We start from the raw sequence: 72,089 nt of genomic DNA on the forward strand, positions 1-72,089 counted from the left end.
ATAGCTTAAACTTGGTTATTCCCTGATAAATTTGAGATATGGGGATGTTGTACAGAATTAATGATAGCTTAACTAGTGTTCCTAATACATGTAGATGTTTTTCAAGGCTTATATTTTCGCCCTCTAAATTTCCCTTCCTGCATTAGTGATTCTCACTCTGCCTGTGAAATCAGAATCACTTGTGGATCTTCTTTTAAATAGAAATGCCAGCTTCTTCTCAAAACCTACTGATGGAGGATCCTCAATACTTGGACCAATGAATCTGGTTGTAAAGCTGCACAGTTGGCTACTGTTGAGAATGACTGATCTGTCTTCTCTTACGAACTACGATTTCTTCTCTATCCAAAGTCTATGTATCAGTTCTGACCCTTTCCCTAAGCCCTACTTGAAACATTTATTTGTGCATGGTAAATTGCATGATAACACAATCTCTTATAGCCAGAATATCTGGGTTCAAGTCTTGGTTCAACCTCTGAAAAGCTAACTAACATTGGACATATTGCTTCTTTGGGCTCCAGTTGCCTCTTCTGAGAAATGGGTTTGTGGCAAGCAGCCAATGAGCACTAAATTAGTGCCCAGAACATAATAAGTAGTTGAAAATATTAACACTCATTATGAAAATTACTTGGATATTCTTCCTTATTATTTCATATCCATCCTTGAACTCATTTTTTCTTTTTTTAAAACAAAAGAAAAAAAAACAACAAAAGTCAAACACAGTTTTCCTCTTAAATTTATGTAATTTTAAAATATGGCTATCTTTCTACAAGTAATCTAGATTCAAAACCTGAGGCATTTTATCCTTTCCTCTTTGGCTTCTATTTGCCATAAGAGATATGTTCCTTTTTTTTTTTTTTTTTTTTTTTAAGATTTTATTTATTTGAGAGAGAGAGAGAAAGAGCACAAGCAGGGGTGAGGGGCAGAGGGAGAGGGAGAAGCAGGCTTCCCGCCGAGCAAGGAGCCTGATGAGGGGCTCAATCCCAGGACCCTGGGATCATGACCTGAGCTGAAGGCAGATGCTTAACCGACTGAATCACCCAGGTGCCCGAGATGTATTTTTTATTACCTAGCATCTATAACACAGAAATACCCTGTTGACTGTGCTCTTTATCTTCAGTTCTGATTCTCTCTAAATAATATTCCCTAGGTACTATATTTTATTATTACCATGTGACTTCCTAGATCAAAGGACATTTAAGAGATTTCCAGTGCCTACCAAAGCACAAGTTCCTCAGCGTAGACTTCAAATACAATTCTAATAAAAGATTTGAAAAAGTGGTGAAAGCAGGTGAGCAACATAGATATTTGGTGGGCAATCTGAGATTACATATTTTATAAAGTTGTACCTCTCAACACTGCAGGACTGCATTAACAGGCTTCCTATGGCTGCAATAAATGAGAAATGTGTCTCGCTGATATATAATCAGAGTTGTTTTCACTTTTACCTATTACTTGAAGCTTGCTTAATAATAACGTAAGCCTATTCAACACTTCTCCAATTATATTGTCACTAGATAGATAGAAATAGGTATTGTTTCTAATTCTATAAATTAATGATCCAATAATTTTGATTTCTGTTGAAATATTATACACTTTTTTCCTTTTTAATGGATTTATTGCCCTCAAAGATGAATGTCCAAATCTCTAGAGGGAATAATTAAACTTTTGTCTTTGAACATCTACTGTACTTGGTATATCTTACTTTAGCATTTATGGCAATGCTGTGAATATAAGTGATACGGTAATTACCCTCTCCCACCCAACACAATCAATGGTCTGACTCATAATAATCTTTGAAAAATTGTTTGCTAAATTAATGTGTGAATGAAAGGAAGAACAATCTTCACATTTTATTGAAATGAGTAAACACAATTTAACTATTTGGTGTATTCTTTAGGGAAGGACACTAAAGTATTATTCTATATAGTTAATATAGGAAGTATAATGTTAAGATGAGTTTAGTCTTAATGGTACTGAGAAGTCTTTTTATTTTACTCTGAGTAATTTTTTTTAAAGATTTTATTTATTGGGCGCCTGGGTGGCTCAGTTGGTTAAAGATTTTATTTATTATTTTTGTAAGAGATAAAGAGAGAGAGAGAGCCTGCGCATGCACGAGTTGGGGGAGGGGCAGAGGGAGAAAGAGAAAAAGACTCCTTGCTGAGCAGGGACCCTGATGTGGGACTCAATCCCAGGACCCTGGGATCATGACCTGAGCCAAAGGCAGACACTTAACTGACTGAGCCACCCAGGTGCCCCAGTAATTTCTTTGTATACAAAAAATTCAAAGAATAAATATAAATACAGTTAAAAGTCCACCCTTTTCTAGATGATTTGAGATCTAATTAAAAGTCCCATGTAGAAGGCGCCTGGGTGGCTCAGTCATTAAGGGTCTGCCTTCAGTTCAGGTTATGATCCCAGGGACCTGGGATCGAGCCCCACATCGGGTTCCCTGCTCAGTGGGAAGCTTGCTTCTCCCTCTCCCACTTCCCCTGCTTGTGTTCCCTCTCTCGCTGTGTCTCTCTCTGTCAAATAAATAAATAAATCTTAAAAAAAATAGTCCCATGTAGATTAAGTGCATCACACATTTTCTGTATGTATGTCTTACACGTGGGGAAATGGGCTCATGTACATATACATATACTTATAGGTATTTATATGTGTGTAATGTGTATGATATACATACATTTTTATTATGATAAAGATGATGGTAATGATGATGCATATCATTATTCTAGACTGGACCAAAAAAAAATATTGCCTATTTTCTTCCTGTGTTTACATACGGAATTCTTACAGATACAAAGAATTCTGTTGCTATAAATATGGTATAAAATACACAGAGGTATCCCCTATACAATTGTACCATATGCAAAGTAAAATATGTGTTTTTAAAGTCAGTACTATCTAAAACAGAGACAACTCCCTATCATTCTCCATTCTCTTACAAAGCTTACTTTACTCACTTTCTACTGCCTTACAAGATAGAATCTATTTTTAAACAAATTATTGAGTTATTATTGACATGCAATAATAAACACATATGTCAAACAGAGTACCTATTGCATGATTTCATTTATATATATGGAATATAAATTCTAGTTCCCAGAGTGGACTATTTCAAGATATCTTTTCTCTGTGGTTATAAAAGAAAATAATTGTTATTCTGCTGTCTTGAAACATATTTTTTAAAAGTGTATTTTCAGATTTAGCGCATCTGAAAAAGAAATTATTAATAACAGATACATAATATTTTTTCAAACAGGGATCCAATAAAGAGGAGATAATATGATGTCTTTGTGCATTGGTAAGTGTATGTGTGCATATTTTTAATTACTCTCACATTTGAAATGTATTTACTTGGTAGACAGCCCTAGAGTGTCTTATTTGTGGGTTAGGAAAGCAAAACATATATTTAAAAAAAGTCATTAGTGGTGGTCAGATTCAAGGCGAGAAAGGTATTTTTGCTTATGGGTCTGTAGATTAGCCAAGAAATACCACTTCAAGCCAGTATTAATCAAGGGCATTATCTGAAGGTTAGATTGTTAATAAATGCATGTCTATTTCTTTCTCTTTCCTTCTTGTGGGTGTTGGAGGAGATAATCAAGGACATGACCCATGGTTGACATATGACCTGGACCTGAGCAATCATATACTCCTCACCCCTTTGCCTGTCCTTGGAATGTCACTATGCCTTCTGGTCCCACAGCGGGGGCCTTTTCCAAGGACACAGCCTTCAGAGAACAATGTGTTCTTGTGACTATCTGGACAGTATATGGAACTGAAGCCAGGTAAGGCCTTTACATAAACTTAAAATTCTGCCACGTGGGTGTGGAGATCTACTCATCTTGCAGCCACCCAGGAAAAGCCTCATAAGTAAGTTCCCTTCCTTGTTAAACACGTCACCTACCAATCTGGAGTGGCCTGCCTCTTTCCTCCATCTCTCTCTGCCCTCCATGTACCGGGCCAGTTTCAGATTTTACCCAGAAAATTCACAAGGTTGCAATCCAGCAGTGTGTCTTCTCTTGCATTTCTTCTGTAACACAAAATCAAACTAACAAGAAAAGTAAGCTATTTGAACTCAAGTTATTTTGTCATTAAAGCCTGTGCTTTTCACTTATATCAATCACAATATGCATCAATCTGTAATTAAGTGTGGATTGAAATAAATGTCCAAAGTACAAAAATTAAGAGGGAGAATATGTATGTGGAAGGGAGGCTTAGGAAATATTTCATAAATAGTAGAAATATAGGGCTTTATAGCTAAAATAAAACATAAAGATCATATTCCACTTGTGCTTTAGCAGAGAATTATAGCTAATTCTAAAATGATTACCTGGAGCGCCTGGGTGGCTCAGCTGTTAAGCTATCTGCCTTCGGCCCAGGTCATGATCCCAGGGTCCTGGGATTGAGCCCCATATTGGGCTCCCCACTCCGCTGGAAGCCTGCTTCTCCCTCTCCCACTCCCCCTGCTTGTGTTCCCTCTCTCGCTCTCTCTCTCTGTGTCAAATAAATAAAATCTTAAAAAAAAAAAAAATAAATAAAATAAATAAATAAATAAAATAAAATGGTTACCTGCCCAGCCCTCAGCTGAATTCCAAACTGAGATGGGTCTTCTACCCTCTTAGGCATAAACGGATGGACTACATAATTTTTATGAAAGGAACTTAGCCCTCCATCCAATTAAGTATCAAAGCATATGATCTGTTTTGGCTCAGTAATGATGCTTTCTAAATTTATGCTATATTTATTTACACTTTGGAATTGTTGAAGCCCAATACCCATTAAGAGCTTACTTAAAAGAGATCTTTATGAAAGAGTTAAATACTATGTAGAATGAAGACAGTATAGATTAACAATTAAAAAGCTATACAGATCACTTAACTTTCTTTACTTACTATATATAGATAAAATAGCTCAAAAGGGTAAATAGAATAAAATAAAATAATACAAAATAAATATTTAGTAATAAATTTATGAATACTTAAAAATAAAAATAAAATAATATATATCTAATCACATATTTAATTAGAGATGGAAACTGAATTAAAACATAGTAACATTAGGCAGGCAGTGTTTGAGTTGATGTTTAATGCCAAGATATGATCTCTGGGCACGAGAAGAAAGGGTAGGACAAAAAAAAAGAAATTGGAAAATAATATTCTTTTAATGGGACAGGGAAGAATAATGACCAGCAGGCCAAAATATAACTTTTTTACAACTAAACAGAAATAAAAATGTTTCTATGTTGACACAGTCATGAAAGAGTAAGCCATGGGAATTTATGATAGATTAAACCAACTCAGTATATATGAGTGTGATAAGTGAGAACAAAAATATATTAGGGTATCCGGAGAGTTTTCAACACAATTTTATATTTGATATGTATTAGAATCTTACCCCTTGCTAAAAGATGCTTAAATAGAAGTTCCATAATGAAAAGGGAAATTGAAATGTTTAATACATGTAACTTGGATTAGTATTCTAATTTAAAAAATACAAGATTAGATTTGCTAAATAATGCTTTTCTTGTACTTGAGCCATACAAGCAAAGCATTGTCATGACTATCTATCATTTTTAAACAGGTCTGTTTTGGGGGCATATTTTGAAAAAATCTAACATGCTTGTCCTTTGCTCATCAATCCTTTATTTTTTTCTTTCAACTGTATTAACCAAATGACTTACAAGGATTCATTTTTTTAATTTTATGATGCCTTCAGCTGCTCACTTGATCTGAAGTGCTGACATTTAGGGAAAAAAAATCTAGTGAGTATAAAGATCTGATGATTAAGTTTCACAGTATGATTATGTTTAAATTAGTTATTTTAAACTACCAAAGAAGCCCCATATAAAGAAATATTTAGATTTCCAGCATGAATTGTGGACAAAAGTTTCAAGTATTACCTTTATATTATTCTAAATCATATTTGTTAAAAAAATAAACTGTAATCAAACTGAATATAGGAAGTTGTCAAACTCAAACTGTTAATTTTAGAACCAAAATCACTTGATTAAATCATTTACCCAGTAAAGAAAATGTAGACGTAGACAAATCCTACATAATTTTTTAAAACTAAGAGATATACTTTCTAAATATATGTTAGTTTTAGATGTTGTTGTTTTCAAATAGCTTGGAGCATTTGCCTTAATGACTCCTGCACAGTATATCATAACATCAGTAATGCTGAACATTAGTTCTCTTTACAGACATTTTTCCAGAATCCAAAACAATTTTCTTTTCTTTCCCTGCATATTTCCAGTGTTACTAGGTGCACTTAAGTTCCTACTTATAGACTCTTGCTCAGCATTTTCTGAAAACACTTTCAAAACTTGATTTTGAACACTACTTGTTGCTAAAATACTTTCATGATGCACCTTGTCTCAATTAATAGTGGTTTTAGCTGAAAATGTGACACATATGGTATTAAGCATTAGTAATAATTAATTATCTCACTTAATGCAAGTTTTGTAGTTGGTATTTCCAGGTTGTTTCAGTGGCTAAGCAGTGCCACCAAGACTGAAATTCTTTCCATCCTTCTCCTTCAACATTCTAAGTATGTTGGCTTTTTTGTCTTCCTTGCTTGTGCTTCTGCACACTCCATGAGAAACGAGAAAGTAACGAGAAAGCTCCTGCCACTGCAGGGATCTCAATAGCATCCGGGGAAAACATATTAGGAAGAGGTAGCATCAACAAGTTGTTGTCACAAACTGTTAATTGGTATTTTTTCACAATCAGAAAGCAAAAGACTTGGCTGACTTCTTACATCAGATTGATCAGATCTTTGTCATATATTCAATGCCTATGACGGAGGTCATACTCACCTCTCCTCCTGATTGCTGCCTAATTCATGGACAAATTCAGAGTTCAGTTATTAGAAGACAGGAAAATGCCCATTAGGTAAACAGTCATAGTCTCAACCTTTATCTCTTTTTCTAATATTTCTGGGTAGAAATTATGTGGTTCATGAGAAATGGAGCTCCTAACAGTTTTCCAAGGTCTTACTCCATTCGATGAAATTGGTTTGATTTTCTTTCAGCATGAATGGTATGAATTCTGTGAAATGTAACAAAATACAAAATAAAACGTAGAAAAAATACATTTGCATATTTGTTTACAAAGGAAGTAACCTGCCAATACAAAAATGGTGGTGTGGAAGAGCTGTTAGTTCAGCTTTAACCAATATAATCTAATATCTTGCCCTACATGATATGTCTTCTGGATGGATCTAGTAGGAGGACAGGAATTCTACTTGCTGTAAACTTATAGAGGAAGCTGCAGAATACCTTTCAAGGCAATAGTCATAAGTTGGGTTTCCCTCAAGCAGGTCCTGAGATAAGGATTCTTGTAAAAGTAATTTACTAAGAAATGTTTCCAGGAAAAAAAAAAAAAAAAAAAAACAAAACAGTAGGGGAGTAGGAAAATGGAAGCATAAATGGAAGGAAGTCAAGCAAGGTGGTAATCTCAAGTTGAGTCCCAGAGAGAAGTTTTGGTTCAATCCCACCTGAGAACTCTCGATGAAAGTCACCTGTCAGAGTTGTCCAGATCAGGGGAGGACAACTAGAGTTCTTAGCCCAATATACTCCCCATTTTTGATTAAGGAATGATCCCACAGGAGGAGGACAACATTTCCAGTCACTTTGGTTCTCAGTTCACCCAGGAATAGTGAGATTGAAGGACAACCTTCCAATAAAGAAAGGTAGGTGTTAGCTGTTGGAAGTGAAACGCAGGAAGAAAATGTTGAAGACATCAATAGTATTAACAGATTGGGAATAGTATTAACAGAAATGGGAATAGTATTAACAGATCTGTACAACACCTGGAAGTCATGAGGTAAGGATTGCTTGATTTCATACTCATTCCATAACTTGTCATTGTTGTACCTTGTACACACTTCTAAAATTATTAATTGCTCACTGTGTCATATACTACTCTTTATACTATTTATTTATACTTATGTCTGCCTCTGCTGCCAGCCTGTAGGATATCTTTGATCACAAAGATGGTGTTTTAATTATTTAGAATCCCGGTTCTAGAAAAATGTTAAATACATATCAATCTCAGCAAATGCTTGTGAAAGAAGGCACAATTATGAATAAATAAATGGATAAACTAATGATGGAAACAATTTTAGAAAGTTTTCCTGAGATAAGTCAAGATACGGTTTTACACAAGAAATTGCCATAACCAGTCTCAAATTTTATAGTGAGTTCATGACTTATTCAGCTAACATTAGTGTCTACCCCATATAAAAAATGTCCTGCTTGGTGCAACAACTTCAAACCTATTGGGATGAAAAAGCAGTGAGATGCTGACATAAAATTCATTTTCTCCTTATAATGCTTTTTAGTAAAATTTCCTATATTATTTGTACACCTTTAAATCACCTCCTCACTTTATTGAATTTTATTGTTGGCAAGTGAAGAAAAAAAAAAGAAAGACCTTACCTTATTCAGTTACAAATCATGTTTTAAATTATTATTTGCTAAGCTTTCATTGTAGTGACTAAAGGATAGACAGACAAATCAGTGAAAGAAAATATAATGCATGTTTTAAAATATGAGTATGTATGTATATATTTTTATAATATATATATTTGTATGCATACACATACAGATATGTAAATGTACATAGAGTAGGATTTTGCTTATTGGGAATAGATTGTTAATTAAATGATGTTAAAACAACCAACTATTTGGACAAAATCATAAAATTATTTCTCTTGACAATGCTTGCAAAATAAATTCTTAGGACATCTAAGAGTTACTTAAAAGTGAAAAAAAAAAGACTTAGATGAATTAATATTTATGTTAATTTTTAAAATGACACCAAAAGGAAACCAGAGATATTTATAAATTTGAATTTACAAATTCTAAAACTTCAGTGTATAAAAATACCGTAAGTGAAATTAAAGAGAGACCTATGGAAGATAATTTTAAAACACAATAAAAAGAGTTTAATGACCTTAATTTATGAAGATATAATAATAATACTAATTAATAATAAACAAAACAAATAAACCACAAGACAGAAAGCTGCCATAAAGTGAAGATTGAAAACAAAAAATACAAACAATTAAAAAGTATATAAAAATATCCTTGTTAACTAGAAAGTTTAAAAGAAAACCTGCAATTTTAAGCAATATTGGAAATATATCTTTACATGTCAGACTGATAAATCAAATAAAAATCATAACTTCCATGATGAGTATGGCTATGGTGAAATAAATGAACACATATGCTGTTGAAAATGGAAGTTTCTATGAGTCTTTAAAATTCCACTTATTAATATTTTAAAAATGGCTTAATTTATCATTTGATCTAAAATTCCAAATCTGGGGCACCTGGGTGGCTCAGTCGGTTCAGCGTCTGCCTTCCACTCAGGTCATGATCCTGGAGTCCCAGGATCAAGCCCCACCCACGTCTGGCTCCCTGCTCAGCAGGGAGTCTGCTTCTCCCTCGCCCTCTGTCCCTCCCCTGCTCCTTCTCTCTGTGTCTCTCTCTCACTCACTCACTCTCTCAAATAAATAAAAATTAAAAAAATAAAATTCCAAATCTAAGAACTTCTAACAGGAAAATAATCAGAGGATTATGCAGTATGTATCTGCAAGGACTTCACTGGAGCCTTATTCTTAATGGCAGGCAAATGGGGAAAATTATGACAATAGAAAATTGGTTAAAAAAAGCTACGTATACCTGCTGCCATTAAAATGATGTGTATGTTCATTATCATGGAAACAAATTGCTATTGTTAAATGAAAATACAGTTATAACTATAATATTCTTTTGTATATAAGCTCATGAGAAAATTTCATGAAAAACTCATACCAAAATATCAATGGTGCTTTTCTTTGGTGGGTAGGGTGATTTCTATTTATACATTCTTTGCTTACCTGTTACATTTTTATATTTCTACAGAGAACTTCCATTACCATTAATAATTGAATAAAAATAATGATATAGGGAAAATATCCTATAAACAAAGAGCTATTTATTTGAATCCTGCCCTTAAATATAGGCCAGTCCAGGTGAGGACTAAAGCTACCAGGAGCCATATAAAGTTCTTGAAGCTTTAGATGAACTAAACAGGGACATTTTGCAAGGCTGTCCAAGGTAGCATTGCAAAATTTAAAAACCAACATCGATAAAAAGAAATAAGCAAACACATTTTAAAAAATGCCTTGCCCTGCCATCCCCTTTTCTCTTGCTCATCTTTTAGACCTTATTGTCATTTGCAAAGAAAAAAAAAAAAATTCCTGCCGACTACTCCATCCATTATGTGGTGTCTAGTTATTTTCTCTCAGTTCTGCTTTTAACCTTTTGTAGCATTTACTATAGCTTGCAATGATTTTCTCTGGTATATTTTCTCTTTTCTTTCTAGGCCTAATTTTTTTCTTTTCCTTTTTAATTTCTCTGCTCCTATCTCAGTTTCTAGAAGTCAGAGAAATGTATCCATCCTGTTCATTGTGTATGGAACAAATAGCTTGATGTCTACTCCATAGTAGGAATTACGTGCATATTTTTGAATTAATAATGGAAATGATGGCTTAGTACATAAATGAAGTCAAAATGGGAAGAAAGGTCAAAGGGAATAAAGAGATAAAATTGGTGTCTGAGACAAGTACAGTTATGGGAAACAATTCAATATAAAATGTTCATTACCAAAAGAATAAAACCACAAACATCAGGGCACTTAGCCCCCATAGAATCCAGTGAATTTTACATAGAAGTTTGTCAATTTAAAGGAACTCATCAACCCAGGGACAGAACCAAGCAACTGTACAAAGGGTAAAACCACCTGGTTAAGTGGCAGGATTAGATCATGGTAGAAGTTTTTGGATATATACAAAGCTGGAATACAATTCCTTTGTAAGTCTTTCTTGGTAACCATCACCTCTGAAAGTCTAATATGTTTTTAAAAATAAAGTTAAGACAAAGTATTTTCCAGAACACAAAATAATAAATCTAATATTTTGTCATATGTTTGATGAAATATTTCTTTATATTCCAAATTTGTGATACGATTCCTAAGACTGGTACCATAAATTGTGGTAATTGAAAGATATAACTGATATAATTAAAAGATATCATTGATATAAATAAAAGACATGTACATTTATTAGTTAATCATGATGGTTTCTTTTTCTTTAATTAATGTGTTGAACTCTTTAGGATGTAAATCTTAACCTTAAATTCCTGATATAATCCCAACTTTGTCTTTGTTTTGATCTATTTTCTTTGTTGTTAGTACCTTTTAAAATGAGCTTACTTCTAAGTGTAATACTATAAAACTGCTATCACACAAACACAAATTTAATATAACATATTACTTATAGAAACTTTCCTAGAGACTACAGATCACATGTGAAGAATTACTCATCAATTGACTATTGGTAAAATAAAAACAACTCGTGTGGAATTTTAATGAAGAACATAACCATCAAAAAGATCGATTCAAGGGTATAGCTTTGAATCAAGGTGGTATTTTGGCATCCTACTATCTCAAAGAAAGACACAGTATCCTCAAATACAGAAGATCTTGTAAATGTCTACTAATTTTTCAATTTTGTAAAATGTCAACGTGAAGTAAACTAATAATACACAAGACAATGGTAAAGAGTAATTTATGCAACTCAAACAAGAAAATGGGCACCACTAGGAAAATCGTATTCATTATGTCTTTTGCATGTCATGTCTTAGGTATTTTTTTTTAAAGAGTGTAACCTTCTGAATGTCAACGTCAAAGACAAATGATTTTATTCACTTGAAAATTAACATTTATCCATGTGGAAAGAAGAGAAAAATCTATTAATTTGTAGACACTGGTATTTGTATAATTTTATAAGATAAACTTTTAAGATGAACTTTTAAACGTCCAACACTTTTCCCTAGAAAACTATGAATTTATTTTAACAAAATCAGTTTATATATTTGCTTTGAAAATATATCCATTATTTGAAACATTCTTGTCTCCCTGTCTTTTTTTGAAAATCTTGTCACTTCTGTTGCCTTAGCTTAATTTAAAATCTGTGCTTGTTAGTTCTCCGAACATTATACAACCAATTCCTAACCCCTTGGGTTTTTAGTATTCTTTTCCCCCCAGGCTTCTGTGTTATTTTCTCCAGCAATGAATACACTGGTGGGATGGCTTTCCTTTAATTACTGACCTTGAACTGTGGAATGCATTAGAGAATGAGTGGAAAGCTTATGTGCCTGAAATGTTGCACAGCTGTCATTTTCTTTAGGATAAATTAATGAGCATTGCTGTTTAGACACCTGGGTTATAGTTCCCGCTCTCTAACCAACTAGCTGAGTGACATTGATCTAAGCCCACGTGGGACCTCAGGGCCTTCATCTCTGCATTAAAGATTTGTACTAAATTATCTCTAAGATCCTTAAATGTTTAATGGTTTTATCAACTTCATTCATTTTATAGCTTTCTATCATTTGTCTGCCTTGTGGGTGTTGACACCTCCATTTCTGTGTAAATAGTATACAAGATAATAAATAAAGCTCAAATTTATAATTTTGGCTGCTCAGGGAGTTATGGTAAATAGCACTGAATGTGGAGAATATTGAAATAAATGGGTAAGTTAGCCTTTGTATTATCAGTGGATTTCATTTATCAAGGCCAATTCCCGCTCGTAATGCCAAATCTCAGCTGTGACATTAGCTACATATATTGGCTCAGTTTATGATTTCCTCCTTAACCGTAAGAACTAAATTAGCAATATGAGAATCAAGATCTTTGTTTTTTTTTTTTTAATTAATTAATTAATTAATTTGACAGAGAAAGACACAGCGAGAGAGGGAACACAAGCAGGGGTAGCAGGAGAGGGAGAAGCAGGCTTCCCGCCGAGCAGGGAGCCCGATGTGGGGCTCGATCCCAGGACCCCAGGATCATGACCTGAGCCGAAGGCAGACGCTTAACGACTGAGCCACCCAGGTGCCCCAAGATCTTTGTTTTTAATTTAGGTATTTAAGAGAAAGAAAATTACAACCTTTGTCTCACCTCCTTCTATATATATATATATATAGGTGTAACCTTTGCATTTTGTGTACTTACGTTAGCACTTAACGGCATCACATGGTGATTGTCTAATTGCTTCTCATCTCCCTCAACTAGACTGAAAACATTCACAGTAGGGACTGTTTCTTATAAATCTTTGTTTCCTTAATGTCTAGAGGAGTGTCTAGCTCAAACTGGGGGCTTAAGAAATGTTTATTGAATGGATGAATAAAAATCCACTTCATAAAATAACTCAGTGACACAATCTCAACTTATATCAAATGCACCTAGTGAAAATATACTTGATGCCAACTTGATTTTTTAGTTTGCCATATTTGTGTAAATTTGTGTAAATACCTTTACTGATAAGGTAAATATTAATAATGGTAGTTTTAATAAAAATTAGCAAACCCTTATATAGCCCTTACTACACATGCCAGGTACTGTTCCAAGTGAATTAATATATATATATTAGCGCTTATGATTTTGCCACACATCTTATGAGGTAGGTGTCGTTGTCATCCTCATTTGACATACAATGAAAATGAAGCACAGGGAAGCTATATTATCTACTCGAGGTTGTACATCTCATGAGTGGTGGAGCCAGAGTTTGAATTGAACCCCTCACAATCTGGACTGCTCATCCCTCTCACTAAAGTTAAAAGATATTTAAATAAAATGAGAAAATAAGATGTCTTGTGATTTCATAAATTCTTTTTTTATTTTTTAGCATTACTATGTGGCAGGCACTGCTGGTGCAGTCTTTGGGAGCACAAAGGGGGAAAGACATGCTTTGCACTCGTGGGAAGCTAGTAGACCAATAAAGGGCCAGTCAGGGCACATGTCATGATGAGTGATCTGCTATAATAGAGGAATGTGCAAATGTTAATGTAAACATAGGCTAAAGGCCCATAAGTTGGTTTGGAAGAGACAATGAAAGTTTCACAGAGTGACTGACATTAGAACTGACTCTTTTTTTTAAGATTTTATATATTTATTTGAGAGAGAGAGAGAGCATGAGTCGGGGGTTGTTGGGTGCAGAGGGAGAGGGACAAGCCCGATGACATGGGTTCCATCCCAGAACCCTGAGATCATGACCTGAGCTGAAGGCAGATGCTTAACCGACTGAGCCACCCAGGCGCCCCTAGAACTGATTCTTGAAGAAAGACTAGGAGCCTGCTGGGTGGAAGAAAACCATTTCAGAGAATGTGAAACATCTGTGCAAAGGTGTGGAGAAAGGAGCAAGTAAATCTAGACAGGGTGGCAGAAAGAAGCCAGAATTTTCAGTGCCTTCCTATTTCATTGGTGAGTTATTGTAGAATTTTGAGTAATGGAATAATATCAGATTTTGAATGCAATATGGTAACACCAGTTATGGTATTGTGGGTGGTCTGGAGAGAATCAAATTAAGTGGAATGGAAACCTGTCATAGGAAAAAAATAGTGGAGAAAATGAATCATGAGTGGCTGAGTTGGTTAGTTTCAGTGAAGAAAGACAGGAGAAGATAATTTTAAGAAATACTATAAATATAATAAACTGGATTTAATAATCAATATGATATGGGGGATAGATAGAGAAAGGACTCAGTTGTCTCGTCTGGGTAATTGGTGGAGCCATTAAAATAAAATAGGAAACACTGAGGGGAAAACCTTTCAAGAGAATAAAATGAATGCTTCATGTTCCTTTGCTTCCCCGTATTCTTTCCAATAAATCACATTGCTTCTATTAAAGCAAATGGCGAAGTAGGTGAAGATTGATGAATTTTTATTTTGTTTCTATTTAGTGACTGTTAACACAGAAAAAAATTCAAACAGTAGGCATCCATATAGTGGTACCTAGGTCCTTCTAACTTAAATTATCTGGAATATGGATAGGACTAGAGATGAAATATTACAGTAGGTAATGGTAAAAATAATTGATGACTCAAAAATAAAAGAATAGCTCCTTGTTTGCTGATGAGAAGATAAGTTCTTTCTCTCTCTCTTTTTTTTCTCTTTTGGATAATGGATATAAATAAAAGCCTAGCCATTGCTACTCTAAAAGCAAAGGAGTACAGGATAGATGGCATAGGAAAGACAAAGATGACTAAAAATGTAAACAGATGAAAATAATGATTAAGGAGGAAAACATGGAAGAGCCAAGAAATACAGAAATGCTTATTTCTCTGGTCTTAGTCCACCTGTCTATGTTAGAATCCTGCCGGAATGCTGGCCCTTGCCAGTGGATATCTATATGTTTCCCACATGTAAGTGGTCCTTGAACTTATACTTTTGACCTTCCATGAAACAATCCATTGACATCAGGATATTAAACATTGACACTCAGTCAATGTTTTAAATATGCCTATTCAGCCTATTTTGTGACCTACCCTTTGGTGGCCTGCTGTAACAGCCAATAGTTCCATATAGAAGTTCTGCCATCTTGGAATAGTGAGATTTTTGTAAGCCCATATTTCAATATTTCATTGTAGATAATTTCATACTGGTTTCCTTGTAGCCTTGAGTTTCTGCAGAGTTCTTCAAAGATATTCAAGGGAGACATGGAGAGAAGATGACAGAGGTTCTATTTATAGCCATGCTATATGTTGGCTTTCTAGATTATGTTTGGGTTGAAGAATGTGTTCTACTAAAAAACTGGAAAAATTGCTTTATCATATTTTCCTTATTATTTTATGAAAATCAAGGAGGCATGAAACGATAAAAATAAGAAAATGACTCATAAATTGCTGTCAACTGAGAAAACTTGGAAATCATTAAACTTGACAAAAAATGGGAAATTTCATCCTTAGCAAGATGATCAATAGTTTTAAACTGTTTGGGCGCCTGGGTGGCTCAGTTGGTTAAGCGACTGCCTTCGGCTCAGGTCATGATCCTGGAGTCCCGGGATCGAGTCCCGCATCGGGCTCCCTGCTTGGCAGGGGGTCTGCTTCTCCCTCTGACCCTCCTCCTTCTCATGCTCTCTGTCTCTCATTCTCTCTCTCTCTCAAATAAATAAATAAAATCTTTAAAAAAAATAGTTTTAAACTGTTTAAGAGTTTTCAACTGACAAGGAAATGTACCAAATTAAAGAGTGTGGTACGTGTAGCATAATGAATAGACTTATGAAATTGCTATGTTCTACACCTGAAACTAATATAACTGTGTGTCCACTATCCTCAAATAAACGAAAGAAAAGAATATGTTCAAATTCTGGAAAATTTTTGATAATGTTGAGACATAAATAGCATGATTAGCGTTTTAACAGTATTTTTACCTCTTTGAGATAAAAAAAAATTATGTTCATTACCCATAAGTCTTTTTGGACTTTTGGACTTTGAAGTTAGTTCATGTTTCCAGAAATAAAAAAAATGGACACCCTGCTAATTTTTGCTTCTTTGGTGTGTGCTGTTGCCTCTAAACCAGAGTTTACTGGTCTGAGTGACTGGATATATCTTATTCATTTTTATGTTCCATTTTAAAATCCAACAAATGTTTAATTCATAGATGGCATTCAATAAATGTTTTTAAAGTGACATAAATTTAAAGGCAAGATATATCATGAGAGGATCACATGCTAAGTAAATAATTCGGTGATGAAGTTGTCCCCAGAAAGCATTAACCAAAAAATCTGAGTCGGTGAAGTCACTGGAGCTAGGGCCGTTGCTGGCTGGTACAGAGGCCAGTGACAATAGTACACATTTTGGAAGCATGAGGTTTAAATGGGGAACACAGATTCTGAATTCAGGTATGACTGAAAGTGAATTTTCTTTGTTACCCTTTCAAATTTGGACAATTTAAATAAATCACTAAGCTTCTGTCTCTCAAATTGTAAAATTTAATAATAAGAGTATCTACATCAGAGACTTGACATACTTCCTGCCCAAGACAGCTTATTTCAAATGTAGGTATTTGTGCTCCTAAATTATTTCCATAATTGAATTTCATAATCACTTTGTAATTTAATTTAATAATTTTAAATTGATACATAAGTTTGATAACAAAAATAGTAGAGGAGGATATTAAATAAAAAGTGAAAGTCTCCTTTTCTTTGCCCAAACTCAGTCTCAACCCCAATCTTCAGGGGGTTTCAATTTTAAACATTTCTGTCGTATTTTTTTCTAATGATTCTCTTCCTAATATGTTTTCCTAAGTAATGTCTGCATTTTATGATTTATTAATTTTTAACAATATTGGTTGCCTCCATTTATTAAACATGAAAACTGACTTCTGCCCTACTTTTACTCCCTGATAGTTAACATATTTACTTTTAGTTGGTTAGATTTATTCATCTACTTCATGTACTTGACCCTCTACTTCCTTTATTCATCAGTATCTGACGTTATATCATGACTTGTCTCTAGGTAAGATGAAGTATTCCTGTGTTATCTCTTTTTCTCCTTCTTCCAACTTCTGTCCTCCATACCATTATTTTTGTATTGTCAAGCTTTAAAATACTCTGTTCTACAATAGCCTTCTGTGGTTGTCAATCGACTGAATCAACTTGCTGACTAAGTGTGGAAAATGGATGCATGTTAGACATTCTCACTGTACTTCTCATGGTATAAGATCTCTCATTTTGTAACAGGTTTTGTTTCCCATTAGATAATGAGCTACTGAAGATCAGAAATAATCTGGGGTGCCTGGCTGGCTCAGTCAGTAGAATGTGCACCTCTTGATCTCAGGTTGTGAGTTCAAGCCCCATGTTGAGTGTAGAGATTACTTAAAAATAAATCTTTAAAATAAAAGAAAGAATCTAAGTTTATTTTCATTAATATCACTACTATTTGGCACAGTAACTGTTTTCTACAAAACACTGAAACAAATGACTAGGATGGCAGTCACTATTGATAAGGTCAAGCAGTAGGACACAAGGCTCTTATCATGTAATGACTTAGGGCTTAGTCCTGGACACACCAGTAAAAAACAAAATAGGAGAACTGGGTTATTTAGTGGCTTATTAAGTCAGAGAAATGTTGACAGATAATAAGGCTGAGCCAATTGATTGGAATTGGTGTGGTAGATGGTTCAAAGAGGAGGCTTGTTTCCAAGGCAAAGTAGAGAGAGGATAGTATCCAGCATTGGATGCCAGGTCAGACCAGACACAGCAGCAATGTGGACAGATGCTGGGTCTCTTAATCCAGCTGAACCACTACTCTAATGCTCCCTGCTCACAGGCAGGAGTGACTGGAAGCTTCAGGGGGGGATGAAGTTCTATTGGTCGTTTAAGCAATTCAGCTGTGAGGAGTGTATGGAAAAAGAGTAAGGCAAGTCATTGAAAAGAAAGTGATTTTTTTCTCTGTGAAATAAAAATGCATTCTATTTTAGTACTGATATGTTTTCACAACTTGCATACACAGCAAGGTTTCATTAAAAAATATTACTTTAATATAAAAATTGTTGCAGTGCTAAATAGGCATAATTATATGAAAATTTTATTTTAAGATGTTCCTGCTCTTTTTCTCTAAAACTTCAGTAAATTGCCACATAGATTAAAGTAATACAAGATTTCAAATTATTTTAATTTCACTTTTATTGTTTTTCATTGGGAGATGAACAAAAACATCTTTCTACTGCTCATCATATATATCCATTGTCATTATATAATGAATTTCACAATGTTGTGATTTAAGTTATAATTTTAATTATATTCATAAATAAAATACATTAAAACTCAGCATTTTTATTTTTATTTTTATTTTTTTTAAAGATTTTATTTATTTATTTGAGAGAGGATGAGAGGAGAGAGAGAGCACATGAGAGGGGGGAGGGTCAGAGGGAGAAGCAGACTCCCTGCTGAGCAGGGATCCCGATGCGGGACTCAATCCCGGGACTCCAGGATCATGACCTGAGCCGAAGGCAGTCGCTTAACCAACTGAGCCACCCAGGCACCCAAAACTCAGCATTTTTAAGTAAAATAAACTTCAAAATATGTGTATCAGTATGTATCTATGTGATAATAAATATATAAAATAATTTTTCTCCAAATAACAATTACCCAGAGAGATTGAAACATATCCTTTTGTGAGCATCTAGCATACAATGAACTGATCTCACAAGATTGTATATTTCGTTGCAAGTATGAAAATAGGGTTGCTTTAGACTAGCTACTGATGCACCCTCACATCAGAGTTCTCTGTTCCTGCCTGTTCTTGCTCTACCCTGCTGTAAGTACAAGACCCAAAGACTCCGAATTTTCCATTTTCACTTAATTATGTCCTCAAACATTCATTTTAAAAATCAGTTATTCCATGCATGCTAGATCACCAGGGTTCAGCTTCTCTTATTTCATATTTTTTGACCTCTGTTTCCTTCTCCAAGTAGTGGTCTTCTGAAGCTGCCAGCTCACATATTTCCAGTTTGGTAAATCAGATAGGAAAAAAGAATGCATCTTTCTGAACCATTTCAACATGTCTAAGCATCATGTCTCACTTCTTGGCTTAGGTCACCCCTTAGTCCATTACTGCATCAGTGGGGCAAGGGTATGACAAAAAGGAGCAGGGTAGAAGATGTGCTGTCTCCTACTCTGTGGGTCACAGGTCCACTCCCATGTCCAGAAGGGAGGCATGACCATGCCTAAACCACATGCACTCAGAGAAAGTGGGAAGTTGTTTCTTAAAGGGAAGTCAAGATGCTGCTGCCAGAAGGAAGTGGGTGGATCCTGGACCACTACCCAAACTCACAGATGTCCACAGCATTGAATATGTACCCTGAAGTTAGAATTTGGCTCTTAACTCTTTATTAATATGGGCTTTAATAATATAGAATTGATGCTAACCCAGGCATATCTCTATAAAAGTACACATTAATAGTATAACCATAACTTCAGGTTAATATGTACATTACCTAAACATTCACACTGTTTTAAACATTCTCAAAGCAGATGATGAAATTGATGAGCCAATCACAAATACATCTCTGCATCAATCTTATTTAGTCATCAAACTAGATAAACTGAAACCACTTTTTTCTAGGTTATACTTTTTACCTACCTTATAGGCTTAATATATGAAGCTTTAGTCAAATATGAAACTAATACAATTGATTAAACAACTTCAATGATTTGGACTAATGGTTAAAGGAACAGAATGTATCCAAATCTTGGCTTGATTACTTACCAGCTGTGTAATCTGGAGCCAGTTACTTAACCTTTCTTTTCTTCACTTCCCTAACCTAACTTGTAAAATGGGGCTTCTATTATAACAGTACCTGCTTCATAAAAATGTTGTGAGAAGTAGTAGAGGTAATACATATAAAGTGCTTAGAACGCTACCTGACATCTAGTAAGTGCTAGATCAGTATTCGACTTTCTTATTACTATTACTCTGACAAAATATGTACTGAACACATTTCCATTCTTGGAATCTATAAGATAAGCTTTATAAATATTCTGATAAATATTCTAAGAAATATGTATTTTCTTTTTATCACTGTAGAAATTATTTAGCAAAGTTGAGCAATTTGCCAGAAGTCAGACATCTTATAAGTGGCAAAGCCAAAATTTGAAGCCAATATTCTCTGATTTGTGGTCTTACCAATTAGGACATTCTGCCTTTGAAATTAATATAGTGTTATGTAATCTCTATCAAGTCCCCTTAAATACAGAAATATATTCTAGCTATCTTAGTACATTCCTTAATCTGATTTTTTATCACAGAACTATTTTTTTTCTTGAAACAGTAAAAATTTCAAGTTAAAAGGCTCAGCTATTTAATGATGCAAAATCTTAACACTGCATGAGAAAGCATCATAACAGTAAAAACACACTGGAATGTTACCAGTGTTCACCTCTGGTTGGTGAGATTATTTCTTTTTTATAAATATATATATTTTTAAATCATAGGAGAAAGCAGCAGATGATTGAAAGAAAAGTGAGTGGGAAGGGAGCATGGCCATGAAGGTGTGTGATGGCTTCTAGCGCTGGAACACTGATATGCAGAGTTAAGGCCTTTCCCTTCGGAGCCAGTAAATTCCCTAAAAATTAGCCAGAGTCAAAGATAGAAGTCAAATTCTTAGGATCCAAGTGAATCACTTTAGAAAAAAAAATGTTTTTGCCTATTTAACACAAGAACGTTCTTTATATTTGCTGTTAGAAGCTTTCTCCTTTTGGAGCTTCAAAATCTTCCCATGGCTACTTGAGGTGTTATCTCATACACAGGAAATTCTTTAAAGGAAAGAATCCTGTGAATTTCTATTGCCAGGATATGTAAATAACACACACACACACATACACACACACACACACACGCGCACACACACACTCATTGATGGGATGGAGAGTGGACAGCTTGGCAGATCGGAACAGCTTGTATGGGGGTGGCCTTATATCTCAAGTCAAGGCTGCTCAAGTGGTAAAGAAGACAAACACGGAAAACAGATTGTGAAATCTAAGCACCAGGGAGAAGAATTTTTCACAAAGGGAATAAAATCAATTATCCAGCTTATGGTTGCTGACTTGGAAAGAACATTAAAAATTAACTATCCCAATATTTTCATTTTAAAAATGAGGAAAAAAAGGATCAAGTTAAATGACCTCTTCAAGGTCACACTGAATAGAAAGGGCTAAAACTTAGGTCTCTAGCATTGGGAGTCTTTATTAATGCATTTGGCTCCACTGAATTTAAATATGAAATAAACACATCTTTGTTGGAAAGTAATACTTATGTAGTTCAGTAAGTGGGATTAAAAGGAAAAAAAATTGTTATTTAATTTTTTTAAATAAAAGCTAGATTCTTATCAGAAAAGACTTAGTTTTTTTTTTTTAATTTTTTTTTTTTTTTTAAGATTTTATTTATTTGCGAGAGAGAGAATGAGAGACAGAGAGCATGAGAGGGAGGAGGGTCAGACGGAGAAGCAGACTCCCTGCTGAGCAGGGAGCCTGATGTGGGACTCGATCCCGGGACTCCAGGATCATGACCTGAGCCGAAGGCAGTCGCCCAACCAACTGAGCCACCCAGGCGCCCAAGACTTAGTTTTTTATAATTATCATGTCTATTGTTATATTGTTATTTGTACTTGTCTATCCTTTTTTTTTTAGAGAGAGAGATTGAGAGCACACTTGGTGGGGGAGGGGCAGAGAAAGTGTGAGAGAGAATCTTAAGCAGGCTCCACACCCAGTGGAGAGCCCAACACAGGGGCCCTAGGCTCGATCTCAGGACCCTGAAATCATGACCCTGAGATCATGGACCCTGAAATCATGACTGAGCTGAAACCAAGAGTCATATGCTTAACCGACTGAGCCACCCAGGCACCCCTGTACTTTGTCTATCCTGATGGCAACCAAGTGTGATGCATTTTTGCTTTCATATAAAGTAAGCATTCTAAAATCAAGAATATTTTCTCTAATTTAGAATAGAATTTAGGAAACTTCCAGTTGAGCAAAGAACATAATTTCTTCCTTCAATGGTATAGATACTAGTGTTAGTAAATGCTATAGTATAAATAGATACTATACTGTTAGTAGGTACCACAGTGTTAGTATCTATGGTAGTCTTGATAGATACAGTAATGATAGCAGATATGGTAGTGTTCGAAGAGACTGTACTGGAGGTAAATACAGCAGATTTAGTGGATATAGTAGTGCTGGTAGATATTGTAGTGTTGATAGATACTATAGTGTTGGTAGGTAACGCAGTGTTGGGAGATACTGGGTGGTAGTAGGTACTATCGTGTTGGTATTGTAATATTAGTAGGTACTGTAGTGTTGGTAGATATTGTAGTGTTCTGCCTTATCAGCTGCTGGTAGCTCCCAGCTGATGCCTCACTGGGAATTGCTCACTGCTGCAGGGAATTAACTCCTAGGACAGGCTAAAGTAGGGATACAAAGGCCCAGCCATCATGCCTTGAAGGGTCACCGTAGCTCCAGAACTTGATATAGGATGAACTGAGACCTCCTTTACTACTACATCAAATACTAGCTTCTCCCTATGCCCAGTTCTATCTTTCCTACTTCCTGCTAGCTGTATTACTTGAGAACACTCCCCAATAAAGTCTCTACATTTAGTCTCTGTCTCAGAGTCTCTTTCCAGTGGAGCTCTTCTAAGACAGTTGATACCAGAAATGACTCTAAGGAGCAGATCATAAAAGGGGATTTTACTGACAAAACATTCACTATCCAACCAAGAATGAGGATCCCATCACTGAGAATAGACAGACTCTTGATAGTTGCATGAGGAAAATGTTAATGAGGAAATTATTAAAACTTTCACCAATAGAGAGCTGATAGGATACTGGTGAAAGGGGATGTATTAGCTGATTCAACATTTTTGGCATAGAGAACAGGAGGAAAAATATAATAAAGACTATAAAATAAGGTAGCAAGCTGTTTTGGGATGCCATGGATTCCTTGAAAAGAAATGTGATAGGCAAAATTTCTAAAATGCTCCCCTAGAGATGTCTAGTCCTAATCCCAAGAACCTATGGATATAAAGAGATACCACTCCCATGATTATGTTATGCTATATGATGCCATTGATTCTAGGGATAATATGAATGGACCTGATCTAATCACATGAGCCCTTAAAAGCAGCTTCTGATGGCAGAAGTCAAGGAGATTTGAAGCTTGAGAAAGACCTGATGTGCCATTGCTAGTGTTGAAGATTGAGAGGGCCACATGAAAAGGAACATAGGTAGTCTTACAGAGCTAAGACAGTCTCCTAGGTAAAAGCCAGCAAGGAAAGAAGAACCTTAGTCCTACAGTCACAAGGAGCTGAATTCTGCCAAAAACCTAAATGAGCTTGGAAGCAGATTTCTTTCTTCCTTCCTCCTTCCCCTCTCCCTCCCCCTTCCTCCCCCTCCCCCCTTTCTTTCTTTATTTCCTTCCTTCCTTCCTTCCTTCCTTCCTTCCTTCCTTCCTTCCTTCCTTTCCCAGCGCCTCCAGCTATGGGTCCAGCTTAGTTCACATTGTGATTTTGGCACTGTGAGACCCTAAGTTCTGAATCCAGTCAAGCCCACCCAGTCAGCCAACCTACAGAGCTGTGATAGACAGTTGTTGGGTTGTTGTTTTATGTTTATGAGAATTTGCTACAGCAGTGATAGAAAACTAATATAAGAGATCACAACAGGCTCAGGGGCTTTAATTATCAATTTACTTTAGGCAAATATGTCAGCTTCCTCCATATTTTTAATAATCAGTCGTTTAGGAACACAAAAACACAAACTCTTTTGTGTCTGTAATTCATAAGTGATTTTTTTCTATTTGATATTATAGATCATTATTTTTAAAGAGATTTCCATAAATGTTAAATCCTGTATCCTTTATAGCTCCACTCCCTGCTCCCGGCTAGATCAGACCAATAAGGATGCTATGAATTAGACGCAAGTGAAATCTTCCTGTATCAAGATTTTAGGTTTTAGATCAAAATTCCATCTCTCCCTTTCTTTTCCAGAATGTTCTATGTGCTTCTTGGTAGGTATGACAATGCAAAATAGGAACATTGTTCCCTAGAGTTGCCAAGTGTGTGTTTCATTGCTTCCATAAACTTGACAGAGTTGACCTTACCCACACAATGACAAAATTCTGCTTTTAAGTTATTTCTTATGCTAATGATCAGCATCAGGGACATATTCTGATGAGCAGTGTCCAGGGTCTGTTTGGAGTAGCTAGCTTCTTAAGTGTTCCAGAGACAGATGTCTGAAGATCATTTCCAAGCCCTGTAACGTAGCCTGCATCTTAATGACACATTTGAATGAGGAGACATATGTAAATTCTGTATCAGTTAAAGGAATATGACTTGAAATGAAAGTGAATAAATGATCTAACACAGCAAAAAGGATTATGCTCTCATTATGAAGTCAGCTAAACCTTACATATAGGAGAAAGTCTATTTTCTTTTGTGTTTTCAAGGGCTCAGACTATCTTTAAATACTTTGTTTTACATGAATTTACATCAATTACATTTCTAATCCTTCTATAATTTTTTATTTTGCGTATCTGTTCCATACATTAAAAAATCCTTTTTGACCTGAGCTTTAGAATTCATTGGCCATATTCAGGCCAGTCAATCGCCTTTGCTGTGATAGCATTGCTCTTGATCTTCAGAAGTATGCAGGACCACTCTCTCTTAGAGCAGCATTTGACAAGTTAAAAATAAGTGTTCAGAATGAAATGCAAAAACATTGCTTTTAATCATATGCAAATTGATTAAAATTTGACACTACCGGAGTGTCAGAAATGACTTCTCACCAGTATCAGGGAATTCCAGCTAAGGTTATTATAAAAAAACCTACCATGATATTTTTTTAACTGTTTGACTTATATCACAGAAAAACTACATATGTTAATAGGGACATTTTTAACTCTTTGATAGGTTGCAAAATCTGCTTTCTGAGGAAATGTAAAGTTTTATTTCCCAAGCCAAATTCCTGTGGACATAAAACTTTACTTAAATGTTCTGCCTCTATATAGTATACATATTTTTTCAGTATCTTTGTAATATGGTAGGTTATAATGAACAGTTGCTCAATAAATATTTTCTTTTTAAGACATCTATGCTCATTTCAAGAGTGATCTTTCAAAAATAAAATTAGAAGAGGAGTATTTTGCACTGACAGAGTTAAATTTAAAAATATTGCCCTTTTTACATTTTAATGTTTTCCACCATCTGGATTATCTCTGAGCTTATTCCTGATAAGAGAAAATATCATATTTAATCATTGTAGCTTTGTTTTTTTCACATTGAAATTTATATCACTGTGACAATTTCACTTTTCTTTGGGCACAAATAGACTGTTACTAATTATGATATAAAATCTGTTTAATCAACATTAGCAATATCAGTTACACAGAAGACGCCGAGTAAAAATCAACTATACTTTCCACTTAGGCTTACAGTAAATAAATGTATCATTTTGGAAAAAAATGTACTCTAAGAAAATTTTCTTGTTTTTCTATGTCATTTAAGCAAGGTGAAGTGGATTATTATAAAATTAATCATGAGAGAGATTATCCTAGGATTGCAGACATCCTGTTCTTCATGGCCTTGAAGAAGCAATCCACCAGGAGTTCTTCACTGCAAGTGAGTGAATTCTGCTAACAACCCTATGAGTTTGGGAGAAGCCTGGGGTGAGAGCGCAGCCCAGAACAAGCCCATGCCCACAGCCATTTGAGACTCTGTACAAGGGATTCAACAAGCTATGCTTGAACTCCCCAACCCGTGAAACTGTGAAATAATCAATTGCGGGTTGTTTTGAACTGTTAAACTTTTGGTAATTTGTTATACACTAACAAAGCTTATACACTCTGTACCCCTCCTCTTACTTTAGGTAATAGGATCCCACTTTCCAATATGGAAACCATTTTGTATGATTCAGTAGAAGCTGACCTTAAGTTAATCCTTATCAGCATACTGCATCCTTTTGAGTATGGTGATAGGTTCAGAAATAAAAAATGATGCATGCATTTGAGGAAAAATATCTGTTCAACATTATGGTTACCCAATGTTAAAATGAAAGAATATTTTCCATAGTTCTGAATCCATATTTTAGGTGACTGATAGTATCGCATGTTGCAGGTATCTCAGTTAATTAAACGTCTGATTTTGGCTCAAGTCATGATCTCTGTGTCCTGGTATTGAGCCCGAGTTGGACTCCGTGCTCAGCGGGGAGACTGCTTGTCCCTCTCCCTCTGCCCCTCCCCCTGCTCTTTCTCTCTCTCTCTTTCAAATAAATAAATAAAATCTTATAATTTATAAATAAATTAAATAAATAAAAATTAGCAGCTACTATTTTAGAAAAAAACATTTTGTATTTTATTGTTGATATTTGATACTAAATTTAGTAAATTTACAAATTCAAAACCTTAGCTCTTTCTTAAAATTTAATGTTCAGTTGATAAATTTTATTCTATTTTAAATCCATGAATATGTAACTACTTTTAAGAAGCCTTAGATTAATTAATGATTAATCCCATTTAAATAAACACCTCCAAACAGCTTAAATTGCTTTCAAATTCAAAATATTTTCTTTGTCTGTAAGAATTTTCAAACACTTGATTTAATAAACACAATCCCTGTGAATCATCAAACAGTCTTGAAAGCATAGCCAGTTACCATTCTGCGTCTACATCTAAAAGAAGCTGCATGAAGCTCAGCTTCCTGCTCATGTGAGAGCTACTTATCAGCTTTGGACCAACACTTTCTCTTTGCAGCAAAGACTCATCTCAACAGGGGGACTTTCTTTCTTTAATTAGGGTCTTAAGCAGCCTTAACTATATTCTGAGTCTTCCACATTTTGGGAGATTACCTAAGGTTCTAATTTCATTCTCTTTTTTTAAAACATATTTCTTTCTGCTTCATTAAAGCAGACTAAGTTCCCCTCTCTTTTCTCTTGAATATTTTTTCCCTATGATTTAAAATTTAAGGCTTGCCTAAGTCTTAACACCTTCACTCTGCAACTTAATGTACTTTTTCTCATCCTTTCTCGTTACTAATTTCTGCATTGTCAGTGCACATCTTGGAAGGAAGAAAGCCTTCCATGTCTATGGGCAGTGGGTCAACTGAGACTGGGAGAAGTAAACAAGTTATTTACCTTTTAGTTGTTAATTTTCTGATCTAATTACATTTTTTTGGCTTCTCAAAATTCCTTTCCAAATTTCCTAACAATTCTGATGTCAACTATCATAACATTCTTTTTCGATCCTTTTTCATACATACTTTAAGATAAGCTATAACTTCTAAGATGAATATGAGTTCCTATTCTTCTTCTTCTAACTTTCAGTATAACAGAAATGTTATTTGTAAACACCTCTAGGTTTTCCCCTACATACATGTGACAAACTTTTAAGGTGGCTGCCATGTTTCTTGCCTTCTAGTGTTAGACCTTTGTATGATCCCTTCACCTTGACTATGGGCAAGACTGTGACTTACTTCTAACCAGTAGAATGTAAAAGGAGACAGAATATTTGGATTATGTGAACGTGATTATATTACATATAATTGTAGTGCTATCTTACTTTAGTCTCTCTCTCTCTCTCTCTCTCTCAAGCAACGATGCTAGTGAACCCCACATGGCAAGGAACTGCAGGTGACCTCTAGGATCTGAGCATGTGACAACAGCCCACAAAGAAACTCAGTCCAGTGTCCAAAGAATAGGATGCTTCCAACTACCATGTGATCAAGGAGGAATATCCGACCTACTGAATCCTGCAGATACAGAATCCAGTCCTAGCTAACATCAAGACTGTAGTTTCCTGAGTGAGACCCATAAGCAGAGGACACAGCAAAGCCATGCAGAGAAACGGTGAGATAATAAACTTGTGTTGTTTTAAGCCAAGTCTGTGGTAATACTGTTATGTTATGTAACAAGATATAATGAATAAAATACAGCAAAAAATTCAGACAAAATCATGGTAACAAGTCTACAGTCCCTGACAAATTTTTGAGTATTGCATCTTACTGAAGTATTATATGTTCTTTAGATGAAAATTTTTTATTATTTAGTTGATAGTTTATTTAAATACTACATCTTTTCTGTGTCAAATATATTGAGCTGACATGTGGATACAATCAATTCATTCAACCAATATTCGTTGACTACCTTTCATATGCCAGGCACTTTCCCAGGTATTGAAGGCATAACATTAAAAGAAATTGCCTGTTCAGATTATTTACTTACTAGTAGCTGATCTAATCCAATTAGCATATTTTTGGCAATATTGATAAATATTTGATAATTATAAGTAGGGCTATAACCCTAATCTGTAAGTAGAATAATGAGAACCAGGAAATGTATATTTTCTTTATCATTCAATTGATAAAAATCATGATCAGGATTGATAAAAATCCTGATTTATAGAAAATGGTGATAGAAAGATAGTTGTAATATGACAAACTTGTTTAATGGAAAAATGACCAGTACTTCAAAAAAAAAAAAAAAAAACCAAAAACTGGGTCATTGTTCTTGCTCAGGTTTGCTAACCAGAGAATCACAGCAAATTTTGTGGAATTTTATTTTGTTTTTTTTACTTCTCAGCTGCTGTATCTCTCAGCTACTTGTATACCTCATCTCAACTACCATCTCCATCCCTGAGAAGAAACACATAGAATTGTCCCTATAATTAATTCCTTTCCTTAGGAATTATTTTACATATTTGGAGTGAATTTGTTCTTGTGACTTGGATCCTAAAGATATCAATATATCCAGTCCATCCAAAATGTTTTCTCATTAACTATATTTGCACTGCCATAAATTTATTCTGCCATGTGCTTTCAAGAATACCAGTTAAGTCTCCAAGGCCAAGAACATACTTCCCACCTGCTAGCTCACACATATAATTCTTGGAGCAGGAAATTAAAGAATTGATTCCTCAATCAGAAATTAAGTTTAAAATGCAGAGTTAATTGTTGAGCTTTCCAAAGAGCCAACTTTTGGTTTTGTTTATTTTCTCTATTGTTTTTAAATCTCTGTTTCATTTATTCCTCTCCAATCTGTATTATTTCTTTACTTCTGCTTACTTTAAGCTTAGTATGCTCCTCTTTTTTTTTTTTTTTTTTTTAAGATTTAAGTTATTTATTTAGAGAGAGAGAGAGCACCAGCAGGGGGAGGGGCAGAGGGAGAGAGAGAATCTCAAGCAGACTCCACACTGAGCGTGGTGCCCCATGTGGGGTTTGCTCTCATGACTCTGAGATCATGACTTGAGCTGAAATCAAGAGTCGGTTGATTAACTGATTGAACCACCCAGGCACCCCTGCTCTTTTGTTTTTAGTGTTATCAGGTGAAAAATTAGGTTATGCGTCAGAAGTCTTTATTTTTTTTTTTAAATATAGGCATTTGGGGGTGCCTGGGTGGCTCAGTCAGTTAAGTGTCTGCCTTAGACTCAGGTCATGATCCCAAGGTCCTGGGATCAAGGCCCGAATTGGGCACCCTGCTCAGCGGGAAGTCTGCTTCTTCCTTTCCCTCTGCATTTCCCCCTGCTTGTGCTCTCTCACGCACTCTCTCTCTCTCTCAAATAAATAAATGAAATCTTTTAAAAAAAATAAAAGCCAAAAGGAATTTAAAGAAACAAATAAAAATATAGGCATTTGTAGATATAAATTTCCCTTTAAGCACTGCTTTATCATAATTTGATTTTGGTGTGTTTGAGTTCATTTTTATTCATCTCAAGTATTTTCTAATTTCCCTTGTGAACTATTTTTTGACCCATTAGTTATTTAAGAGTGAATGTGTTGTTTAATTTCAACGCATTTGTGAATTCACCAATTTGTGAATTACCAGTTTCTAATTTAATTCCATTGTGGTAGAAGAACATACTTTATATGATTTCAATCTTCTAAAATCTATTGAGCCTTATATTATGGTTTAAAGTATGGTCTATCCTAAAGTATGTTTCATTTGCAATTGAGAAGAATGCGTATTCAAATGCTGTTGGGTCGAGTGTTCTACAGATGTCTGTTTGGTTTAAATAGATTACAATGTTGTTCACATCTTCTATTCCTTGTTAATCTTCTGCTCAGTTGCTCTATCCCTTATTGAAAATGAGGTGTTGAAGTATCCAAATACTGTTGTTGAATTGCCCATTTGTCCCTTCAATTTATTTATTTATTTATTTATTTATTTATTTACATATAGTCCCTTCAATTTAGATAGCTAGATATATTACAAATTTCTCTGCCCTATGTTCTTTAGAAGTTTAAATGTTTTATTCAAATTTTGAAACTTGAAACTATTTGTATATAATATACAAAGTCTTCTAAATAAGAAAATATAATTATCAAGACCATGTAATAAAATGATAATATTCTATATTCAATTGACATTTAGTATCAAAATATTTATAATAAGCAAACAAGAGAAGTGTCTATTGAAATAAATTTCATCTGTGACCCCAATAGTTCCCACTCTATGTGATGCCTGGTAGCCCTGTATCTCAGGTTCTTGGGAGCTATATACATAATCTAGTCCATCATTATATAAGGAGGTTTATAATCTCATTAGTGTTGGGTAGATCCGAATAGGAATCAAACACCTATTTTTCACAGGTAGCTTTAAAGTTTGAAAGAGTGTGGCCTGGAGTGAAGAAGTGGTATTATGATCTCTTTATGCCAGGACAAACAGAAATGAGAGACTTGGTGAAATGAAGGGTGTTGATGGTTTTGTTATACTCTACAGGAAATAAGTACACAGGAATAGGATATTATTAATAAATTCTGCACTATATCCTTTATGGTTTACTGTTAGACATAAACCTCATATGTGCACACTGATATAAATTATTTGAATCATATGGATGTTTGGAGAAAATAATAAATACTTGCGAATATTTGAGTGTTTCTGCCCACTGCCCCCCCTCCAAAAAAAATTCTTGGGTAAATAAAACAAATTTTCCCTTAGGTGAGAATCAATACCTATTTTCTATATATATTCATTTAGTAGTACAGATGATCTAAATTTACATTGTTCAACTGATGATAAAATTATTCATTTGCATAGTAAAAAAGAAATAGGTTATTAATATAAAAACAAATATAAATGGTATTCATAATTGCTGTTGTGTAGAGCTCAAGTATCTGACACTTCTGTGGACCTTTGTTAAGTTTTTATTTTCACTGTTATAGGTATAATAGAGGCCCATAATGTATAGATTGATAAGGCTGCCATGTTACACAACTTGATGGTGGTGATAAGCACCATAAAAATCATAGAAAATGTAAATGGCATCCTGGAACTGTACAGTGTACAACATACGTACTATATGTTATGATCTAGTGTATTTTCAACTTATTATCACATTTATGTCCATGCTGTCCTGAAGTTGTTCCAAATTTTGCTTTTAATTTTAGTTGCCTTGGCTTGCAACATTGATTACAGATTGAAGAATAATTTTCATTTTGATTTTTGGCTATAGTCAAGAGAGTTGTATTTTTTAATTATAAAAAAGACTTTTGGCTTGTTATAATTTATATCCCTTCTACTTGTTTTGGAAGTTAATTAATTTCATCCACACATGATCACTACTTGAATTAGGAATTCATCAAAAAGAAACTGAAGTGATTTCATACCATCTTCCACCCCATCCCACATATAACCCTACATATGCATTTGTGCATGTCCACTATAAACATGTGACAGATGGGGAGGTAAAAATTGATTAATGGTGGTAATAACAGAAATGGAAGGCCATACTCCCTTGGGCTCCCCTGCCTTCCCTTAAGAACTCAGAATGAGTCATACTCACTGTATCTGTTTGCATTTATAATCCCCTAGATAAAATGTTGTATTTATAAGTTTCTCTTACTATGGTGAAGTGATGTAATAGATGTGTGCATATGTATATATACATATATATGCTAATATTCTATTATATACATTAAAATATATATTTGTACAACTTTTGACTTTCAATAAAAGTCTGTTACCTAAATCCTACAGCTTGCCTTGGGATGTAACTCATAAAAACCTAATTATTTCTTTCTGAATAATTCTTTCTTTCCATGCATATAGAGCACATCTGACCATAGTATCATATTTGTATAACCAGATGGCTCATAAATAAATCATTATAGGATCTAAGATCTGGGGTTCTTAAATATTATGTTATTTCATTCACCCTACATTTCAACTGCTTGAGTGTGACTATGATAAGATACCCTCATGTAATATTAATGAAAGTTTAAAATTAAAAATCTCCTTTAAAAATAACAGAGTTTACTGGGTAAGTTATTATGCACGTTACTCTTCAATAGAGATCTTTTGAGTTGTAATTTGAAAGCAAAGGCATTGAAATAATTCTATGCTTTTTGAAAATATGTGGATAATTTATTTATTTGAATCTATCATCTTTCTGTACATCGATTTTTCTTCCCATCTATCTCTAACTTGTACATAATTGAAAACTCTTGTAAAAAGTGAAATATAGGAAGACTTCACATGATTCTTTTGTCACTTTTCCATTATAATGCCCATTTTTCCCAAACACCAAGATATATTTGACTTCTATAGACCCCTTTAGAAAACAGCTTCTCTACACACGGAATCTTGTGTACAGCAGGTAGAATAATATGTTCAATAAAGGTCTGATGTTCTGCCAAGTTTGTTTATAACTCCTTAAATTCACATTTTCTCTGACCCTAAAGGGATCTTTGCCACCTTATGGAGCAAGCTTGGGTTCAAAGTCTGTTTTGACTATTATTTTGGGTCTGTGACCTTCAGCAAATTAAATTTTCTCTTTAACTTATGCTTTTTCATATGTAAAACAGCAATGATAAGACCTACATTCCTGCACTGTTCTGAGTATTAAGCAAGAACATATATAAAGCTGGTACAGTACCTGTTACACAGTAATAAATATTAATTCCTTCCCCACTGTCTCTCTAATGTAGGAGTATGGGATTTAATTTACAGAGTTGTTGTGTATAATAAATAAGATTATGTATATAAGACAATTCAAACTGTGCCTTCTGCTAAATAAATAATTTCCCTGGCTCTCTATTCCATATGTATATATCAGTTGGGACCTTGTTTCCTCTCCAAAATCCTTCCTACACCAACACACCTTCCTATGGTAGAAGTTACACATTACTCTTTTTGTACTCACGTAGAAACACACATGAATTTCTACCAGAATAGTAAGCATATTATATTTATCCATTTATTCACTCATACATGTTTATCCTTATTATAAGATCTTATGTAATATTTATTTTTTACCTGTATTTAAATTTTCCCAGAAGCTACTCTTAGTTCCTAAGATGATTTTTGTTGTTTGTTTTTTGGTTTTTTGGTTTGTTTGTTTGTTTTACTTATAGAAATAATTACTATCAAACTCCACTCATCTGGATAGAGCCCCTTGCGGTGTTAGTGAAAGACCTGCCCCTCATGCGGTGCACTATCCACACTTGTGAGCTCCTCAGCCAGCCAAAGGCCTCAACTCCAGCCTCTAACAATGTGCAGCCTGGGATGGCTTTAAGTCCGTTTCTCTTTCCTGTTTCAAAGATGGATATTATAATAGATTTTTTTCTCCTAAGAAATTTCTGTGAAATCTATGTTTGTGATGTACAATAAGCATCTTTTTCTATAAGATATATCAAAATATACAACAATGTAAAATTCCCTGTGTTCAAATTATAGGAAGACTAGATATAATCAAGTCATTCATCACAATATTTATTGACTCTGTCTTAGATTCTGAGATAAATTTACAATTTTAGTATATAAGAATGCACATTAATCAAATAAACATGTGTGCGAAAGACAAATCCCACAGAGAAAAGCTATGTGATATTATGACAGCATGGAAAGGGGGACTGGCCTAATTAAAACACTATAAGATAGCTTTGGAAGAAAGTGAGGATTGGACTCAGTTTGAAACATTAGTAGTACTTTGTGAGATGAAATAGAAGAAAAGAGACTTCCAGGCAGATGTAACAGTTTGTGCAAAACTCTTCAGTGGGCAAATAGATAACTAATTCAGGGTGATGTTAATGTCTGATACTGAAGTGGGATGTGCCAATGTCTTTTATTGCCATCTTTCTCAGAGTGTAGGGAAGAGTTTGAGAACTTTTAACTTAGTGTTTTCTAATGAGAAACTCTTGCTCTATAGACCCCAAACCATCATGGGAATGGTGCCAACTCCCTAGTAAGTCCATTCCAGCAATTCCCTGGCAGGGAGAGATAATGATCACTGGTGTATCCGTGATCCCAGTAGACTATGCTGAGTGGATTAGTATCAGGACTTCATTACTTCTCCTCTATATACCCCCACTCTAATAGGGGATTCATGGTGAGGCTCTAAATCCCAGAGAATCAGTATCAACTTTACCCTTTGTTTAGTTGTCCTTAAAATATATGGATATTATCTTTCCCTCTCTGTACTATTACTCAGGTAAGTCACCATAGGTCCCTTTGAGGAAAGACTAAGGCAGTATATATATATATATATATATATATATATATATATATATATATATATTCTATACATTATATATATATATATATATATATATATATACACTATATATATATATACTTGCTCTGATGTTGCAGCATCCTCTGCCTTGGAACAATGACACTCCCTCACAAAATGGGTTTTAAGTTTAAAAATTTGTCCAGGACCAGCAATTGGGCAAAGGGTCATAACTTTTTACTAGCGCAACTGTCGTCAGACTTCTGATCATCTTTTCAACCCCCGTGCTATTGAGGTGCTCATTTCTATACAGTAACTTCAACCATCAGACCTGCCTGTAGACAACAACCATCAATGAGTTTTCCAGTAGTACTGGTGTTCTTACCACTAGTGCATCCTGATTGCCTCAGTCAATAATATCTATGTCCCATTCCGGGGACTACAGTCACCAAGTGGGCTTCTTAGCTTTTTACAGAATAAAAACTCCATCATGTCCAACTCTCTAAATCTTTGACCCTTTTTTCTATTGTTTTTGCCAGGACTTTAGATCCGATCCTGTGAGAGTATTTCCAATTTGATAAACAATTCCTTGTCCAAACTCATTTTCCCTTCTTGATCCAACACCCTTAGGATCCAGTCCCATATACACTCACCAGTCACCTGTTGGCACATATTACTTAGGTACTGTAACTCCTTCTGCATATAGTCCCCCTTTTTCCCCTAGAAAGTTCTAGAGTTTCTCTAGCCCTGGGATGTTATGACCACACGAAGAAATATGGGTACAAATATTGAGGGGACTCTTGTTTTATTGCAAGGCAAGGTCATCTGCGTCACCTGCAAGGAAGAGGGCACTCACCATCCCTCAGTAGGATGGGTTTGGGAGATACATAATGTTTAAAGGCATCAATCCAGATGCCACCATCCCCTGAATCAGGATCTCATTTTTTCTATCATAGTCCTGGACTCAACATAGCGCACTTGCCTAATTTGAGAATATATCCTTATTTGGAGCTCTTATGATTAAGCTCTATGTTGCGTCTTTAGCTTTCTTTACTTTCCACCTTCAGAGAATGAGAACTTCATATTCTGAAAAGGTGGCCCTCTGACTTTTGCACATGTTTTTATCAAATCATAATTAATTACCCATTATGTTATAATTATTACTTTTTCAACTGTATTTTTTATTACATCCACGACTGTATTTCATTCTATAGGCATTCCATCCCAGTTCACCACTAATGAAAGTTGAACAACTGTACTTCAATATGCCAGAGACTCTCATGGCCACATACTGCCAGTCATGAGGTCCTCTTGGCCACCTGGGTAGTGGCAATGCTGAGCAATCCAACTCCAACATCACACCATAGCATCTACTTTCTTGAATCCATCCTGGTATGATCTGTTGCAGGTCAGTTCTTGAACGCATAGATTGGAGTGCGGTGAACTTAAACGATAGTACTCTCAGCCTCAACAATTCTTGAAGGAAGGAAGAAAACGGGGTATGGCAGGAGGAGAATCAGAGCTTCAATGACATCACATGAAAGCCCTAGATCACCCAGTGAGCTCTGAAGCTGGAATTACTCATGGGAGTTCTCTGGCAATTGGAAGAAAGGGCAAGGTTTTATGGCCTCACAAGGGGCAGTTACTACATGTGGGCTGCCCCCTGGAGGGATGCATTAACTTGGGCATGACAGCCTTCTTCAGCAGAGGGCACAACCTGGAGAAGATCCCTGAGGACAGCGTGTAGCAGCGTTCCCAGTATTGAATAATAAGGCCTTCGATCCTGAAGGGGCATCTGTGAGAAGCAGGTAAGGGCACATTACTATCAGCTTGGGACGTACCATAAAAGGATAATGGAAACAGAAAAGAAATTTAACCTGTACAGTGTAGAATCAATTATATTAATTATATTTGGATCAACATTTTTCACTAGATTAAACTTGAAGAGTAGCTAGGTATATACATTTTTCTCATATATAGGTCTCATAGTGCTATATTCAACAAATCATTTTATTGATTTCATAGTGGATCAAGTTATAATGTCTTCAAAGTTTATATGTGTATATATAATGCAAAATATAATATACAAAATATTATATAATTCAAAACATTATATAATACAAATCATTATATAATACAAAACAGAGTGTGTGTGTGTGTGTGTGTGAGTGTGTGTGTGTGCGTGTGAGTGAATTGAACTCACCTATTGCAGGAAATATTTTGCTACTCAAATTTGGCAAAGCACAGAAGCAATAAATTGAGGATTTTACAGGTCTTATTAAGGCCTGATATTATTCCATATTGAAAAAATACCAATAAATTAATTAGGCAGTTACAGAAAAAGAGAAGTATACTCTCTTATAATATCTTGTCAAAATGAAAGGGAAACTGAACAATGCACGTTTTTTGTTGTTGTTAAGATTTCTGCAATGGGAGTAAACAAAGTCTTTCTGCCTCTATTAAGATATTACTTTCTTACAGCCCAACGAGTATGAAATATTCTGATAGCATAAAGACAAAAAAAACAATTTTAATTAAGTTGTTAAACTGAATGTGTTGCTTAGGTTCATAGGAAACCGAAAAACGGACTTGGATCTTAATGTTCTATCATATTTGCCCCTTGACCTTCATAGAGAATAAAGGTGAAATGTAGTTCACATTCTTTCATCAAAACTGAAAAAGAAAATATGCCTCTGCTCTCTAGACTAACGTGGACTTCGATAAAATAGAAAGCAGAAGTCAAGCAGAACTGGAACCTAGCATCTCATTACACTAACCAACGCAATGTGAAATTCTGCTCAAGGGTCAAAGGTAGAAGAGGTGCGATGCTGCTGCTTTTCAGTGATTAGCTGCCCAGGACATCAAGGGCTCTTTGAGCCTGCCACGTACACGTGGCCATGAAATGCTAGGAAAGTGCATTTCTCCCGTGACTAGATATATGTCCTCTGTTTATTTTTGGAAATGTGAAAAGCATTCTTTATATATGCATTTTTTCTTTACACATCTCCTTCTATTACAGACTTATGGGTAGGTAAGTTTTGGAATGGTGATGGTTGGGTTATTCTCTGACGACAAAATATGTGTTGTTCCAATAAAGCCTGCTATCTAAACTCCCCAAACCCACTGGCAGCCATGGCAGAGACGAACATAACAAAGAGATGGAGTGGGAGAGCATAGACCATTGGAAGCTTGAGAATAGATAAAACCTCAAATGGAATATCCTGTTGAATTTAGCCATGTTCATTGCTTCTGCTTGTATATTGTTTATGTGAAACTGCAGCTAAATAAACCAATCCATGACCTGATTTATCTGCCAAATGGATTGAACATTTACTCTCTGCCTCAAAGGCTTGTCATTTCAGTTTAGCTTTGCAGATGGTACATCCATTTCCCAGAAACAGAGCCACTATATAGCAGCTTGCCAACGTTTCCTGTTATTTAAAGTTCACCCTTAAAGTACACATAGCCATGTTTCACTTTCTCCGCCCGTGCTCCGCGGCGTCAATCTGACGTTGCTTTGTCTTTCAGGTTGCTCTAGCAGAGTCAGGTGCTGAGGTACCAACCATTTCTCTTAGGTTACTACTGGGAAAATTATAGTGTTAAGAGACTTACATCTATTTTTGGGAAATGACTTTATCCCACAAACCTGGAGAATCTCTGTGAATGTGCTGGGCAGTAAGTACAGGATGAGAGTTTGTTGGCATTTTTCTAAAATAGTTTATGTGATCAAATGCCACATGAAAGAAGCAGTTTTGCTTCATTCGGATGCTTTTCATTGGAATATTTCTATTATAAACAGAATTCTACAACTTAAAACATAAGCAAGTAAGGTGTATTTCCATTGATGTCAAATACTTGAAAAAGTATCTGGGGATTTGGTGATGTTTTGTTATATGTAGAATAAGAATATACTTTGTGAAAAGTAGACTAAGATTGCTTTTGTAAGTAGACAACGACAATTATATGGTATCAGAGAATTTAATCTATGACATGTTCTCACTTTCAAAACCTCTGACTCTGGAAATTTTAAAAGTCACAATTCTATTCCTATATTAAAATGAAGGCAATATTTCATACTGAGATTTTCATAATCAAGTATTTACTTCTACAGTTTATATTGAGAGTAACTTGATATTAAGACTATGAAAAAAATTAATTAAATGTAGATGCTTACCATCAGGGTGCTAGGTTGTGCAAGGGAGTTTAGGTGACACAAGGAATGAAAGTGAATATTAAAAGGATAGTCTCAGGCAACAAAATCAAACCTCATGATTCAACCTAGACCAGTCCTAGTCAGAGGTGTAAGACAGAGAAGATAGGTATTATTTCTATTGTACCAAGTTTATTTTCTCAGACAAAACATGGTTCTGATGTCTATGAACTTTATTTTTTTAAGAATTTTATTTATTTATTTGACAGAGAGAGAGAGAACACAAGCAGGGGGAGCAGCAGAGAGAGGGAGAGAGAGAAGCAGCCTCCCTGCTGAGCAGGGAGCCAGATGCAGGACTTGATCCCAGGACTCTGGGATCAAGATCTGAGCCGAAGGCAGATGCTTAACTGACTGAGCCTCCCAGGCGCCCCCCTCTATGAGCTTTAATAGAGAAATGATATAAGCAATGCCTATGGATGTCATTGAAGGGAAAAAAAAAAAAAACTAAAAATAGGAAGGTGGGGAAAACCTTACAAAGAAATACATATGACATGTAGAATAGTTCTTTTTTTTTTTTTTTAAAGATTTTATTTATTTATTTGACAGAGAGACACAGCGAGAGAGGGAACACAAGCAGGGGGAGTGGGAGAGAGAGAAGCAGGCTTCCCGCGGAGCAGGGAGCCCGATGCGGGGCTCGATCCCAGGACCCTGGGATCATGACCTGAGCCGAAGGCAGACGCTTAACGACTGAGCCACCCAGGCGCCCCGACATGTAGAATAGTTCTGCATGCAATTTACTTATGTATTATATGCAGCACCTATTAGTATATCCCTCAGAAAACTCATTGCATGGTCCCAGTATTAAATGTTCTGCGTATGTGTTAGGTTGTGTCTCAGAACTTTTGGGGGCTTTGTGTATTTAGCTTGCACACCAGAAGTGAAATTTGTAATATTCTCTGGTGATTTTATCCCACAGTAATGAGATTGATTCGGAGGCAGCCAGTACCAGTTAACTTCAAATCATTAATTTTATGTGTCTTTCTCTCATTGTAATAACTTAGTTTTCTTAAGCTGATACTGAAAAAACAGAAGGCAAACTGAAACCTATTCTAAAACAAAATGAATGCATCTGTAGGCAGCCTGTGATATTTCTATTGATTTTTCATACGAGTACATCAATGTGTCAAGATACCATATATAGATATAAATTACTCTGTTAGCCACAAGATTAAAATAATTTTAAACAGGTAGCAGCAACTCATAATCTATTGCTTTATCTGCTTGATTTCTGCGTGGTTGATTTAACATCCGAAATAAAGGTATCTGTATGAAATGTCAAATTAGTTCACAGCTTTTCTATTTTTATGAAGAGGAAGTAAAATCCATTCTTTGCATGGTACTATCTGGAGTCATTGACGCTCTTCAGTGAGTCCCACGTTTTGACTTTACAAAGGCTCCTTAAGTAGCTGGCTATGTGGCTCCTGAGTGTCCAGACTCTCCAGCCTCCACAGCCCTGAGGCTGTTCACACAGCCCAAAAGTTTACTTGGTTTTGTCAGTTACAAAATGGGGATGCTGAGGATTAAAATTTACTGGTCAACATGTTACCTACTACCAATTTGAACTGTGTGGGTTTATTGCATACTTTGATGTTTATCTTTGATAAGAAATCTCAGTTTAATGAGAAGCAACATGCTGTGGAATATCAAGTAATAAATTTGTTGCTTCCAGCGCACACGTTAAGGACACATCTAGATTTAAGACGGCCACTGGCTTACAAACACCATTCAGTATTTCCTCCGAGAGCACATATGGTCTTTTGCTCTCCCTTCCCCAAAAGTAGTGTATTTGGAAGTTTTGCATTTACAGAGCAGAAGGAAGAAATAAAAAGTAGTATTTTAATTAATTCCCAAATTGTGGTACCTCCATGCACTGGAATACTCAGCCATAAAAAAGGATAACTATGGGTATACTCAACATTACAGATAAATCTCAAATGATTTATGCTAAGTAAAAGAAGTCTTAAGGTATATATACGGTATAATGCCATTTATGTGAGAAAGATAAAACTATAGAGGTAGAAATAAGGTAATTGTTTTCTAAGAGCTGGGGCTGGGGCTAGGCAAATGACCTCAAAGAAGCACCGAGAACGCTTTTATGGGTTTCCCAGATGTATTATCTTAAATTAGAAAAAAAAAAAAAAAAAAAAAAAGGAAGAACCAAGTGTGACACATACTGACTACCTGCTCAGAAACCTATTTTCATTGCTGCCTGGCGACATACCTGTCCTATTGATACCAGTCTCTGTGGATTTGAATGCATCCATGTAGTTACATGCTGGAACAGCACAGATACACATCAGCTGTAGGCCTAGTCCATTTAGCATTCTCTGAGCTCTGATATTCCATGCTATTTTACCCTCTTGTAGATTAATGTAGCCAAGCCTTATGACCTGTGTACTTGTTTGAATAATTTACCTTAAATTTCATGTCCTGAGAACATGACCTTACTTGGAAATAAGGTCATTGTAGATGTAATCATGTTACGATGAGGTCCAGTAGGTTAGAATGGTCTATTAATCCAATACAACTCGTATCTTTTATAAGCACTGGTATCCTGGTCAGAAGAAGAAACTTAAACTCGGAGACACACAAGAACACTGTGTGATGGCAGAGGGAGAGATTGCAGAGATATGTTTATAGGCAAGGAACACCTAGAATTGCCAGAAGTCACCAGAAGCTAGGAAGAGGGAAGAAGGATCCTATCCTACAGCCTTCAGAGAGAGAGAGAGCATGGCCCCGACGACATGTGAATTCAGACTTTCAAGCCTCTAGGACTATGAGACTGTAAATTTATGTTATTTAAAGCTACCCAGTCTCTTGTTATGGTAGCCTTAGTAAACAAATGTACCTTGGAGACTGCATATTGAAGACAGCAGATCCACAAGCTATAAAAGAAATAAATATTTTAGATTTTATGTACATTAGAAATGAAATGTATTGTTAAGCTACTGAAATTTGTGGTTTTGTTTGTTGTAAGAGCTAGTATTAGTCTAAATAATTAATACGTTCAAAATTAGAAAAAGACAGTGCTCTGGAAACAACACCATTCTCTGTCTGTGGAGAATACTTCCCCTCCACCACACACACCCGAACAGTCAGGCAAACTGAAGGCATGAATGCTCTTTGGAAACATTCTCTAATTCTTCTTTAAAAGTCAACAAAACATACATTATTTAAAAATCTGATTTAAACCTCCCCATGTTAAAAGCTTGGAATAGTTTTGCCTAACAATGTCTATGAGACTTAGATTGAAGGAAATAGTTGATTTGAAAGAGAGACAGAGAGACAGAGAGAGAGAGATTTAGGTAACATGTAGTGATCCTTATAGATTTCACATGACACAGCCATATTCTAATTACATCCCCCACCCCTATGCTCTAACACAGAAGAACAAGAGCTGCTCTGGGCTGTGGCGCTGGGGGTTGGGAGTAATGGCATCATGAGAGGCTGAGAAGCCCACCATTGAGACTACCACATGGGTTTATAAATCAATGGCATGGATAATGACTTGGCAATATTGGCAGAGCCATAAATTTTCTCCTAGTCACACAAAATAGAGGAACTCATTTCCCATCTTCATTTGGTCTGAAATGAAATTAACCTTTATGAAAAATCTGGATGGAAAATTACACGCTTTCTAATATTACCCAGTTGAGCACCTAGTTAACTAGAGCTCAGCACTAAGAATCATTTTACTTCCTCCCTAAAGATAAACACATAGAAAAACGACAAAAACAACATGAAACGTATGCGTCTGCTCCAATCAAAACTAGTAGGGAATGTTGCCAGGTTGGAATTTGGTAAATTAAAACACCACTTTAAAAAAAAACAAAACAAAAACCCACCACTTTTATTTACACATATTGTGCGTTACCATCTCTTACTCTCATAAATTGTGTGTGTGTGTGTATGTGTGTGTTGTGTCAGCTGAAAATATGTAGCTCATATTTGGAAAATAAGCATAGAGAGTACAGCACAGATAAGAGTAAAACAAAGAAACTCACAGTCAATAATTTAAAATATAATTGAAATTGTTTTAAACTACATCATATCAAGAAATGATTTTTAATTCCCATAGACCCAATATCAATTTTAGGATAAATAGGTAAATTTCATTCAAATTTTCATCAAAGTCCTTCAGGCAATGACATAATCAGTGTATTAATGTCATTAAATATTACAACAGTCATTCAGAACTCTTGGGCTGAAATCGATAGTTACAGCCTATTTACCAGCCTCCCCAAGACGTGACTCCAAATCATGCCTTTGACAACTCCCAATAATGGACCATGAATCTTCCAATAGCTAAATATGAGACTTTAGTCATCTTGGTCTTATTCTTCTATTTTCACCTAAATCTTTTCAGCAATTACATTTGTACTTTTCTACTTTCAGTGTGGATTCATTTTGCTTTGATTTGTTTTGTTTACAATCATTTTCTTTTCTTCATCTCTACATTTAATACAATCATAGGCTTACTGAAGTGATGTCCAAGTACTGCCTTTAATCTTTATCAACACTTCAGCTAAATATCTTTTATGGATTGTGGTATTGCAAAATCAATCTTCCTTAAGCAAATCTCTTAAGCATTTCCATTGTCTCATTCATTTGTTCCATATTCCATAGTCTTAATTTTTCAAAACCCCAAATGTCCTGGCACCACACATTTTCTCTGCCTTAGAGCTGGCTACACTTTAATAATATTCATGTAATCTATACAAATGGAGTAAATGTATTTTACTAATAGTGACTCAAATTTTCCAGCCTCTGAATATTTGCCCACTTAAATATGTTTTTTCTATCTGAAATGTTTTCCTCTTCACATGTCTACCTACCAAAATCTTATTCATTCTTCAAAAAATAATTCAAATATTATTTTCTTTTATTATATACACATGGGTCCTTGTGATGCACTTTGAATTCTGCTTTGTGCTCATTTATCTATATACTTTTCCTTCATCCTAAAAGTTTATTTTCCTTAAGCTTCAAGCAGAAACCATATTATGCTTATGTGTATCTTTCAAAGAAACTAGCACGACATGAAACTTTCCAAATGGTAATTATTGCTTTTAATGTAATTTACAAAACTTCCAATTTCAAAATATTTTGTTTCTAAAGAGAAGGCTTTGACAAATAGGAAATATGGATTATATTTATTTTGTAACACTACCTCCAACCTGTTAAAGTACAGAAATATATTACTAGAAGCATAACAAGAAACAGCTGGAAATTAATCATGAAATATTCTTATGTCCTAAAAGTAGTTGACAGAAAAAAAAAATGTCTTTAGGAAATAGCCATAATTTGAAACACTAAAATCCCTTCCGATGAATAAAAGTAATATTATGCCATATTCTTCTGAAAACCTCATTACCAATTTCCTTGTATATTTCTAAATATAACTATTAGAAGAGTAAAGAAACCACTGTGATTCATGATGGGATAAAAGCTGGCCTCATGTCTCATAATAGTATTGCTATATTCTTGAGATAAAGAGAAACTTTGTGTGTTACATAAATATACTTAGCCTATTATCTTAAGCTATAATGCAGATTTTCTTCATTTTTATACTAATTTTTGGTTTTAATTCCATTTAAACCTGCTAGATATTATATTGTGTGCAAACCTACATGACCCCTGATAAAAGCTGACTGTTTACATTTAAGGTCAGACCAAATAGGACCTAATCAATTGTTGGCAATAGGTTGACGGACTGAGGGAAGTATGGCTAGCACCAAGTATCCAAGTGAGATAACTTTTGCATTTCCATTATTCTTATTTATATGTGAATACATTTGGTAAACTACCAACATTATCTCCATCTCTAAATATTCCTTTCCAAAATCCATACATTTTCCTCTATTTGAATATCTCCATGCTATATATGAATATATATATTTTTTAAGATTTTATTTATTTGGGAGACAGAGAGAGAGAGAGAGAGAGCGTGCACCAGTGAGGGGAGGGGCAGAGGAAGAGGGAGAAGCAGACTCCCCACTGAGCAGGGAGACTGACGCGGGTCTCTATCCCAGGACTCTGAGATCATGACCTAGGTCAAAGTCAGATGCTTAACTGACTGAGACACCCAGGCACCCCTCCATGCTATATTTGAATATTTGAGGCTTTCTCCATTTTGCACAATATCTTACTTCCTCTCACCAACCTCAGTCAAAAACAAATAAATATATTTATACTTATATCCATGTTCATACTTATATATACACCTTCAGTAAAAACAAAAGTTCCTTAGAACTTACCTCACAATCTTGCTACTAGCCAAGAAACCCACCTTCAAACAAAATGATAAGGGAAGGTCCGATACCCATGGCATTACCCATTGGTCCTATAATTTATCTCATTAAATAAAAGTAATTCCCCTTAGCCAAAACAGTGAGATGGTTCCCAGGGTTTAGGTGCAGAGCTGGATGGATAATTAAACTTTATGAGACTGGGATGTTATTATATAGGGGGCCATGTATGCTTAAAATCAGAGACCAATATTTCTCACTGTTATATCTATTCTACTTGAAAAACATGCCTTTTCTCAATTCCCTGGGATCTTCTTAATTACATATTTTTACCCCAAGAGGAAATTAAAAAAAAAAAAATGTTTCTACCTGGTGAACAACAGTGGTTTTATTAAACTGAAAGTTAACATTTCAGTCTGGCAAATTTAAGCTTCTTGTCTACCTAAATAAAGAAAAAAAGTGGGTAAAATATGAAGATTTAGGTGAATGACTGCCTATGAAAGGGAAATTCAGTTGCTACTACAAATAGAGTTTGTGCAACCATGTACTGCAGGACCTACAAATGGTTAGAATCTTCAGAAATGGAAGGAGAGGGGAACACAAGCAAAGTAATAAAACCACAGGATGTAGCAAAAGCCAAGGAGCTGTGTTTCTTACAAGAGGCAAGAGGTTCATGGGGAGGATCATGTAAAAGCAAGGGCATAGATACTGTCCATAGCCCTCAGACCAGCTGCAGCTGTACATTTTAGATACATATAGTTAACTTTATGATGAAGCTCAGTGATGACAGACCACAGAGACAGGATTGGATGAAAGAAAATGATCAATAAATCAAGATTTTAGATTTGGAGGTGAATGCAGTAACTAATAGGATTTGGGTTGTCTCCTCCAAGAAGCTGTGTGGTTTTGGTTATATCGGGGATAGTTGGATTGTGATAAGGAGCCATTACTTTGAGAAGCAGAAAGATGATAACTTGGTGTAAGTATGTGGGATAATCAAAAGGCTACCTTCAAGGTGGATCTTTGGGGGTAAATTTAATCCAAGCATATATACACTTTCTGTATTTAGGGACCATGCCATTGTTTGACTTGTCATGGGCCTCAGTCCTCATTTCCCATTAGGGAATCTAAAAGTTGCTAGACTTCTGCTTTCCATGAACAAGGGTAGTAGAACATTATAGTGTAGTCGCTTACCTGAGCTTCACCAATTGGATAATCCCATCTGAGATGTTTAATCTCATTTGAGTGAAACCAAGAAGCAAAATGTGGCTGATAGTTCATTACCATCACAAGAGCATCCTGTGTTCCCAGCAGTGCTTCCAGCAGTTTCTTCAAGCACGCAGAGGGGCAGTATGAGCAAACTAGTCTCAAGGCTGTGGTCCCAGATGATCTGTCCTGGGTTCTTTTCCTTTTATCACTCTAGTTCTCCAGTCTAATCATCAACCTTGGAACCTACCTCGCAATTTCCAAAGACACACTCATTTTATGCTTTAAGTTGTGCTTTCAGATGTGTATGTACATTTACTTATACATATATGCATACCTATAAATAAATATATACTTTCGGAAAGTATATATATATATAAATGAATCTGAAAATACATTTTTTTATTATGTTATGTTAATCGCCATATATTACATCATTAGTTTTTGATGTAGTGTTCCATGATTCATTGTTTGCGTATAACACCCAGTGCTCCATGCAGAACATGCCCTCTTTAATACCCATCACCAGGCTAATCCATTCTCCCACCCCCCTGCCCTCTAGAACCCTCAGTTTGTTTTTCACAGTCCATCGTCTCTCATGGTTCGTCTCCCCCTCCGATTTCCCCCCTTCATTCTTCCCCTCCTGCTATCTTCTTCTTCTTTTTTTTTTTTTCTTAACATATAATGTATTTTTTGTTTCAGAGGTACAGGTCGTGATTCAACAGTCTTACACAATTCACAGCGCTCACCATATAAATGTGGTAGATAATGTCAAGAATTATTAAATTAGTACATAATTAGATTAGGAAATTTGAAACACCTTCATGTACTACACTGTTAAAGTTGAACAGATCAATTAACTCATCTGCTGAGACGATACATTTCTGTTGTTTAAGCCACTCAGTTTGTGGGACTTTGTTACTGCAGACGAAGCGAATAAATATGTCCCTCACTCTCTATTTTCCCTGTAAAACATTATGACCTGTGCCCACAGCTTGTGGAGTTCACCCAGAGAGGCCACGTTCCAGAAAGTCTGAGCCCCTCTGATCCCACCAGTTGACATGTGTGATTAAGAACCTGTTGTTTTTGCCTCCCTAATCTGTTGTTGTCAGTTCATTTGCTACTGTAAATAATTAATTTATAAATGTACACCAAATTAGATATGGGAGTATAAAAAAGAGAGAGATTTGTTATTTCTATGAAAACTAAGCTAAATGCTTTGGAAAGATTGATGAGTCACACGCACACACATCCTTGAATTATATGTATATAAATTAACTAAAATGTTAGAGCAAAATTATAAATATCTACAAGCAACCTGAATTCAGATTAATAGTATACATAAATCTATATTCCACTTTAAAGAAACTAGAAATTTAGATGATACATATTTTATTTGGTCGATGTAAAAAAAATTGATACCAACGGAGTTGTACTGAAAAAGTACACTTATTATTTATTTATTTATTTATTTATTTATTATTTTTTAAAGATTTTATTGATTTATTTTAGGGAGAGAGAGAGAGCAAGCACACAAGCAGGGGAAGTGGAGGGGGAGGGGCAGAGGGGGAGTGGGAGGGAGAGGGAGAGAATCTCAATCAGACTCCATGCTGAGCATGAGCCTGACACAAGACTCCACTCAGGGCTCCATCCCATGACCCTGAGATCATGATCTGAGTCGAAAGAAGAGTTGGAGGCTTAACTGACTGAGACACCCAGGTGCCCCTAAAAAAGTATATTTAGTTTAAAACAAAATATTGAAGATACACAGGTATCTTTTTCTAATTAATCTGTTTAACCAATTTTTAGTTAACTATGATCTTACTTAATCAGGTTGAGTAAGAGATTGTTTATTTGTCCAGGTATTCTTGATCACCCTGGGATGGACAAGCTGGAGCCAAAGCCTGTTTCACTTTTGTAGCACCTGACTTAAGAAGTAGCCAGCATACTGCTGATGCACTTTTGAGGAATCATCTAAAGGGCTGGGAGTTTTGTTTTGGTTTGGTTTGGTTTTGGGGAATGCATGCCTGGGAGTTCAAGGACCAGTGTGTTATAATATATAGTCACATTGCTTTTGCATGACCCAACCATCTCTTTCACCAAGCCTGAACATCTGATACCTCAGAGCGTACTTCAGTGTCCCCATCCTCACTTTCTAGGGTCTGTGGCTTGCAAGATCCCAGTTCCACTGACAGTTTCTCTATCGATCAGGACTCAACACATTGTGTGTTAAAGATACACAACTCAAACTAAGCATGAAGAGAATTAGCTGGGGAGATGCTCGTGGTCTTCATGAAAGGAATAGCTAGGGCCCTCAGCAGGAAAGGTGGGTACAAAATAGTAAACAGTGACATGAGCTTGATCAGGACTCTCATCTTTGTGTTTCTTTGATATTAGCTTTATTTTCTGCAATAGAAAGTTGTTATTTTGCATGCAAACTGGTCAGTTTCACCGAAATGTTAGAATAGATAAACAAATGTTTACCTAATTTATGGGACAAAATGCAGAAACGAAACTTTGCACAGCATCTTCAGCTTCTCTTTTCCTTGAGGAAATACTGGCCGGGGGATGGGCATGAGATCCATAAACGCTTGACTTGTCCGTAAGGTCATTGAACCTGGGGAGACCTGGTTAGTGCAGAAAATCTGAGAAGTCACTCACCAGCTTCCTCCCCTATAGCAGATCCTGGTTATAGACGCACAGAACGAGCACATCAAATTAATAGGTTGCATCTTTACACATTCAGTTTTACAGAGTTTATTCCAAATGGCAAGACATACATTCACAACCACATGCAATATGTTTATGCCTCAGAACTTTTCAGGGAAAGTTTATGATCACTTGATCCCTTTATAAGGGGAATCTTACTACACTGACCACTGCAATATCAAATTTGCTTTCTCCAAAGTGCCAGAACACTAGTTGTCAGAAACTGGAGGTTTGCCTATTTCCAACATCACCATGTAGAAATAGATTTTTTTATGTCAAAAATTCCAGGAGAAGATATTGATGAACTGACTTGTCTTGCATGCTTCTTTTTAGACCAGTCATTGTTCTAGAGAAGTCAGGGTCATGCATGAAGATAACAACTCCTTTTCAGAAAACAAGTAAGATAGGTAATAAGGAAGGAATAGCTCCGTAAAAGTAAAGAGCAGGTTTCTCAATAGAAGGGAAAAGTCTGGGCAGAAAAAGAACAAGACTAGCTACAGAAGATAGGCAGAAAATAAATAACGACAGCTCGAAACCCATAGAAAAGTATAATAAACTAATAATTATGGACAGAAATTTCACTTACACATAAAAGACCTATTTCTATGTATATAAGCACAAAAACCTTTATTTAGGGTTATTCAAAGTCATGTATATTTTCCATAGACACCTCTCATCATGAACTGTTCAATTTCAGTCTTCCCCGTAATTCAATTAAAGCACACTGTTCATGAAGCTGTTGTTTATTAATGAGGAGATTTTACATGCTCTTACTGCTTTAGTCCATCTAAAAAGATGAAATAAATCCCCTTGTAATTATTTCACTGGCATTGTGAGTACAAGAGTTTTTAATTTGTCTACTGAAATAATTTAAGCATAAGTTTGTTCTCTAGATGCTTTTTGCATTTCTGCATGAATATTTACATTAAAGAGAAACAATCACCTCTAAAGCTTTGATTACACTATTTACATTGAATGCTAACCTCCCTTAGAAATTGGTTATTTTATTTAGGAGAGATTCTGGAGAAACTTCACAAAAAAACACACTTATGTCCTTAAACTCTACAATCATCAGGCATCACATTAGGGAAAACACACATAAACTAACAAAACAAAATAAAAACCAAAGGAAAAGTGTTTTTCAAAGGTATTCAACAGTTTTGAAATACTAATGTTATTTAGATACTACCATTTCTTAAATAATTTCATTTAGATAGATGTGAGCTTTGAAACCCATAGCAACTTAATTTTTTTCTCAAACAGGAGGCAAAGCCTCTTGTCTGGGGCCAAGATAGCTGATAAAGAAATCATCAAAACACCTTCTTCAGCTGGTTTTTGAAGCATTCCTGGCTGCTTGGCATTGTTTGTACATTTGAAGTTCACAGTTGCCCAATACCTACTAAGTTGATAAAGGCTAGGGGAAAATATGTGAAAAAAAAATAAGAAGTGTAAAAGCATTTTATTTGGGTCATTTAAAAATGTTAATGTTAAATATGCTTATCTGTCAACCAGAATTTTTAACCTATTTCTGCCTGCATCTCTGGACAAAATCATGGGAACCCACACAGAGACGACTAAAGTCCTTGAAACCCATAGTCTCACTTGTATTTCAGGAGCTCACAAAACAGATACCTTCCCCTCAACTTCTCTCCCCCTTGCAGGAGAAAAGCTAAGCAGGGGAGATAAGAACTGCCAATTATAAAATATTACAGTGTTTTGTTTTCTGGAGGCAGGGATCGAAACTCCAAGGTAATTGGAATTTTTCATGAAATCCTTTCAAGACAAATACATGATTAACCCATGTAGAGTTCTAGTCAGATCAAATTTCTTAAGTCCTGACTTCACGCAATTAAAAAGTTCCTGTCAGTGTTGATTACTTGAAAGTGGAGAAGGAAGAAGGAAATCATATTTATTTTTTGTGTGTTTGTGAGGGGAAAAAAAAGTGGCTCAGCAATAACATCAGAAATGGATGTGAGTGTTGCAGAAAAGGGACACAGAGGGTGTTTGGATAATATTGGTAGAACTCAGGGAAATGGAAGGAAGAGTTTACCAGGTTTCCAGCATGCTGGGTTTGACCCTCTTCAGCAGGATGTTGGTTCAGGCAAAACTTTTTGTCTTGCCTCTGGGCCAAAAGAACATCCTGGAAAGTTCTGGATCATAATATATATTACTCTGAATTGCAATCATAGCTTTATTTATTTCCTTTCCACCAAACTGTAAGCTGCTTAAATTCAAGAACTCCAACTTCTAATTTCTTTATCCCAAGGGCATGGTAGGTACCCCCACCCCAATATTTTTGTTTGTTTGTCAATGGGGACAGCAAAGCCAAGGGATCATTTTGAGGATTAATGAGTTTATATCATGGACTCAATCAATGTTAGTCATCATTACCATCATGCAAATTGTTCATTCCTCATCATATATTTTTTACTTTCAAAAGAGATGAAAGATTACCAAAATAACTTTCTAGGTTCCAAAATTATGTTGAGAGCCATGGTGGTTCATCTACAAAACTGTATTTTTGTGAAATGAAGAGAATAAGGGAAGTATTTATTGTCCATATTACATTAATAGTGACTTTCTATTTAATGTCTTGTGAGGAAATGATATTTAAATAGAAATATAAAATTGCACAAATACCTTTATAATCTTATGACTACATATAATAGATTATTCATGTTTCGGATGTACCAACAGGATTTCCATGATTGGGAATCTTCCTCGTAAGATTCGTGTCTCCTCCTACCCTTACATTCTCAGTAATCTGATATTATCTTCAGACTGCTAGGTACTGCATAATCACTTCTCATTTTTCAATTGCTTAATTTACTTTATCATAATTATTTTTCTACATGTAATGTAATCTCTACTCAAAAGATAGAAAGAAGTATGTAATTACATTGTTTTCTGCCATCTCTATGCTTTTAGTGTTAACACCAGGGCCCAATAAATATGTATGAAAGTAGTTTGCCTAAATTATCCTAAAAAATTTGGTGGAATTTTTTCACGTAATTCAGGTTTCCACAACTTTATGTATTGTTAAGCATCATTTATTTACTAAATAATCTAAATGAACTATTATGATGTGAAATCCACTGAGCTTAACACATTCATGGACATAAAATGCACAATCATTAGCTAACTACAAGGATGTTACATAAGAGGATGAAGGAAATGAGAATGTAAGAAAATAAGGTATGACTATATAAAACATTAAGCAACTTGAGAGATAACCAAGCCAAAAATTAGTTAAATGAATGAATGAAATGAAATAAAATGAAATGGCACATGACAAAAATAGAATAGTGTAGGTAAAATATACTAATACTTCATAAAAACTGAGCTTTTTAAGTCTATATTTATGGGAGGAAAAGGAATACAAATAACATAAATTCATGGGAAAGTATAGCAATCTAACATGTTTGAGGGCATCTTAGGTATTTTTTTTAACCTGATGACTTGCTAGGAACTTTTTATACTGATTTATGTAATGAGTTTGTTACTTCATTATGAGAACTTTCTTCAGATAGTTGCTGAAGTTTACACTATGTGACTTGTTCAAGATCACACATTTTTGAAGGTTGTGGAGGTAGTATGCACATATACAAATATAGGCTCCTATAATTTTAAAATCTCTGACCAGCTTGTGCTACCTGAGACCTCCTCAGCTGGGATGTGAAGAAATAGCAAAATCTGACAAGGTAGAATAAAGAAAATAGAGTATTCTGGGAAAAGCAAAATAAGGATTTGAGCAAAGTACCTGTTCAGAACACACACACACATACACACACACACACACACACACACACACACGCACATATATTCAGGTACACAGACGGGACTCAGGTTGCAAAGAGGTAGACCAAACTTCAAGGAGTGGCTGAGGAATATTACTTACTAAAAATCATAAAATCATGTTCTACAGGTCGAGAAGCCTAGTGACCACCTTTAAGAACCACAATCCAATGAGAAAAAGATTATATAGATCTATATAGTCAAGAAATTAATAATAAAATTAAGTAAAAATCAGAAGACATCAAGGTGATTAGAGTCACCATGAGGAGGCTTGGAATCTGTAAATCAGGGGACTAGACAGAAGTATTAGATAATTGGAAGGCAAGCCAGGTCTAGACCAGAGTTAAGGATTAGGCCAAATAACCAGTCTCAAAGCACTGGCATCAAGAATAAAACAGGAAATTACTTAGAAGTTGTGTGGATAACCTCCATTTCCCTAGTCTCCTGGAAATATGAAGGACATTTACTACAAAACCACTCCTGGCTTTTCTTCACACTCTTCATACTTTCTTCCTATGGAATAAAGAAAGCTGTCTTATCTGTTCAGTGACTTAAATCTAATTTCGAAGAAATACCTAAGCACATTCTGCCCAGATCTTCCCATTTGAGAATCAGTGGAAACTCCACAGGAAATTTTTCCTCTGTACGTCTAATGACCTATAATTTCATGTAGTCCAAAGGTAAAGTATTAGGGAGTCCATTTCTCCATAGATGTAAAGCTACACTGTCTGAGGTGTGTACGATTAACAGAGCTGGTATTCTGACCATTATCTGACTTCCTTCTAGGTTTTGAACTTTAGGAAAAGGAATATGATTTTTGACTCTCTACAATTCCAACCAAGGACTTCATATGGCAACGAGTGTATGCCCAAAGATATGACTATGATATTGATGCAAGTGACAATTACAAGGATAAAGTTGATGTTTTATGTTACATAATTATTTACAAAAATCTCTACCTATGTATTTGTTTTATGCATTTTACATTGTTTCAAAACAATCACAAGAGACAGGCTGGGTAGGGATGGAAACTCCCTGAGTAAGATGGCATTTTGCCAAACATGTCAACAATTAAATATATATCGGCAATGTATTAAAGAGCTGATCATTCCTACTCTACTGTAGGGCCAGTTGAGAAATGAAGCAGCAGGGCATATAGAAATAAAATTTCCACTTTATTTTGATAAAACTGATTGGAGAAAAAGACTATGTGTCTGTATCTATAAGCAAATGCAGTTGCTAGTACTTCAGCTCTGAATTAGACAGACACCCAATTGTTAGCAAACTGGACAATTTCCAAGTTTCCTCAGGGAGACAGAGTGTCACCACATCTAAGAAGATACATCCTTGCTGGAAGTTGGTCAACTTGAAAAGATATAATCTAGAACAAACATGCTGAAAGCTTTCTCCCCACATCTGATAAGATATCACTCTTCCCATATGGAGGAGAGAGTATTGGGGCTGAGCAGAGCTGGGAAGGTTCTTCCCAAACATTTTGTTGTTGTTTTTGTTCCTCCTGTGGCCCACAGTGGAAGTTCTCTACCACATATAGACACGTGAAGGTAGGCAATGAGTTCCTTCCAACAGTCAATAAGTCAATGGGTACTTCATGTCAGTGCTTCTCATCCACCTAATTTTTGTTAAATTCTTTACCCTTCACACATTAGGAAGGTGATCAATTAGGCTGAACAATGTATTTACCTTGTAGTCACATGTATGCCCTTATTCAATTTTGGTCCTTCTGTACAGGATCATATTTACACCTCCACAGTCATTTCAGGATCATTCATGACTAGAAAGTGGTTTAGTCTGCAGGGTCAATTCATAGGTCTTAAAGTTTAGTTTAGAACAAAAGAGTAAACATATTTTAAAAATTTGAAAGTGATCAAAGCCTACATCTCATTACAGATGAACTTGGTCTGCAACTTCAACCATTAAGCATATTTTGAATTATAGGAATGTATAAAAGAGGATGGGAAGAGTACTCTGCCTATAAAATTGCAGTTACAATGAATTAGTTTATAGTGTCTTTCTGTGTAAGTGAAAGTGGGCACAAAGCATGGATTCAGAATCTAATTTCTAAGTAAGTTATTTGGACTTAAATTTCAATCAAAAGTGAAAAGGCTGTTGGAAAATGTGGCAAGTCACTATATTGATCTCATAATAAAAATTATGGTTAAAAACTGATGTTGTGAAAGATATACAACTCCCCAAATTTTTAGAGTGTCAAGATTTGTGAAGACATTTCTCTTCCTGATATGAGAAAGGCTTAACTACATACTGAAATGGGTAGAAAAATTGTAGCAGTCACAATTGTGTAGCTTGCTATCTCTTTAATGTGGAAGGAAATACATTATTTGACAACTCTATACCAGATGGAATGCATATTTTTTGGAAAAAAAAAAAAGCTTCAAATGCTAATCTATAAAGCCTGGAAAAGAAAGACTGATATTTTCCTTTGAGACTAATGTGCCGGAAGATTGCCAAAAGAAATAATTGAATCTTTATCATTCAGCATATCCACGGTTTCATGTATATCCATTTCCAACTCATTTCAAATTCGATTTTGGCAAATCAAATAATTGACTAAGTTGAGAAAAGTCTATATTAATTTAGCATTGTTAAACACAATGTCAGATTTCAACTGTAGTCTCTAACATCAACTTTATCATTCCTTCTAAGATTCCAGACCAGTGATTAAAAGCAGATACTGAGTCTGAGACCATAGCAAGTTAACTATAGATGAAAGAAAGAGTTATCCTTTTGAAAATACCAGAATATTTTTATTTTTATGTAATTTTCTTGGGTTTAATTTTTTTTAATCACCTTTATGGGTATAAGTGGGTTGTGACCTTCAAGGAATTGGTCAGTTTTATTTTCAGTCTTCTTTGGAATGCTTAATTCAAGAGTAAGAAATGAGAAATAGGTAAGGGGCAGTCTATCTACATGAGGATAGTAAAATCATTATCCATTGCTCCCCCACCTTATCCCTTCCAGTCTCTCCCTCCTCCACACTGTGCTGCCTTGTTGGCCAGGAGGAAAAGGAATGTGATATACAAACTGCAAACCTTTGGGTTACCTCCACTGGACATAACCATGCCAGCAGGAGACATGATAGGCAGAGAGCAAGGGCGTGGTTCACCGCGGATCTGCACAGGCCAAGAATTGACCACCCACACATTTTGCCTAAGATCTCCTTCCGTGTCCTATTCATACAACTCCCAAACACTTACCTGGATCTTCCATCAAGATGAAGCTATTCAAAATCACTCTGCTTGAACTAATTATTTGTTTTATTTTCATATTCCACCCCCCTCCCAGGCATGAGACCTTGGTGGGGTTTGTTGTAATTGAGACAACTGGATTGGGTGACTGTCATTTTAGTCTTTGCCAGACCCTCTGCTCTACTTGCTTACCTCCAACTGCACACCCACTTAAATATTGCTTTTGCAGGGAAAAAAAAAAAAAAAAAGCAAAAGCCAAACCCAAACAAACAAAAACCTAAAAATTCTATAGCTATTTTTTTCTCTTCTTGCCTGTTTCTTTCAATGTCTGACTGAATGGCATGTGGCCATGTTCCTCTGAATTTGCTGATTTCATACATCTTAATCCTGTAATTAAGTATAAAACATGAAAGATATATTTCACTTACAAATTATTAAAAAAAAGAGCTAATTTATTTTTTATAGTTGAAATCCTCCCCCTTCCAACTATCCCTCTCTCAGACTCTAAGGGGACTTAGACTAGATCCAATCTGAGAGGGAGTTGCCCATGGAAATGAGCCTGCAGGCAAAAACAAGGTGTAGGAGTAAGCTCATAGAAAACTTTGTCCAGAGTTGGCTGGGGAAGGAGCATGTAAACCACCTTTCCGTGGCATATATCCTACCCTTAATCCATGATATTTTAGTGGAACATTGTCAGAAGGCCTACTTGGTTTCAGTTGTGGTGTGGACAGTTTTTAAAAGAAAGAATGGCTTCTGTGGGCATAACTGAAAGAGAAGCACATTCCTTCCCCTCTGTCATACACCTTAGTAGGGCAACAGGGGGCACTGGAAGTAAAATGCTGAGAAAAGGTATGCCTAGCAAAATGGAGGTCTTGGAAATTGCGATTTCACCATGACTGTGGATATTTTGGCAAGGTGAGTAGGCTGGAACAGAAGAAACTGAGATCACTGTCTCAAAGGATTTGTGAAACAACTTCCAAAGAAATGCTGAAATTTTAGGAAATGATTTGAAGAAGACTGCCAACTTATAAACATTGGAATGTTAGGACCTCACAGTCATTTTGACCACAGGAAAGGAATTGGGACTATACTTTTCAGCAGAAGTGGTGAGACCTGGGACTTGTAATTGACATGATTTGATTTGGGGGACAGTTTACTTAGCATTAGCCTGTGTAGGAGATAGAATGAGAGAAAGCATAAAAGTATATGGGGACTAGAATCTGGAGAGCCGTAAAGGTTGGGCAGTGAGATTGGCTGTCATCATGGAGGTAACACAGAAAACAGAAAGTTTTTAAAACCAAGCAGTGAAGCCCTGATACTGATCTAATAAGAAGTTTATGTGGAGACTGGGGAGAAATGGGTGGAAACAAGAAGTAGGAAGATGGACCAAACACCTGGAACTTCCAAGATGTTGATGTTGTTCAAGCTATAACACATATACTAAATGTCCATTAGACCTCTGCCTAATTTTAAGTATTAATCATGAATTATCTGAATGCCAGGTGATCTGGAAAGATGCAAAAAGAAATCTTTACTTAATATAATGAATAATTGAGTTTAAATAAATCGTTTGATTGATAATTGATTTTAGAAGCTAACCCTATGGCTAAGTGTTACTGTTTTGATGTGAGCATTTACTGCTTCACTACTTTTTAAAGACATATTTACTAAAATTCTACTATTAGCCAGGGGTGATAGATGTGGAATGAAACACATGACTGATAAAATGAAATTGTGCAAATTTATCTGGATATTTCCTGAAAATTCACTGTGATGTTTTCAGTAACATGCCAAACAAAATTATTATGGGCAATATTTGCATACTAAAAAACACAAATAGGGGCGCCTGGGTGACTCAGTCGGTTAAGCGTCTGCCTTTGGCTCAGGTCATGATCCCAGGGTCCTGGGATCGAGCCCCGCATCGGGCTCCCTGTTCGGTGGGAAGCCTGCTTCTCCCTCTCCCACTCCCCCTGCTTGTGTTCCCTCTCTTGCTGTCTCTCTCTCTGTCAAATAAATAAATAAAAAATCTTTTAAAAAAATAAATAAAACACACAAATAGCTGGACAGAAAAATAGTTAAAAATACACAGGCAATTCAGCTCTGTGAAGGTGTGTGATAGCACCTGGGACAGCAGAATGAGAGCTAAAGACTTCTGTTTGTGGGAAGATGGAGTCGACATGCTTTTCCCTATTCCTCTCACTATGTGTAAAGAACCCCCCTGAACATTATACATATGACAAGCATAACAAGATTCTGAAAGGTGGAAAGTAACAAAGCAGACAAGCGAAAGACCTCAGGCCTGAGGAACGACATGGTGGTGAGGTTCCTGGGGTTTCTTTTGCCTCATATATCCCCAAGAAGCCAGGAACTCAGAAACACCAATAAGCACAGACAAAACAAAAAACAAAAAACAAAAAAACCACAAAGTCTCAGCAAAATCCCACTCTCTTTGGCCAAAGGACCTTAAAAAGCAGCCTAGAAAGATGAAAACAGAGATAAATTGTGCCCTGTGCCCACAGCAGCCAGCAAGGGTTGAGTGGGGAGCCCAGAATTCCAGTGCTGCCAGGCTGTAATGAGGAGCCCTTCTCTGGTTCATGCCCTCCCTTCCCCCACTGAGGTGGTACCAGAGAAGGGTGAGTAGGAAGCTGAGACTTTCATTTTGGTGGAGTTAGACACCTGGGCCAATGGCAGAGACGCACAAATCCAGAAATAAGATCCACACAAATATTCACAATTGATTTTTCCAAAAGGTACAAAATATTAATGAGGGGAAGATAAGTTTTCAACAAATGATACTGGAGGAATGGAGCATCCATAGGCAGCAAAATAAACGTTGACCTAAGTCTCACACATCATACAAAAATGCACTCAAAATCTATCCCCAATTGAGAATGAAATCTTGCCATTTGCAGTGACATAGGTGGAACAAGAGGGTGTTACGCTACGTGAAATAAGTCAATCAGAGAAAGACAAATACCATATGATTTCACTCATGTGGAACTTAAGAAACAAAACAGATGAACATAGAGGAAGGGAAGGAAAAATAAAATAAGATAAAAGCAGAGAGGAAGGCAAACCATAGAAACTCTTAACTCTAGGAAACAAACAGGGTTGCTGACGGGGAGGTGGGAGGGAGGATGAAGTAACTGGGTGATGGGCATTAAGGAGGGCACGTGATGTGGTGAGCACTGGGTGTTATATGCAACTGAAAAGTCATTGAATTCTACCTCTGAAACTAGTAATACAGTATATGTTAACTAAATTGAATTTAAATAAAAGATTTTAAAAAATAGATCCTGAACTAAAATGTAAAACATAAAATGTGGAAATCTTTAGAATTAAAAACAAACACAGAAGAATACCTTAAGAATCTAGGACTAGGAAAAGAGTTCTTAAACTTATATAAGTGCATGATCTCTGAAAGAAAATAATGAACTCCTAGGAAAGTGTACACCAAAAAATAAAAATGAGAAAGAAAGAAACACCTGTGTCGTGCTGTCACATATGTGTCTAGGATGAAACTTTATCCATGCACAAGAATGCCACACTGAGGGCCTTAACAAAAGCTGTCAAACAAATAAAATGGTCCCATTTGTGTTAGGTTATCTGAGCACAAGTGGAAACAAGCACAAAACTTTGTAAGGCCAGGTAAGCAGAGAACAATTCCAAAGAATATGAAGTTGAGCAATTCCCAGAACTCCCAAAGTGCTGGAAATGTCTCAATTCTCTGACCAGAGAGAGTAGAGAGACCTCACAAACACGTGGGGTGCTCAGAAAGACAGCAGAATAGGTGCATTTTAGTAGTAGGACTAAAGTAGTTCTAGAGTAAAGGTTACTGTAGGCCCTCCAAAATAATCATAATCATAATCACAATCATAATCATAAAGAAAACAACATGTATCACACAGAGAACCACTTGAATATTATGGTTAAAGTTTAGTTAATGAGAGTTAGTTCTTATTATATAACAGAAGTTATTAAGATAATTTAAATTCTTGGGTATATTTGGGAAATAATTGTTGAGCTACACTGTTTTTTTTAGCACCTTAGGATTTCAAAACATTGTACATTTTGAGTTAGTTATTAGTAACCAGAAACTCAAAACTCCCCGTATATGTGTCACATAGAGAACTACTTTACAGATTTATTTATTTATTTGAGAGAGAGAGAGATGGAGCGAGCGAGAGAGAGAAATCACGTGAATGGGGGGAAGGGCAGAGGGAGAAAATCTCCAGTAGACTCCCCTGCTGAGCTCAGAGCTTGACTGAGGGGCTCCATCTCATGACCCAGAGATCATGAACTGAGCTGAAATCAAGAGTCAGAGGCTTAACCGACTGAGCCACCCAGATGCCCCACATAGAGAACTATTTTAATATTACAGTAAAAAGTTTTTGTGAAAAAGAAAGCACATACTCTATTAGATGGCATGACTATTCTACTCTACACTGGGTAAGGTAGACACTGGGAGCTACTCATCTGCAGGCCATATGGGACTTAGGGTCATGAATGGGTTCTGATACAAACAGCAGCAATAATAAAGCAGTGACCAAAGCCAGGTAGAACAAGGCATTGGTAATGCGTATTTTCAAATACAAGAGACAGGAGAGAAGCTTTCTATGCCAGATTCAATATTGCAGGGACATTACTCTGACTTGTCTCCTGCATAGGGTCCTCTCCAGACTCTTTGATGGTAATGTCTTTTCATAAGACAGTTCACAACTTAGTAGTGACTCTTGTTCAAAACTAAACTTCAAAAAAATGTTTAGAGTAGTTTTAGGTACCGAAAAATTGAGAAGATGGTACAGAGTGTTCCCATATATACAGAGTGTTCCCATATACCCTCTACCCAGTTGCTCCTACTATTAACATTGTACATTAGCATGCTATACTTGCCAAAATTAATGAACCAACATTGATACACTAACAGTGACTAAACTCCACAGATGATTAAAATTTCCTTAGTTTTTTTTTTTTAATTTAAAAAACTTTTTCTGTTCTAGGATCCCATCCAGGAAACCACATTACATGTAGTCATCATATTTCCTTAGGTTCTACCTGACTGCTACAGTTTCTCAGACTTTCCTGTTTCTTGATGAACTTGGCAATTTCAGGAGTACTAGTACTATTTTATAGAATGCACCTGTACATAAATTACTATTTTGTTTTTTTAGAAAAAAAATAGAAGTAAAATAATCCTGCGTATATCCTCCTAAAGATGAAAAACATCTAATTTCCTTGTCTCAATATGGTTTTTAAAATTATATTCTACAGTAGTTATAGCTAGAATAATGCTGAGAGTTCCTGATATTCCTGGTTTGGGGTGTGAAATAATCAAATCACCATGGCTATGAATTAATGTATTATGATGAATGAACAAGGGTAGAAAAGTATTGTAGCATGTTAATTTCCATATAGAAGTACAAGAGCTTCTATTACTTAGAGAAAAATAAATGCTTATTTTCCTTTCAAACGTATGTGTTCAGCAAATTTCCACTTGTTAAAGTGACTCTAATCAACAGATAATATATTGACAATAATTCTTAAAACATAACCTTAAATGCCCAAAGAGCAACTGGGAGTCTTAGAGACTGTAAAAAATAAGACAGTTTACAAATATAAAAAGGAAGAGCTTTGTCGAGAGAAACATGAATATTATTATAGGAAGACAAATGGATTGGACTTGAAGATGGTCCCTTTAATCCATCCCTCGAGCATGTTGATCATGCTCTCACTCAGCTGGAAAAATAATTTAGGACTTGTAAAATAAAATTTTAATGCATATCATATTATGTGAATATAAGTACATCTGTCAGAATCTTTAAAGTTAAAAATCTTGCCTGTGTGCATTAAGGCTTTGGAAAGATTTGATTCTGATGTCTGTTAGAAAGTCTCAGATTTTGGAAGATACTTCTTCCAATCATATAAGTAACTGAATATTTAAGATGGAAAAAAAAAAAAAAAGAAAAGAGATATATACACACAAGGCCTTTCTGTTACAATGATGGCTATGTGGTAATGACTAATCCTGACCCTCAATATCCCATGAAATACTCAGAAAACACAAACCAGATGCAAATGTCACATTAATGCAAAACAACAAGGAGAAGAAAGATATGTGGTAGAAGTTTGCCTGCTTGGTGTTTGTGGGAAGTAGGAAGGAATACAAGACAGACAAAGCAATGAAAATTGTGGTTTCTAGTATTTTATGATCTTCACTTGTGACTCTGGCAAGGGAAGAAGTGTGGTTGGCTCCCGCTTATCATGGAAAATGTAGTCAGTATAGTCAGACAACCAGTAATTCAGAACATAGAGGAGGGAGGCCAGAAATGGGGCTCGAAGCTGCTCACATCAATGTGGCCCTACTATCTAGAAAGAGCAACTAAAGTTTTTCCTCAAATTACTTTCTGTTCTTATGTACATACCTTTAGTCAGAAACAAGATTTGAAAAACAGTATGGGTGATCCTCTTTAGTGAAGGGAAAACTAGAGTATTTTTTAAAGATGTGCAGGGAAACTAATTGCTCATGGCAAAACATCAGAGAGACTAATAAGTCTGTAAGAATCTCCTGAAATGCTCAACTTCAGCTCTTACACTAATCAGAAAATCCTATCTACATTCTTTGCTACAAAAGTGCATCGTCAAGAGTTTGCCTGCTGGAAGAGAGAAAGAACATGCAGAAGAGGTAGTAGAAACTGTGTGGGACCTAAGAACAGAAGGCTCTGTCATGCCCCTTCCCTCCCCCCCAAGTCATCTTAGGGAACTCTGCTCTTCTGAATCTTGAATCCACCAGTGGAGAGTTCCTTCACTTGCACCTCAGTCAATTTGCTTGCTCAATGTGGAAGACCTATTTCTCCCCTAAACTACAAGACATTTTTTTCCTCTTCATTTATTCAAACTCTGCCCATCATATCTATAGTATTTCTGAAAAGCCTCTTGTCTAGTAGGCTGTAGTCCTCCCTAATGAGCTAAAGTTCGCTGCTATTCACTCCTCTTCATGGTAATGGGGAAAAATGCTCTAGAGTGCCAAAATCTCTGGGCTAAAAATATTTTGTAAACCATTGCAACTGGAGGAATTTTCCTACACTGCTTTTTGCCATAAAATTTTACTAAAAGTTAATAGGATAATTAATACGTTCAGGCAAATGTTTCCTATTGGATTTATAAGAAACTTTTTTGGAAATGAGTATTCAGTTTTGAAAGAGGCCAACATTTAATTTCAAGCTTTAAGAGATCTGATTATCTTTAAGATTGTGATGATTTATAAATTATGTCAATATTAACCCCAAAATTTCAATGTTTGACTTTGAATGGATATTTCACATTCTCATAAAATCAGCTTGTAAACAAAGATTTATTGAGCTAATATAATCAGGATTTAACAGACAAAAATGCAGTGTTACTCCCGCTCCATATGAGTGATACATGCATTTAAATACTATGGGAATTGGGGCATCTGGGTGGCTCAGTCGGTTAAGCATCCAATTTTTGATTTCAGCTCTGGTCATGGATCTCATGGTCCTAGGATCGAACCCCAGGTCTGGCTCTGCGCTCAGTGGGGAGTCTGCTTGAGGATTCTCTCTCTCTCTCCCTCTGCCTCTCCCCCACCCATCTCTCTAAAAATAAATAAATAAATCTTTAAAATAAATACTATGGGAATTAACAGAAGGAGACATCATTCTGACTAATGTGATATAACTAACTATATAAAACTAATGTGATATAACTAACTATATAACATGCATTAAAGAGGAAGTACATTTTCCAGTATTTCTTAGAGGAGAAATACACATATTTTTTTTTTTTTCTGAAATACCACTTAAAATTTTGAAGAATAGAACAGCTGCTTTTACAAGATATTTTTTCCTTGATTATATATGTTCATCAATCACTCAATAAAAATTCCCCAAGTATTAGCGAGGGTTTGCTGGTGGTTTGTAGAACTGAGTGTTCTCTTTGTGGAGCCATAAAAGCAAGTTATAAACAAATGGATCATAGATCTGGATAAGAAGTGATGATTAGATAACTAGTCTACATTTCAGAGATGAGAAGACTGGGATGGAAGGGAAAAAGCTGCTCTCCAAAGTCAGGGTCAGTTGGAGTTGATAAAGCCTCTCTAGGGTGACTCAATTCTCAGGGTTCATTACTGGAATACAGAACGACGTAAAGTCAAATATCCTCTAGGTCTGAGATTACACTTCTTAAGTTCCCTTTACTGTTACCTGATTTTTACTGAAGCAAATTACATGAGTACGCAACTGTCCTTGGATACTTCCCAACATCTTGAATGCAACAACAAATATTTATATTTTGATTATTTTAACCATAAAGGCAATTCTTAGAGAACAACAAAAAAAAATATTGCCAGGAACATTAAAGATATCCAATAATGTGTCAAGATCAGATATGGCAACTTTTGCCAAACTTTACATTCTGTAAAACCTACTCTTCTGTGTACTCTGGAATAAGTAAACCTGCTATTCTGTATACTTTGGAATAATTTCCTGTAATTTGATAGAAAATGATTCTATCAAAGAGATGTATTATTGTTCATATAAACAGACTGTATCCTTCCATCACTGCAATCTTTAATTCTTAGGACAACAGTGAGTAAAGAGCTTTATCTTACAGCCTTTTAAACTATACTTCCCCAAATACTTTTTATTATAATTTCCTATTGAGGACCTACTCTAATTAAGAATTTGAAAACAAACAAAACAAAACAAATTTTGAAAATAATGATATATAAAATGAAATGACATAAATATTTTGAGAGGGAGAGGAGACCAATCTCAAGGAAGCATTAAAATCATTTTCACATATTAGATTCTTCAAAAAGGAAGATCACTGAAATTGTAGGCAACCAAGACAAGAAATAAAAATTTCAACGACATGTTGAATGATGACTATGTGCCAGAAACTGTGCCAAACATATAATCACAATTAAACATCTTCAAAATAACCACAGGAAGAACTTATTATTATCCTGATTTTAAAAGTGGGGAAAAATGAGGCTCAGAGCTGTTTATTTCTCATTAATTCATTTATTCCACAAATAGTTATTGAATATCTGCTATGTTTACTACCTTGTTCAGTGAGCATAGATGTGCATAACTCCTAGCACCATGGCGTTTACAATCTAGCAGGGGAGATAGTCAATAAAAATAGATATAGTTTCTAGGTCTCAGTAAGGAACAAGAAGAAAATGTAGGCAGAACAAGGAATGGTGGGTAATAACATAAAAGTTGGCGCTGTTATTTTAAACAGGTGACTGGGGTTGACAGCTCTAATATGCTAGTATCCAAATAGAGATCTGAGTCAAGAGAACCGTGGTGATGATCAAGTAAGAACATTTCAGATAGAAGAAATTCCAAGAGCAAAGCCCCTGTAGGCAGATTGCCCAGGTGACTGTGCTGGTGAATGATGGGACCAACATTTGAATCTTCTTAACGACTTTAAAGCCTGTCTTCTTACCAGCTACAGAATAGCACTTTCTAGAAATTTAACACCTTCTCAGAGACATGAACTAAGGCACTGTATATTATGAAGGCATATTATAATGTATGATTTGCTATAATATAGTGTAATAGAATGTATATTTAGCTATATTCTTATTATTGTGTTATAAGCCTGTGCTGCTAGTAATGAGCATTCTGTTTGGAAATGGATTAAAATGATAATTTTGTGTTTCTATGCATTTGTAAACTACAACTACATTCTAAAAAAATCCCAGTATTTGATTATTAAAAGTTGCAATCACATTTTTTCATCTTGAAAGATTGTTTAAATTATACTTTTCAGGGGCATCTGGGTGGCTCAGTCCACTCAGGTCATGATCCCAGGGTCCTGGGATTGAGACCCATTTGGGCTCCCTGCTCAGTGGGGAGTCTGCTTCTCCCTCTCCCTCTGCCCTTACTCCTGTTCATGCTCTCTCTCTCTCAAATAAACAAATAAAATCTTTTAAAAAAAATTATAATTTTCAGAAAACATTTACTCCTTTAGTGCATTTATCTTTATGTTTGGTGACTAATTTGGGTTCTGGACCAGTTTCAATGTGCGTGTGTGTAATGTGTGGGGTGGTGTGGGGAATACCCACACCTCCAACAAGCAATGCTCTGGCACCAATTGTGTATGCTATAATTCAACCCAATTCTGACACGATCTACCTGGAGACAGCATCAGGTCCCACAGGCAAGGATTCAGTCCTACAAGCCTCCCCCCAACCCCCACTCCCAATGTCAGACACCAATCGCAAATCCAAGTTGTTAGATCAGAGTGTCCAACTTCCCACTTCTTGGGTTTGGTATAATTTGCTAGCGCAGCTCATGAACTCAGAGAAAAATTTTACTTACTAGGACACTGGTTTATTATAAAAGGATGTAACTCAGGAACAGCCCGATAGAAGAGATGCATTGGGGCAGGATATGTGGGAAGGGGCTCAGAGCTTCCATGCTCTCTCCTAGTATACCACTCACCCTGATTCTCCACCTGGTCACTGACCTGGCAGCTCTCCAAATCCTGTCCTTTGGGGTTTTTATGGAGGCTTTGTTCCATAGGCACCCTTGATTAAATCATTAGTCATTGGTGATTAAATTCAATCTCCAGTCCTTCTCCCATCTCTAGTTGGCTCCACTGACCACCAGCTCCCATCCTTAGGTGCTTTCCAAAAGTCACCTTATTAACATAAAAGATACCTTTATCACTCTTAACACTTAGGAAATTCCAAGCATTTTGGGAGTGGTGAGAACATGGTGGGAACCATGTAGGAAGAGCAAATAAGACCAAATATGTAAGAAAAATACTCATCAAGATGACCAAAATGTATTTTTCTTATAAATCTTAATATCAAAGTCATGATACTATTATATTTTCAATATAAAATATACAGGTTGTAAGAAGTGAAAGATTTTGTTTCCTCCTGAATGCTCTCCACTAATCTCACTCAAAAAGTGTTCATTTTAACAGATTATCACATATCGTATCAAATACCTGATAGCAGATGTTGATCAATACCAGATTCTAAATTGGTCCCTAACAAGTACTACTTTAGACTTGTTTCCACAGTGGAACTTGTCTGGCTTCCCATTTTCTCAGGAGCATTAAATTATTTCAGACATTTTAAGTTTTAAGAGTTAAAAAGCAAAAATAATAGATTATGTTCTTTTCCTCTTGCAATTACCAGTGAGGTTGAACATGTTTTATAAATATACCAATTACTTGTATTTTTTCTGTAAACTGCCTACGCAAAGTCACTGTTTATTTTTATATATGATTGTTTACTTCCCTTAACTTAGATATATGTGCACACACTTGTATATACACACATGCTTATATATAATATTAACACTTCAGGTTTCTATTTGTATTAAAATATTTTATCAGTATTCTATTTATCATTTTAAGTTTTTGTGGTGTTTTGTACAGATAGATGTTCTGAATTTATCCCTAAATAAATATTTCCATTTTAAAGGCTTAATCTGGGAATAAAAAGTTATGACATAAAATACTGATTTTCTTACATTTCAGAAAAAAATGGTCACCTTTTATCTGTCATCTCTTTCTACAAACCATGATGATGACCTTTAAGGTCTTCACTGAACTGAACCATTGCTGTAGATCCAGTCATCATTTTGAACTAAGCTTTTTTGGGGTAAGTGTTCTATACATTATTATTTTGGTGGATTTTTCACATTTTCATATAATTTATGTACTCACGTTCATGGAATATCTTAGGAATTTCTTTAGTAGAATTTTTCCATGTGCTTTTATTTTTTTTCCAAAAATGCTAGTAAGGCATCTCAAAAGAACAAAGTGAAGAAAATAAATGTGTTCTGTTGTCAAATACGTTGAGGAAGTATTATATATCTGTTATTCCTTGGGACAATCACAAATAACATTGAAAGCTCTGAGAAGTCTTGCAGTAGAAAAAGAGTTCATCAAGCATTTCTCCAATTTATATAACTATAAATTTTTATAAAACTATAAATTTTTTCTTATTACATCCATGAATAACTAATACAAAATATTTTAAGAAAGCTTAGTCTGAAGAGAAAGCTCATTAGCATAATGGTAAAGGTGCTATGCTTTTGGCCTCGAAATACCTCTCCTTTTATACCACCTTCTAAGTTGCCAATACATCAACACACTAATTAATCGTAAACACAGCTGCCCTTATTTGCTTTGAGGCCTTTACTTATATTGTACTGGTTTACCTGGTGCTCCATTTCTCCATGGCTCCTTGTTGAGTAGACTTGAACCTCATTAGAGACTCCATGGAGACAATAATCCCTACACAAAAACATTCAGTTTCCTCTCTTGAAAAGCAATCTCACTTTCAACTTGTGCCATTTCAGAACACCGATGGTATCTAATCTTATGGTATGGCTATTTGTTGGCAAAACGTCTCCCTTCCTGGTTCATTTTAAGCAGTATTTACATCATGGTATCAATAACAGAACTTGGTAGTTGCTCAACTGGATTTTGAACTAACACATTCTGCAGTGTGAGGAAGGTAGATAATACAAATGCCTTGACTTCTCTCTGTGTATTAGCACTTCCTCTTTCAGTTACTTATTCTTACTCTAATTAAATCTTCTGATGTGAGAAGTGCTTATTAGTTCTAGTTAGTTTATTGATGGACAGACAGGAGAGAGAAAACAATTTTTCTGCCCAGAGGAGGAAGGTAGTCAATAAATTAATCAGTTTCGGTCATGATTAAATGGGCACAAGCTATCTATTCATTTATGTGTCTTAAAAATCAATGATTTTAACAGTGCCATTGAAATGAGTCAGATGGTCTGTACTAAGATGAATTTGTTGCCACATTTTAGATATTGTCATGGGATACACAGACTATCTGCAGCGTCCTGAGTTGGGAAGTTATAAACATTAATAATAAATTTTTCAGATAGGGGCACCTGGCTGGCTCAGCTGGCTAAATGACCGACTCTTGATTTTGGCTCAGGTCATGATCTCAGGGTTGTGGAAAAAAAGGACTTATTTCTAATAATAGACAATGCCCATATTTTGTTCCTTCTGCTCTCTTTGCCCCTCCCCTTATCCCACTTTCTTCGTGTCCTTTTTATTTTGGCAGACAGATCTAAGCATGTGATGATCAGTGAATGTTATGATACCTGTATAATTGCCTAACAATATTATTATTTAAAAGTAATATAATTCAATAAAAGCTATGTTTCTATATAAGTAAAATAAAGGGTTGGGAAAGGTAGTATCTATTTTTTCTACTATATTGGTGATTCTAAAAATTACAAATAATTTCAAAAATGTTTAAAAGAAAGCAATGAACTTAACAGTAGTTAGTATAATAATTAAGAGCATGAGCCAGGAAATTAAACATCTAATGTTACATCACATCTTAATCTTTTGTTTTATTTTTATTTTTTTAAGATTTTATTTATCTATTTATTTTAGATAGAGAGCAGGGAGAGGGACAGATGAGGAGGTTGAGGGAGATGGAGAGAATCTCAAGCAGACTCTGTGTTGAGCGTGAGCCTGATGTGGGGCTCAATCTCATGACCTGAGCCAAAACTGAGAGTTAGATGCTAGACCAACTGAGCCACCCAGGTGCCCCACACCTTAACCTTTTATAAGCTGAGCAGCAACAGACATGCGCATTTAATGTATTGGTATAAAGTGTTTCATGGTAAATCTTTATAATCCATTTAATCATTCCTGATATCAGTAATGTATGTCTTCTCTCTTTTTATCTTGATCAATGTACAGAGATTTATCGATTTTCTTATTTATTCCAAAGAATCAGCTTTGGGTTAGTATTGACTTTTCTACTTTTTAGAATTTTCTTTTTCATTGATTTTAATCATATTTTTATTTGTTCCTTCTTATCTCCTTACATTAGATATAATTTGGTCTTCTATTTCTAGTTTTTTAGGATGGCATCTTAGACAATTGATTTTACACCTTTTTCCCCTAATAAAAGCATTTAAAACTAAAAATTAGCAAAGTACCGCAACGAATTATAATTTTTAATGAATTACATTTTAATTTTCATCCAGTTTACAGTATTTCAAAATTTCTTATGCTATTTCTTCTTCTTTCTGTTTTATTTAGAACATTATTTTTTCACAGTTTTATTGAGATACAACTGACATACAGGCATTGTATATGTTTGAGGTGTATATCACAATATAGAAGTGTTATGTAGTATCCAAATATTTGGGGATTTTCCAAATATCTCTATTTAATTAATTTCTTTTTATTGTTGTCAAAGAACATGTTCTATGCAATATCAAACTTTTAAATTAATTGAGACTTATTTATGATGCTAATTATTGTCTATCTTGGTGTACATACCATGTGCACTTGAAAAGAATATTTATTCTGCAGTTGTTGAGATGTGCAGTTATATAAATATCCATTAAGACAAGTTGGTTGAGGTGTTAAGTCTCCTACATCCTTATTGTCTATGTATTCTATAGTTACTGAGAAGTATTGAAATCTCCACCTAAAATTGTGGATTTGTTTGTACTGTTTTCAGTTGTGTCACTTTTTACTTTATGTATTTTGGAGCTGTGTTATTAAGTTCATAAATAAACATTTAGGATTTCTATCTATAATTAAGCTCTTATTGTTGTAAAATTGTCCTCAATATCTATGATAATATTATGTTTTGAGTCTGTTTTTTTCTGGTATATTAGTAAAGGTATCCAGATTTATTGTGATTACTTTTACTGTTATATGTTTTATATAATTTTCTTTTTATTTTAACCTATATTAATCTTCACATTAAATTGGGATTTTTTAAACAGCATGTGGTTGGATTTTTCTTTTTAATCCAGTTTGAAAAAGTCAGTCTGGGGGTTCCTGGGTGGCTTAAGCAACTGCCTTCAGCTCAGGCCATGATCTCAGGGTCCTGGGATCAAGTCCCACATCGGGCTCCCCACTTGGTGGGGAGTCTGCTTCTCCTTCCTCTGCTCCTCCCCCTGCTTGTCTTCTCTATCTCTCTTTCTCTCTCTCTCAAATAAACATATAAAATCTTTTTAAAAAGAAAAGAAAAAGTCAGTCTTTTAGTTGGAGTGTTTAGTCCATTTACACTTAATGTAAATTATCATATGGTTGGATTTCAATATAACATTTTGGCATTTGTTTTCTATCTGCTTGATTTACCTTTAGTCTCTTTCCTTTCTTCTTTAGATTTATACTTCAGTATGTTTTAATATTCTATTTTATCCCCAATATTGTCTCTTAAAAGCCCTTTTTAAGCTGTTGCTCTTAAGTTAATAATACACATTTTATCATGTAATCTGCCTTCAAATAATAATGTAGGCTCTTGATATATAATGTGAAACCATACAACATTATACTTCCATTTATCTCCTCCCATCCTTGTATTTTCATCTTACATTTTATTTATACACATGATATAAATATAAGAATACATTGTTATAATTTTGCTTTAAACCATCCTTTGTCTTTTAAACAAATTTAAAAATAAGAAAAATCTTTTTTATCCTTCCCCACAAACTTGCTATTTCTGGAGCTATTTTTTTTCCAAGATTCCATCTGGTGTTATTTTTCTTCTGCATGAAGAACTTCCTTTAACATTTTCCATAGTGCAGATCTGTTGGCACTAAATTTTCTTATAGTTTCACCAAAAATGTTTGGATTGGCTAAGGTTGTTCTGTAGTAGTTTTCTCCAAAGAAAAGCTTGCATGTTCAAAATTATTCAACTATAGCATTTGTTTTTGAGGACTATTTAGTTTGTCCTTGGCTCACACTTTCTTTTCTTAAAGATCTTATAACTAATGCACCATTCTCATCTGTTCTTTAATCTTGCTATGAAATTGGCAGAGCCCGATTTTTTTAGCCCCTTGATATTTTTGCCTGGCTGCCCATACTATTCTTT

At 35.4% G+C, this 72,089-nt stretch overlaps 1 non-coding gene across 1 annotated transcript; it reads right to left on the minus strand.

The window, feature by feature from the left end:
- Window positions 1-33,712: 33,712 nt before the first annotated feature.
- Window positions 33,713-33,866, minus strand: LOC116639288. The gene has a single exon (XR_004300799.1). It is a non-coding gene; the product is annotated as a small nucleolar RNA SNORA62/SNORA6 family (small nucleolar RNA).
- Between the last annotated feature and the right edge of the window lie 38,223 nt (window positions 33,867-72,089).

Source organism: Phoca vitulina, unplaced genomic scaffold (assembly GCF_004348235.1).
Source record: "Phoca vitulina isolate PV1807 unplaced genomic scaffold, GSC_HSeal_1.0 scaffold17, whole genome shotgun sequence".
Lineage (NCBI taxonomy): Eukaryota > Metazoa > Chordata > Mammalia > Carnivora > Phocidae > Phoca > Phoca vitulina.